This window comes from Rhododendron vialii, chromosome 11a (assembly GCF_030253575.1).
Source record: "Rhododendron vialii isolate Sample 1 chromosome 11a, ASM3025357v1".
NCBI classification, from domain to species: domain Eukaryota; kingdom Viridiplantae; phylum Streptophyta; class Magnoliopsida; order Ericales; family Ericaceae; genus Rhododendron; species Rhododendron vialii.
In genome coordinates, this window is record NC_080567.1 from 9,746,756 (window position 1) to 9,818,844 (window position 72,089).

A 72,089-nucleotide genomic window follows, 5' to 3' on the forward strand; every position below is an offset into this window, starting at 1 on the left:
AGGAGCGGATCTGTGGATAAGATCTGAGATTTCATGTAGGTTGAAGAATAGAAATAAAAATAATTAGTTGTCCTCTTCTTATGTTATTTCATGGCATTTCAAATTATATATCTTGCTGCTTGTAAGTTATGGGTTCGGGGTGGGTTTTGGCTACTGAGCATCATCGCTCACGGTACTATGTTGCCCTAGTAACTCGAAAGCCAGGTATTGAAGACGGAACAGAAGGGTCGTAGGCAATGAATGATTTGACGATGACTAATGAAGAGATTGTTGACTCTGAATTCCGCCCTTTAGCTGCTCAGACTAATTTAAATCGTCGTTATTTTGAGAGCTTCCTGGTTTATTGGGAATTTTAATATTTTGGCAAATTAAAAAACTTAAATTACATTCGATATGGTTGTAATATGGTGACACGGGCTTTTGGGACAATGACGTAGTAAATATGGATTTCTCTTGGGAAAATTGTCTTTGGAAATTTTAAAGCCTGGAAAAAGAAATATATTTTGGAGATCTTTTTTCAATGTTTTAATAATATCTCTGAAATTTGGGGCGTTACAAATGTATCAGAGTTTTGGGTTCAAACCCTCGGCCTTGGGTAGATCACTTACCAAGAGTGTTATCCTGGTGTTTCTCACAAAAATGTGTAAAAACCGAATTGGCTTGTGTTGCGGGCGTGCGAGGATAGAATCGCTGTCCGAGTTGTTTTTAAGGCCTTCGTGCCTCAAAATTTGACTTCTTTCAAGTGACTATGCTTGGCCCAAAGGGTAAGGCCTCGTGATGGTTCGCTGTTCGCCTTTGCTAGATAAGGACTTAAATATTTCCTAACCGTTGTTAGAAAATGGATAAAAGAAAAGGAAAGGACTAAAAGGTAATGAAGGAACAAAAACAAACTTTATTAATTGGTTTAACAAAGTTTGGGTACAAGGAAATGAAAGGAAATAAAATCTAGTCCGTGCAAGATTGAACGGGAAAATAAAGACAATTGAAAGATAAATTGGGTAAGCCGTGGGCTTGATGGTCGTGGACCTTTGCCAAGGCCTCCAAAACTGTGATTTATAGGAGCTACAGGCCTTGAACTACTCCAATGCATGGCTGCCATGTGGCCTTTAGAGGCTTGGGCTTGAGCAGCTTCGAAATGCTCCAATGAGGGGCTGCTCCCTGAATAAAACGTGCATTTTACTCCAAGAAAACGGCAAAGGCCTGAGAAATCCTTCTTCCTTATATAAAAACTTTATAAAAGGGCAGAAAGAATTTCAGTCCCTGCAGCATCCAGGCCATTTGAGCTGCTTCAACACTCAAGCTACTGCTTGAATGGACTCCTTCCGGGCCCACCAAAGTTGAAGACCAATACTTCTCCAGGCCTTCCTACCATTTTATTGGACCTTGCACCTCTTGTGGGCCCTCAAATCCTCTGGGCTTGACTCCTTATGGAAGAAGGATCAAGAAACAAAAGATAAAGCAGACCTGGGTGAGTTGCTTGTGAGCAACTTGCTTAGGTCTTCATGAGTCATTTACCAGCAGCTCCAAGGGCTGCATGTACGCCACCTGTCCTTGGCCTTGCTTCATGCTGAAGGATGGGGTCCACTCAGACCTTGAGCTATTTGTAAACAGCTTACCCAGGTCTGCCCAGCAAGAACATTCTAGGCCTTTGAGCTGCTTGTGAGCAGCTTGTCCAGGGAGAAGCTTCTAGGCCTTTGACAAGCAGCTTGCTTCTCAAGCATGACTAAGCAGCTTATGGCCTTTTTGACTTCTTCATTTTCAGGCCTGAATAGATCCGAAAAAACTCGGCCAAGGCCTGAAAAATGAATCTTTGGCCTAATTGGGCTAAATAGGCTTGACAAACTAGTCTGAGTTTTGATTAGTTGGGCCAAGGCCTAAAACTAATCTGGGCTTTAACTCAATTGGGCCTAACAAGCCTAAGAATAGGCCCACTATATATTCGGCCAAAGGCCTAAATCAACCGAGGCCTAATTCAACCGAGGCCTAAAATGTTAATCTGGGCCATTAATCCATTAAGAAATTCCTTTTTAGAATTTGGCCAAAAATGGGTGTAAACACCTGGGTAGTTAACTGCTCAATCTATCTATTATCTTAGATACTATATGATATTCTATTGTAAGAGTAGCTTATAAATATGTAAGTAGCTGTCGCCCAAATCAATTCCATCAAAGTACTGAAGGTAGCAATTCCAAGAATGAGATAGAAGAACTCACCTCCATTGTATATATAGAGCCAATCAATGAAGTCAAAAAGTGGTAGTTCAAAGACGAAGAGATTGACCTTGATAAGCGTGGGAGAAGAGACTGAGGCTGACGAAGAGGCTACCTAAGAGATTGAGTACCTACGGAAAGAGGACCCCGTCTAGGCTACGATCAGAGACAGGTTGGAAAGGGTAGGGCAATTGTGAAAACATTCCGTGAGAAAACTTAAGTCTTGCATGTATGACTAGTAGCTAGGGATAACTGTAGTAAGCACGCTTGTCTGGCCTATGTGGCACTTTTTGCATAGATACTCTCAATTGTCTTTTTATAAAAATTTACATGTTGTATACAAATATTTAAAATCTGTGTTACTCTTGCAACTTCAAAATCTTTGCCACGTTTCCGTAATTAGAAACCCCTATCCCTAACTTCGTATGAACACTAATGTCAACGTCAATGCCGCCCATGTCATCAATAATTTTTATGTCAATCCCGAGGTCAAACGCCAAATCAAACCCTAATGTGACACTGAGTAGCAATGAGATTGTGCAACTTTCGTGGATGATTCACCGCAACTGTGCAAGCACCCTAACCCCAAGCATTGTACGCCCTCAGCCTTATAAATTGATGGATAGGAGCATGATACGGTTAGAATTTTACGACCACGGGTCACATACCAACGAAGGAGTTTCCCTAACAACGATGGAATCATAGTTTTAGCGAATTCTAGAGCTACTGGGAATAACCAACATCCGATAAGATGGTGATTGCATTACTTGGCATCTTGCTCAATCCAGGGAGAGGTCAACCACTAGGGAGATGTGATCTAAGCAACCAAATCTATAATAATGCTGACGTAGATTCTATTTGAAGCCCAATTACTAAGAAGATAATTTCAGACACCTATGAAGTCAGTAAGGACTTGAGCCTTCCTTAACCTGAAGCAGGGAACCTCGAGCGTAACCTGGAATACGACGCATCTCGTACAACTATCATGACATGCCTCACCCTTTGTCCATACAAGCTAGCCAAGGAACAAGATTATCATAGGATTCAACAGCAACCATAAAAGTTAAGAATCTCAAGCCTATGTTTGACTCACGACATATGGATCATAGGAATGGTAGAGTCTGACTTCAATTTGGGCATGGATCGGCTACCGCCCCTTGCACCGCTATCAGAGAAGCGAAGATTCAATTTCTACGAGGGAGGTTGTCTTTTCTTTTTTTTTTTTAAGGGGGATAGAAGAGCTATTGACGATTGTTCATCTTAATCCTCTTTCTCATTCGATTGATTATATTCTAACCTCCCACTGTTTTTCAACCTCTCATGACTCTTCTTAAAATTACCTTTGTCATTATGACTCTTCATAGTTAGAGCTACAACTTCAACTAAAGCTCAAATCATTGAACTCCTTGGCTATTCTAACCACCTAACTCTCGTGACATTTTCTTTTGTGAGTTGCGTACTCCTAAAGATCATTTTGTTCCAACCTTTCTTAATTTGATTTGATTTGGAGTCAACAGTTTACTCAATTATGAGTCTAACCTTTCTGATCCATTTAATACTGCTTGTTTGAGGAAATCCTTATTTATTTTGTACCAGCGCATTATCAGCTATCCACAATCTTCAATTCTTTTGATATCATAGCAAGACATGTGACCAACCTTCCAAGACTCTAATTCCGTAAATCTGGTTCAATTTTTAATGTTCAATTTTTAGTCCTTGAGTGCACAGATCGTTGTTATGCTTTGCTTTCTTTAAGCTATGTATCATGTCTCGAGCTAATAAAATTCAATAATCATTCTATCAATGACTTGCACTATTTTAAGAAAAAACTCAAAAACAATTTCTTATTTTTTTTTTGTTGTGCCCAATAGTTGTTTTAGATAACTAGAGTTGTAGATGCTTGTTTTGAAACATATTTGGCCAAGGTGGTGCAAAATAAATATCTAGTTCGGTTTCTTCGTTGGACCTTGTAATCCTTTAGAACCTATCGCGTTAGATCTATGTTTCTTAAGAGAACCCGCCTTGTTTATTCCATTGCAATGTTTGGAAGCCCAAATACTTGTTTGTTTCACTTGCATGTTAAATCTTTAATCAGAACTATTACAATGATGAAACTTTTCTTCCAAATCATGGAATTTACTTCGGCTAACTTAATCCTTATTCTCATCGTGTTCCAACTCCAACTCAAAAACTACTCATGCCTCTGACTCTTGGAGGAGGATCTAGTGTACTTCTATTTGGTGCTTTAACCTTTGAACATTTGATTCATGTTTAAAATCTCTTGAATTTTTTTGTAATCTTCTCATATTCTTTTGGAGAAAAGTATCATCCACCTTCTAAGAGACATGGACCAAACTTTCAAGAATTGATCGAGGAAGATACGCTGACGACTCAGCTTATACAAGGGTTATGCCGACAAGAGGACGAGATAACTAAGGAAAAAAAAAGCATTGAAGATCAAATGACGACTCACTCTGAAATGAAAGCTATCTCCACTCTACATTGGGCCATTCAAAATTTTGCATAGAGATGGAGAAACGCCGTGCTGATCTACTCTACTACTACATCCTGCTAAGGTGGACAATGTATTCCATGCCCCGTGCTACAGAAGTAAATGGCACAGTGTAAACACCCCAATCCGGGCCTCTAAGGTTCTTTAAATTCCCCGATGATGAAATAAAGGAAACAATACCTTCAAGAGCTTGAATATGGATTCCCACAACCCAAGAGCCCAGCAGAATCCAAAAACACAGCTAAAGCCCAAAAGCCCAGGATTGAGCCTTTAATACCGCACGGGACACATCTACACCACACAGTGTAATAAGAAATGTTACACCGCACGAGGTCATGAGGTATACCACATGGCATTTTAGGAAAAGTTCTGACTGGCTCAGAAAGCTGTCAGCCACGCCCACTTGAGCCACAGCTCAAAGTTGGCTTGGCAGGGAATACACTTCTAACTGGCCTAGAAGTCACCTCCCCCGTTTGCATTGCTAATCCTTGGCTCTTGCCTATAAATACACCCGTCCTCTTAAGAGAAAGGGACTACGCACTCCATCCCTTGGCCCTCTATACCCATTTTCTATCCCAAAGTCTTGAGAAAGTTATCATTAACATTCTCTAGGCATTTCTCTCTCTCTCTCTACAAACATTCCCTCATTTTCTTTCAAAGTTTAGTGCTCTACTAACTATTGAGCTCCACCACTCTAAAACCCCAAGCTGTTCAACCATCCACACTCATCCACCCATATCCACACTCATCCATAACCCACCTACACTCATTCATCCTCGTTCAAGCTCAAAACCGAAGGTAAAAGCAAGTTTCCGTAGGCCAAGCTTAGCCTTGGCCCTAAGGGGACTTTCTCCAGTCATACTTAACCCTTTTGGTTAACGATTGACTTAAAAACTATTTTCAGAAACTAAAACCAGCTATTGTACTGGACCCACCAAACCGTGTGGTTTAATATTACACCGTATGCTTTAGTGTGGTACTATGCATGGTATATTAGTATAGGTAGTTATTTGTTTTGACTGTCTTGATCATATCCACTCTCTGTTGGGTATGCTAAAATTGCCCAGATGTTGATACAGGTGTATTTTAGAATGAAGCTTATCGAAAAACCATGCTTTTCGCTTGTCAAAATAGTTTTTTTTTACGGTCATCCTTGATGATCAAGCGCATCAAAAAGTGTTTTTGTAAACTACTTTTCAGTAAAGATAACAAGAAAGGTGCCAAGGTCCATGGCTGGTTTCAATCTGAAAATATAAATATGTTCTAAAAAGAATGGAGAGTTACATCGTACGATGTTTTAAGTAACATCGCACGTTGTAGCTAATAAACCGTGCGAGCATTTGAGCAATAACAGTGGACTGACAACAGGGTAGTACACCATGCGGTATACCAGAAGACCGTGCGACGTAATAAGTTACACCGAGCAGTGCTGTTTGTGGTCAAGGCAGTTCGTAAATAATGTGCTACATCATTTCTGTACATCATCCATTTTCATCCACTATATAGTAAGCACCACGTGCACGCCAACGTGATATATTAAATCCCATGTCGCTTTCCCTTATTTGCTTATCAAAAGCTTAATCTTTCAAAAGATATATAAAGTTTTCCCTTTTGAAAATGTTAAGTAGAGACTGGTTCTGATCGGGCGAATGGGGTGCTTTTCAACAAAATCTTCCCCATTCGTAATATGACCCTCGGACCCAAAATCTCAACATTTTTCGCAAGACCAAAAGCCTCCTTTTCGCTCAAATCAAAACCCTCGATTTCTCAGATCATCCATCTCAAAAATCCGGGTGCCGAATCTAGCGCGGAAGCACCGGTCGGGGAACCCATAGTGGTGACTCCGCTGGGGAGGAAATGGTTATTCAAAACTTTGGAATTTACTTTTATTTTTTCAAAGGCATTTTCAAAATTTAAATATCTTTTGGAATGTTAAACTTTTATCTTGTACACTTTGCACTGCACAACCCTGCTAGTGTGTTTTGGCAACCTTGCCCGGCTTGCCGGTGACAAGCTCTCCCAGCATACCTAGCAACCCTAGACCATGATGAGCCATCGTACCGTTCGACCATTGTCTTGCAATACACTTGACGATGGGAGTTACATCTTGACTCTAGTTTGGGGAGCCTTGCTAAACCAAAACTGGCTTTTTGCACCAAAACCAGCTTTTTGCACTTATACATAACCATAGAACCATCCAAATTAGGATAGGGACCCATGGTTAGGACCTATGTGATATACCCTTTTAATGTGCACATTTCTTTTGTACATACATGGCATCCATTCATCATCACATTCGTGCAGGCTAGAGGGTAGGATTTCGCTAAGATACTTCGTTTTTGAAAGGTTGCAAACACCTGATGAAGAGTTGTACACGTTCATGTACGTTGCCTAAACTTCATGAGTCCTTAGGACAATGAGACCTTGGGAAATCAAAATTCACTAAGTCCTTGACTAATGCTTATTCAAAGATTCAATGAAAAATGGGGAATAATTTAGAAGCTATGCAGTGATGCCATGCTCTGTTGCTTACACCATCCCGGTTAATGGCACCACAGTATCACGTCATCTCTTCTAAGTTGTTTCAAGGGTAAAATTGAAGCTTCGAGTAAGGTTTACTTGAATGCTTGATTCATTTTGACATTTCTTGGAATCTATCGTTCTAACAAAGGATACATTCTAAAAAGAAAAACTTTGAGGATTGTTGCAACCTAAAAAAAAAAACTTTTCTCCGGTCGGTCTAGGAGACTGTAAATCCATGGAGTTTGAGATAGCTCCGGTGTTTGCCGTGCCCGAATAGCTCCCTTGGTCTAGGACTAGCCTTAAAAGTGTGCGTATCCGGATTCTGGTAATCATATTGCTCTGTCTCGGATGGTCAAGATAAGGAGATTGCCTTTGGTTCCCCGATCGGCGGAATTTAACCTGCCTTATAGTACCTACCCGGATTATCGAAAATCTTCTGTACAAACGCCTTTAAGTGAGACCTGGGTCACGATAGGTCCTAGGCTTAGCTTCTAGGAGGCATGTAGATGGTCGTGCGATCTTCCATGATTTGTTTTGAGTCGCTCCCTTTTGCTTTATTGCTAGTTCTGAAACATTGGTTGGCTGCAAGAAGAGGCTGTACCCAATTGGTTTCGTCCACTCCGAAGATTGGTTCGCACAAACACCGTGGAAGAAACTCAGTTGTTTGAGATTGAAGTACTGCAGGAAGGGCAACCGTCAATAGAAGTGTTACAAGAACCACCAATACAAGAACCACCACCAACAATATCGCTCGAGGATCCTTTACTAATGGCTGACCAAGGAAATGGGATGGAAGAAATCAGGCAAAACATGACGGCTCTAGACTCCCAGCTCAAGCAGTCCATTGCCAACGTCGATGCTCAACTTAAGACTTCTGTCAATGCAATGCAGAAAGAAATGCCCATGATGATGGAGACCATGCAAGAGATCAGCGACAAGCAACGGACTAGGTCTACCCCACAATCTGAACAGCCTAAAGAAGAAACCGCAGCTGCGGATCCTAACCTGGCTGCTCTCATTGCCAAGATCAGTAAGCTAGAAGAGTCCGTTCAGAAAATCAAAAGGCTTGGTGTCACGCCCTCGTTTTTTAACATAAATAATAATCATTTTCAATAAATAAAATGACAACTAAAGTATGATAATACTCAAATGACATATCTTTCCCCATTCTCAAAGTTAAATTCAAACATTACAGTCCTGGCTTGAGGCCCCAAATTATACAAAGTACCCAAATAATATTACAGTTTACATTAATCATTATTTCAAACATTTCTTCAAAAAAAAAATGCAGAAGATCTCCTCTTTATACCTTCGAAAAACATGATCAACATGCACGCCATGCCAACTTCCTTACTTTGTACCTAAAAATGATAGGTTGAGTTACACTAGCCCAGTAGAGAAATCTATACTCTAGTTATATGAAAATGTGATGATGTATGCACCAAACGCGAATTACACTCAACAAGCGAACATGAGATACACGAGGTGTTACCAAAATGAACTAACAAAATGAGATTTGTGGGAATCCTGATGTCTTAGAAATAACACTAACCATTCGAACGTCAACAAGGAGAAACATTTAAACTTATATCAATTAGACAAACATCAACAATAGTTCAACCATCTAATGACTTTTCGAATGAACACCACAAACCACTTCCTCATTTCATACCATCCACCATAGAACCTTATTTCATAAAACTTTCCTTTTTGAATGAACGCCACAAACCACCTCCTCATTTCATACCATCCACCACAGAGCCTTATTTCATAAAACTTTCCTTTTTGATTTCCAAAACAATTTAGAGAAAACTCATGACCTTCACGGGTCAAGCTCCGTTGATTTGAGCTTGAATGCCAGAGTCCGTTGATTTGAGCGCAAATACCAGATCCGTTGATTCACTCAAGAATACCAGAGGATTTTTGATAAAAATTCTCTTTTCAAAACTCAAATTTCTTTCTTTAATAAAACCTTAATAGAACCAACCTTTCATTCTCTTTTTCGAAAACCACAATCCCGAGCAACAAGCAATCCAAACATCAACATAGACTTCTAAAGTCAATCAAAATTCTCTTCATCATACGAGACCTTCAACTGTGTTACCACCTCTTGCGTCGCATTGAATTCTCTTCACCTGGGTTTTCGCATTACCACACCTTGCGTCGCGGGACCCTATATTCGAATTATCAATTCAAGCACACACACATGAAGCATCGTTCAGTGTACAACCAGGTGACATTTTCCAAATTCACATTGTAATACAAACTCGTAAACAAGTCACATCGTACAATGATAAATACTTTAAGATCATGTTATTCCTCTAAGTCTATCATGATGCCCTTCATCATGTACCGAACCCTCAAATGACTCCACGAGACACCATCCGCTATGTTCTAAACGAGAATCTTATAGAACAAGTGCCAAAGGAATTTAGAAGGATCAACGAGACGAATCATGGCGATACGAGTCACATTACTACCCATCGGATCACCAGACATGCACATCTCCCCATAACACTCACCACATTACCCCTTATAGCCCATGGTACTCCTATCAAACTTACGGTACAATCCCTAACCAACGTCGCTGATATTATGCTCTAATGAGTGCCAATAGACAAGATCGAATAATGAGTTATTAGGACATAAGCAATCATGCTCAAGAGTGACTTAAACATGTTCTAATTATATAGGGAATCATAACACGGAACGAGAACAACCTTAGGAATAGCCATAGACATCGGCAGACTGACACATGTCTACTCAAATGATCATAACTTTCTGTGTACTAAAAGTTTTAAGGTGATTCTAGTGGCAAATGAAAATTGACTTCAAGACCTTCGAATCGATATAAAGTTTGCATGAATTGAACATCGGACGAAAGAAGTTATGACCGTTCGAAGTTGGGCCAGAACCCAGAAAGCGGACAGAATTTCCAGAGAGGGGAGGGATCGATCCCTCCTCTTATGTGATCGATCCCCCAAGGGAAAAATCCAGATTTTGAATGAGGGATCGATCCCTTGAAGATTTTGGGCAATTTCTGCAGATATTTGACATCTTTTCAAGGACACCAAGGTTTACGATTCAAACTCAATTGAAGCACAAAATCAACTCATAAACACATAAAGAGAGTAAGAAATCCCTGCCTCAATGATCAAAGATTGAAGTTCACGCGATTCGAGCAAGCCCTAGCTCCAAGGACTTCAAATCCAAGCGAAATATACCTCTTCCGAGCTTGAACAAACACAACCCAAGGCCTAGAACACTTGAGGAAGACGATTTGGTGGAGGATCTTGGTGGGTTTCAAGTTTGGGAGTGAGTTTGTGAGTGGAGAAGTGGAGAGAGAGAGAGAGCCGAAGGAGAGGGAGAGAGAGCCGAGAGGTAGAGGGAGAGAGTGAGAGATGGGATTTGTGATCCCTTACACACCCACCCACATATATACTAGCACACAAACCAATTACACTCACACTCCCTCATATAACAATCCTATCATTTAAGACCCAAATCAAATGAACTCATAAATTTCTCATTTATTCAATATTCTAGCATTTATAAAACCTTCAAATCATTTTCCGAAAATACGGGTCTCTACATCCTACCATTCTTAAAGAAATTTTGTCCCTGAAGTTTGCTAAGCCAAGTTCAACCAAGTCACCAATCGTAATGCATAACCTTATGCCACATTTCCATAACCACAACTTCATCCTCCTTTCCCTATGTAGACCTTCCCTTACCCTTTTTGCTCCACAAAACCCCTCACTAACGGTATGGTCCTACCACTCAACAGTCAATCTCGTATGCCTGGAATGCTCACCGGTTTCTCCTCAAGAACTACACTAACCTCTAATCATTCTCACAAAATCTCAACCTTCATTGACACTCAAATTCTAACACTCACTCTGAGATTCAACGACTTATACCCTCTCGTTTTCCCAAACTTTGAATTCCACGTTCTCTTTTTCCTAATCAATGCCAACTGTCAATCTAGAAAACCCCGAATAATCTCTACGGTAATAAAACCAAGAAACCCAAAATCCAATGATTAGACTTCATAGTGACCATCACCCTCTGCTCAATTTCTAACACCAATTCTCTATAATTGAACATCTTACATCTCAAAGCTATTGATATCCTTTTCAACTCCAAAAGTAAACACATCTCACAATCGATCCAATTCTATTGATAGTACTAAGGATAGACACCGACACCAAATGCACATAAGACAAACCACTAGTCACAATCTCCAACTCACACCTCTTTTTATCCACATAACCCTCTCTTATGAACTCTGCACAAACCTTAAATGTCTTGTCATCTTTCTAACATTCAAATACAACCAAGATTTTAACGCTTTTCCACTTCTCTCATCCCACTCAGCATCACTACTAACTCCTGTTCGAGAAATCCTAATTCACTCCTATGGTAATGTGTCCCTCTTACCTATTCAATGCGACACAATATTGGAACCATTCCCATAACTCTCAAGTCCACCATTTTTCCTTAAACTTAGCTCCCCGCGTAATACTGCTGCTACTCAAGAAAAGACACACACCAGATTCCAACTACACAATAATAATTCCTCATAGCAAATACCCACATACACTTCATTGTTTATTCTACATTATATACTAAAGGCAAACTTCATGCATTTAGACTACATAACAAGTCAAACATGTAGGTTTCTGCTAAATAGTAACGAATTTCATACACGAAATATCCCAACAAACCAACCGTACCATTTAAAAGATTACACGATACCAAACATATTCACGCATTAACAGACTCACAGAGTGCCCAACAGACTCATCAAGTATGCAACACTTCAGAATTTGTGGCTTTAAAAGCCCAACAGTTATCTCATTCTTTTAAATCTCGTAATGCCTCACACAACATCTATTCACTTTACCAATCTCAAGCATTCCCGTTCATTTAGTCAAAACAAATCACGTATTTCTCATATTCATAATCCTAAACATCACACCATAGATACACGTATTATTAATTCTAATTATTCCTCTATTCCAACAACATAACAACCTAACAACATGTCTATACTTCTTGTTATATTCTAAGACTTCAACTACTTCGTTACTTAAGAATCAATCTCACTCACACTAACATCCTTTAACAGTTCCGCTCACCACGAGTTTCATAGTTCAAAATTGTCTCCCAACTAAGTAATCATATCAACCTCAATATTCCTTAGAGGCATTCGCCACATCTACACTCAACCTCAAGAACAATAACTTCCATTACCACCACCATCCCTGCTATCATTACCATTATCACTTTTATCTCTTAATCTCTCTTAAACAAACTCATCATCTCAATGGCATACCTCAACATGTCCTACACTGTCATTAGTCTAGTCTACATTCCCGACTACACACCATACACGATCTCTACATTCCGATCCTTCAATTCACGACATACTATTTCTCCACATGCCTATCACTTCAAGGTTCCTACCATTCCCACGCAGGGCGCCAATTACACTTCGCCTCATTGTTAACCTCAACAGTTCACATTCGTATCGCCCTCACTCCAAACAAGTTTCTCACCACTCACTTACTTCAATCACTCGACTCAAGTCACATCAATATAGTTCACCTCAAGTCTTGTTGTCCCTCTCACCAAACAATAGCTTCATTATTCCCTATCAACATACCATAACGACACCATCACGACATTCACCTTAGCAATGATGACTACAACACTATAACTCTTCTCAAGCCTAGAGATCTAGCCCCTATACACAATCCTAGTGTCCAATTGACTTTCTGAGACTTCCATCTAGAAGGAGCGGTGATCAAGCGCCTTTTCCAACTAGATCTCATCGATAGTCGCCTAGGTGTCCAGAAGACACATACCGTATCCTAACACCCTACCTATAACTTTCATTTTCCTAAATCAACCTTAGATACATATAGCTCCCTATGTGGGCTCAACTTGCCTTACCTATACTCACAGTCATTATCTTGATAACTACAACAACAACAACTAACCACAATTAGTATCACAAGAAGTCATACCCTTTTCCAACACATGCAAGGCATATGCTAACTCACTTGCTAGCTATGGTACATCCCACTCGTTTTTCAGACAAACAATGATTTTTGTGATGCAAAAGAGGTATTACCCTTCGTATGCTTACACTCAATGCGGCTTACATCACATAAGATTTGACTAATGCAATTAAGGCCCAATACGTAATCCACACAATTCAAATAAAGCAAATTCAACACTTAGCTCATAAATCTTGTTAATAGTCTAGTACTTCTATCATATACTAACAGATATCAGCTTTCGCATATCGGCCTCAAAGATACACACAACCACCACAATCCTTCATGGCTTTCCAACTCATCTGAAAGGCACCTTACCATATAAAATCCGAGAACAAGTCTGATAACGACAACCACAACAATAGCAACAAATGCTGCCACAACCACTACGCATATGCCAAACTCTCTCTTCTTCTTTTTTAACACGGGTCAACAACATTCCACCAACCCACATGAACATAGATACAATGCTACATCGATGATCACACGTTGGTCATGCAATGATTTTTGAACCCATGAGACTAAGTCTCCCCATAGTCTCTAGGTATTCTAACCTAACGCTCTGATACCAATTTGTCACGCCCTTGATTTTTAACATAAATAATAATCATTTTCAATAAATAAAATGACAACTAAAGTATGATAATACCCAAATGACATATCTTTCCCCATTCTCAAAGTTAATTTCAAAAGTTACAGTCTTGGCTCGAGGCCCCAAATTATTCAAAGTACCAAAATAATATTACAATTTACATTAATCATTCTTTCAAACATTTCTTCATAAAAAAAATTGTAGAAGATCTCCTCTTTATACCTTCGAAAAACATGATCAACATGCACACCATGCCAACTTCCTTGCTTCGTACTTGAAAATGATAGGTTGAGCTACACTAGCCCAGTAGAGAAATCTATACTCTGGTTATATGAAAATGCGATGATGTATGCACCAAACGCGAATGAGACTCAACAAGCGGACATGAGATACACGAGGTGTTACCAAAATGAACTAACAAAATGAGATTTACGGGAATCCTGACGTCTTAGAAATAACACTAACCATTCGAACGTCAACTAGGAGCAACATTTAAATTTATATCAATCAAACAAACATCAACAATAGTTCAACCATCTAATAACTTTCCGAATGAACGCCACAAACCACTTCCTCATTTCATACCATCCACCATAGAACCTTATTTCACAAAACTTTCCTTTTTGAATGAACGCCACAAACCATCATTTCATACCATCCACCATAGAGCCTTATTTCATAAAACTTTCCTTTTTGATTTGCAAAACAATTTAGAGAAAACTCATGACCATCACGGGTCAAGCTCCGTTGGTTTGAGCTTGAATGCCGGAGTCCATTGATTTGTGCCCAAAAACCGGATCCGTTGATTCGCTCAACCAGAGGATTGTTGATAAAAATCCTCTTTTCAAAACTCAAATTTCTTTCTTTAATAAAACCTTAATAGAACTAACCTTTCATTCTCTTTTTCGAAAACCACAATCCCGAGCAATAAGTAATCCAAACATCAACATAGACTTCTAAAGTCAATCAAAATTCTCTTCATCATGCGAGACATTCAACTGTGTTACCACCCCTTTTGTCATATTGAATTCTCTTCACCTGGGTTTCCGCATTACCACACCTTGCATTGCGGGACCCTCTATTCGAATTTTCAATTCAAGCACACACACATGAAGCATTGTTCAATGTACAAGCAGGCGACATTTTCCAAATTCACATTGTAATACAAACTCGTAAACAAGTCACATCGTACAATGATAAATACTTTAAGATCATGTTATTCCTCTAAGTCTATCATGACGCCCTTCGTCACGTACCAACCCTCAAATGACTCCACGACATACCATCCGCTAGGTTCTAAATGAGAATCTTATAGAACGAGTGTCAAAGGAATTTAGTAGGATCAACAAAATGAATCATGGGGATACAAGTCACAATGCTACCCATCGGATCACTACACAAGCTCATGTCTCCCCATAACACTCACCATATTACCCCTTATAGCCCACGGTACTCCTATCAAACTTATGGTACAATCCCTAACCAACGTCGCTGATATTATGCTCTAATGAGTGCCAAGAGACAAGATCGAACAACGAGTTATTAGGACATAAGCAATCATGCTCAAGAGTGACTTTAACATGTTCTAATTATAAAGGGAATCATAGCACAAAACAAGAACAACCTTAGGAATAGCCACAGACATCGACAGACTAACACACCTCTACTCAAATGATCATAACGTTCTGTGTACTAGAAGTTTTAAGGTGATTCTAGTGGCAAATGAAAGCTGACTTCAAGACCTTTGAATCGATATAAAGTTTGCATGAAACGTATGTCGGATGAGGAAGTTACACTACAACGAAAAAGTTCCAAGACGACGAAAAAAATTCCTCGGCAATTACATACTTTTCGTTGTCGTAGTGATTGTTGACGAAAAAAATTATCACCCCATTCCTCGATCTATGTTTCACGCGGAAGATTCCTCATGACGAAAAATAGTTTTTCCTTGTCAGTGGCTCCCCAAGGCTGACGAATTAGTTCCTCGCCAATGGATTCCCATGGCAGACGAATTACTTCATCACTATTTTATTGCCATTGCTGACGGATTAATTCCTTGCCATCAATTCTCTTACCGACGAAATAATTCTGCGCAAGGTAATTTATGATTTTTCTGGAAAATGCAACAGTGGGGAAAGTATTCGTCGTTCGATCAACAAAATTTTACACAAATGAAAAAAAAAACTGCTCAACATAAGAATTTTTAAAAATAGGACCAATAATCTTCATATTACCATTAACAGCTTAACAAAAGTTTCAAGGTGTCCATTCACTGTCCAAAAATAGCCGAGTTAACTAAATATTGAGAATAACATAAGTGATGCGCTAATTGAGTAGTGGTCAAAGACACGAAACAAAAAGGAAAGTTGTTGGACGGCGCATCATAACAAAAAGAAGTATCAACACAAAAAGATCTTGGCCTTCTGATATATACCACCAACCTTGTGCATATCCAATCTGCAAAAGCAAAACAAAAGAAAATCATTACCATGTTTGGATATCAACTTTTCAGTGTACATATAACTTAAGCCTAAAGTAAGTTAAAATGAAACTTATGAGCAAAACCTAACACATATATAGTAGATTCAATGCATTCTCATTAATGATTCAACCAAAAGCCGCTCTAACATTATATATTCTAGTCAAAAATAATTTCATCATATCCAAAACATAAGGTGCACATACAAGTTAACACCCAAGAAAAAAAACCTATGTTACCATTAGATAGACTTTCTCATTTGTGAGAGCACCCAATATGAAAGTCCTAAATTTTAAGCATTTACTGTTATACTTTAGACAAATATGGCCAACAATAAATGAAAACTCCGAACAGTACGTACAAAACATGAGAACAAGGTCGAATTCTAGAGGAAAGGCTAGAACTTCAATCACCCCTCGGAAATTACAGAGCACTCTAAAACTTGTCAAAGGCAAGAAAATCACACTAAATCCAACAATGTATCTAATCAAACTATGAAAGTCATCTGATCACATATAAGGCCTTCACGTTCATCAAGCACACATTTGTTTTTCATGGTTCCTGTTACTTTCACTTGCACATTCTAATATTCATAACTTAGACAGATGCAGAACAACCAATATAGAGCTTCTCTTTGACTTATTTGGCTCTATATGAATTACCAAAAATTTGGGATCACTCCATTTCTTATCAATTAGATCGATCCACTGCTCGTGACTGATGCCAAATGGTGGGTGGCTTTTGGCATATTCTACCCCCTTAGTAGTCTTAAGCTTCTTGTACTTTCTGTATAACGTATGGCTGTAATCACTCAGTCTACGCCCAAATAGTCTTGCCACTGCCTTGTCAACATCTATGGGATCTCTCTCCAAGTTAAATTGATCCTGGAAGAGCCAATAGCAAAGGTATTGATTAATATGAATTGCGATTTCAGTAAATAAGCAAATATTGTAATTACCTTAATGAGTTGAAGCATAGGTGCCTTCACACTTTCATTTGCTACTTTCCATCTATGGATAGTGATATCTTCCAAATTTGTTAATTTGTCCGAACATCTACACCAATCTTTGTGGCAAGTTTACAAGCACACTTTCTGACAGGTGCACGAAAACACTATGGGATAGGAACAAGAAGCTTTCCTTCTTTGTCGAATATTTGTTGAACCATCAAGCCTCGTGCCGGGCCACAGATAGGTCTATCAGCAACTATTGTTATAATGAAGCTATGTTAATATAGTAAGTGCCAAGTTTGAGCAAAAAAATAAAGTGCCAAAAGTAGTGCTTAAATATATTGTCAAAAGAAAAAAGTAAATAACGTTTAAAGCTTGCCAACAGGTGCTAAAAGGGGACTGCCTCAATCTCATGCTCAGCATCAAGAGGTTGTGGGGGTTGGGTAGTTGACCGGGTCTCCCTCTCAGTGATGCAGCTCATGTCATGTTGGTTTCTGGTAGGGGCTCGCTAAAGATGTGATGTTCCATGCTGCATTTCAGGTACCTCTTGCGTCCTTATAACCTAAAATACTAAGAGACAGTGAAAAACGATGGAGAATGAGTAGAAGAAGAAACTTTGATGATAAAGAAAAGTATAAGTAGAAACTGTTAAAGCATGATAACATACGTCCATTGACTTGATAAGGCATGATAACATAAGCATGATAACACATCTTGTCAAGTAATAAATGAAGTGGATTTCATAATTAATAGATTATGTGTAGCCACATAGTACCTCTTGCTCAAAAGAGTCATCAGAGTCATAATCACTATCATCCTCATTACCAGATAAACTATAGTCATCATCCGGCTCAGCCCTGATTCATTTTCCATTTCCATTCACAGGTACGTAATGAACGAAATCGCTTAAAGAAGCTGGTATATGCTTTAACCCCAAAGCTTTCACCCTATTTTCATTTGCCTTGACTTTCTTGTTTCTTTTATTCTCGTAATTAGTTTGCTTTTGTTTTGCGAGGTCGCCTGGTTTCACCCATTGTTTACCGCTTTTGGACATGTTATGCACTATAAACAATAAAATGACAGATCATAATGTAGAGAAAGACAATGATCCCAACAAGACACGAACTAATCTCTTATTTAGATTAACAAAAAAGTACATACCATAAAGATTTGCATAAATAGATTCATGTGTTCCACAAGATTACTAATTACCAACAGGAAGACAAAAGAACATTCATTCACATATTGACATCAATAACTTCATGAGTTCAAAACAATTACTAATCACCAACAATAAGACATGAACGTTCATCCACATATAAAGCATAGCCGGTAAGTTACATATCATAATCCATATCATCCTCAAATATTTCTTGCTCTTCATCAGCTTTTGCCTCTACATTATCTTCCAATATTAATATTTCATCTGATGGCACTAGCCCCGAAATTACCTCGGCATCAACATCATCCCTATGACATCGGATATCGCCTTGAATGTCAATCAGCACAGCTGATCTCATGTTCTCTTGTTGGAACACATCACCAAATTTTGGGGCATGAAATGTTTCACCACTACCCACCTCTGGAACATCAAACACACCCCTATGTTGGACCCGTTCTACGACTTGCCAAGGTTCACTCCATTTTGTATCTTTTAGGTAAAACACTTGATTTGCTTGACTTGGCAGAATAAATGGATCAGATTGATACCACCGACTTGTAACATCAATGCTAGTGCAATATGTGTTAGTTCATATTGTTCTATTTCTGCCGGTGTTGTTTGTATTATATCATTCACATTGAAACAATATTACATTGTTCTAACACATATAATTGAGTTCCCAAACTTTGCTCAAGTGACCATAAAAGTTATTGAATTTGAATTGGTGCAATGGAAATATAAGGTTCGAAAATTTGTATTTGAAACTAGTAACATGCATTCGAGTATAATCAGGGTAGACAAAGTTAAATATCACAATAAAAGGCATATATAGGTAGAATAAGACACCAAAACTCCACATGAAATCAATACTTCAAAAATGAATAAGCCATTAGGTAACAACACGAGGAGATATCAATTATTTTGCCTAATAGAACAAACACCAGAAGTAATTAACATTCATTAAACAAACTACAATATTTTCATTTTTACTCCCATACTTCACTTATTGATCTTTTGAAGTCAACTTCTATTCAAGAACCAAAAACACAAAATATACATGATTACATAGGGACTGATTCCTACGAGCACAAGTCATAACCAAATTCCCATGTCAAATGAAAAATATAAGCATAAACCCACACCCTATGGCATATTATTGAGTGTCCCATGGGCATCTCCCCCTCTCACACAACGTAAGTCACATAATGCACGGGACCATGTTGGAATGCGATTGCAATTGTGAAACATCTTTGACAAACTTTTCAAACTATCAAAAAACATGAGAGCGAGAATTAAGTGTGCGAGGAAAAAGTGAGGATTAATTGTGCAACTGTGGCACGAGAATTTAGAACGCAAGCGTAGAAACCTATTGGGGTAGGCAAGGCATATACTAATGGGCCATATGCAAAGTCTTTTTAAAATGGGATCTGTCAATCAAAGGGCCACATAGTTGAATAGATTGTGTTAGAGGTGTAATGGACTAGGGGCCCTAACTGCCTTAACTTTTACAAGCTTTCAACTTGTAAGTCACTGGAACCTAGAAAACCACTAACATAAATTAATCGAATCAAATATTCCAATAAGCAACCCACATAATAAATACTCAACCGCGAGATCCGTCGATTACCGGAAAGAACACCCCGCTCCAACCCTTCACGAATGGTCCCTTTATCTTCCCCTATTTGACATACCCTAGCCCCATATCTGAAAAGGTCGATCGAGTGCCAAGCTAAGCAATTGAATCTGGCTCCATCAAATCTATTCCCTGGGCTACCCCAACTAACTAATGGATCTAGACCCGAGCCATCAAGTCTTTACGTAGATTGGAGAAGAATCTCCATCTTTTTTTTTTCCTTGAAATAAACATAGAGCATGCCCAATAGGGAAAGAGAATCGGATAAAATCCACCTTTAACAGGTCAGATTTAACAAAAAAATGAAGAAAGTCATTTTTCATCGCTGTTCCCCTTGGGGTTTGAAGAGAGAAAGGTACCCTTCTAAGTAATGATCCCAGGGCATCTTTCATCTCTGGCTAGAAAGAAAAAATGAGATAAACAAAATCACAGTGAATAAATTCTAAACAAGAGAAAATCTATTAACCAAAAAACACAAGAACACGTCGATGTACAAAAGAATGAATCAGAAAGAACAAGAGAAGAGGGATCCATACTAGGAGATGGAGTTATTCGATCAGACTCAAGAAGTCGCTCCCCGTTCTTCAATATCTCTGGATTCTTGTTCAGATCGTCCAACCTTGTTGAGCTTCTTCAATTTGGTTATGTCGGAGGTGAATAGATGAGCCTACAGATTAACTCCCTTTTTTTGTTTTTAAAAAACCCTAATTTAACCAACGATGAATTTTTTCCTCACCATATTTTCAGTGCCTGCCAGTTCACACCTCTTGGCCTGCCAAAAGATTTGGAGGGGAATTGTTTGCGAGGAAAAGATGGACAGCTTTTCAAGGACACCAAGGTTTACGATTCAAACTCGATTGAAGCACAAAATCAACTCATAAACACATAAAGAGAGTAAGAAATCCCTACCTCAATGATCAAAGATCGAAGTTCACGCGATTCGAGCAAGCCCTAGCTCCAAGGACTTCAAATCCAAGCGAAATATACCTCCTCCGAGCTTAAATGGACACAACCTGAGGCCTAGAACACTTGAGGAAGACAATTTAGTGGAAGATCTTGGTGGGTTTCGAGTTTGGGAGTGAGTTTGTGAGTGGAGGAGTGGAGAGAGAGAGAGAGAGTCGAAGGAAAGGGAGAGAGAGCCGAGAGGTAGAGAGAGAGTGAGATGGGATTTGTGATCCCCCACATACCCACCCACCCACCCACATATATATACTAGAACACAAACCAATTACACTCACACTCCCTCATATAACAATCCTATCATTTAAGACCCAAATCAAATAAACTCACAAATTTCTCATTTATTCAATATTCTAGCATTTATAAAACCTTCAAATCATTTCTGAAAATATGGGTCTCTACACTTGGAAAAGGGGAGATAGACATGAGCAACCTATGCTTGTTCCCAAATGCCAAATTGCCAGAAAAGTTCAAAGGCATAGACTTTGCAAAGGTCGATGTTACCACTGATCCAAAGGCTCACCTGCAAGGATATGTTGGATCTCTTACCATGCGAGGGATTGAAAAGGAAGCCATGGCACAGTTGTTTCATGAACCGCTATCTGGACCGGCACTACAATGGTTTCTTACTCTCGAACCATCTATGAAGAGGACCTGGGAGGATATTGGGACAACTTTTGTTGCCCAGTACAGTTTCAATGTGGACCTAAAAATGACCATGAGGGAACTGGAAAGTACCAAGGTGGGTGACAAGGAAAGCTTTGGTGACTATGTGAAGAGTTGGAGAGCCAAGGTCGCGTAAATGTAGAACAATCCAGACTTGAAAGAACAAATCCGAATCATAACCAAGAACTTGCCAAGTTCAATTGCACCATATATGGTTCTCTCTCATGCAGCTCCAAACTTTGAAACCTTCTGTGACTCTAGTCTGACCGTGGAGGAAGCTCTGAGGGATGGTACCTTGGAAAAGAAAGAGTCAAGTTCAAAGAATAAAAGGGCGTACTCTGGAAACATCAATGTCCTTTTTGGAAATGCCAATCAAGCTGGAACCTCTTCTGCTAAAACAGCGGAAGTAAACCAAATCACTAAAAAATTAAAATCCTAGAACCGAACCTTCACCCAATTTAGCACCCCTAGATCCGCCCTGCTCAAGAAACTTGTTGAGTTTGGGGTTTTGAAAGTACTCCCTCCACTCCAAACTCTCCCACCAAATCTGAACCACAATGTCTATTGTGACTACATCAGATGCCTGGTCATACCACAGATAACTGTATCTGCGTTCCTCATGAGATTCAAAACCTCATTGACAATAAGGTTGTTGAAGCTCCCCCACCAGACAAACCAAACACCGTCTCAAATCCCTTGCTACAACATAATAACACCTTCTGCATTAACCAGATCACCCTCGCAAATGACTCAACCCATCAGAATTTTGACCCTACCCTCTTCATCATTCCCGATATCGAACCAAAACCCATTGTCAAAATCCCTAAAGAAACTGCCCTTTACTTTCTTCAAGAATGGGAGAATACATGGGGAAACTTAATCTCTGACTGGGAGGAATTTGAAGCTGCCAACTTTCAAAGAGCTACCGAGCCACCATTTGAGCCTACATGGGAAGTTATTTGGGAAAACATTCAGGCTGACCCTCTAGATGGACTCTCCCTGTATATGATGTTTGACAACCAAGATGAGAACTACAAAATTCCTTAGGCGGCTCCTGAATGGGAATGGGATCCAGCCCCAGATGTGTATCAGTTCTTAGCAAGGGATGATTCTATCAACATGTTCATCGAAGGATATCAACCTGAAGGAATCACTTATGAATGGTCGAAACTTGCTTCACTTCGCCCCGATTTCTCCCATTTGAACGACTAGGTCATTGACAATCTGTACAGCAATGTGAACCTCAATCCGTGGAATCCAGAACCAAGAGAGGAAGAGGTGGCAAGTAATGAATTTGAACCATTAGACTACATTGTGGACGAGGCAGAGTTAGAGCCATCTATTACCTTCCTTGATAACGTCAATGTCTCCATGCTGCAATCTGAATCCCTTATGAACTTATGGGAGGATGAGTCATAATCATTCTTATGGCAAGCAGAAACCAGGCCAAACTCATGGGCAGATTCGAAAGTGGTCAACATGCAAGTAGGAAATAAAGAATGGACAGTAAACTGAGCAGTGATGGAAGCTGAACAATGGTAACCCGAAGATCTCTGGGAAAACTATGTCATTGCTGACTTGGCCTAGAATCTCCAAGGAACTACCATTGGCTGCAAGCGTAAGACTCTTATTGACATATGGAGTGACGAACAGAAATTCTGCCAGATTGACCATTTGACAAGAAGTGGTCGTGTTTACCAACCCCCTAATTTCTAGATCGGAGAATCCTCCAACCTTATAGCTCCACCAGCCAAAGAGCCTTCCTCACCAACCAAAAATCTTTTCCTACCCTTTGCTCCACCAACCAAAGAATCTTCCCGTCCTGAGAAAAACCCTGAAGGAATGATAAAGCGACAACTCAAATAGACCCAGGCCAAAATGTCTGTTTGGGATGTGCTTGTTCACTCTACGCCATCATGAAGGACTTATCCAAGCCCTCTCCCATCTGAAAGTTCCTTCTGACATAACCCCGATGAGCTTGTGGCGCTCATCAAAACCATTCCCATCAAGCATGCTATTACCTTCACCGACCGAGATCTGCCTGCTGAAGGGAGTGATCACAACAAACCATTGCATGTCACCCTGAAATGCCTTGGTAAATGGGTCCAGTGATCTTGGTCGACAATGGTTCTGCAATCAATGTCTACCCACTCCGTGTTGCCTATTGTTTGGGATACAAAAACAAAGACTTCTCCCTATCTGATGTCAAAGTCCGAGCATATGATAATACCCGCTAGGATGTGGTTTGAATTCTCATGCTTCCAATGACCTTCGAGGCCTACCAGACTGAAGTAGAGTTCCATGTGCTAAGCAACCCTGCCTCCTTCAATCTGCTACTTGGAAGGCCTTGGATGCACTGCCCAGACATCATGGCTGTACCTTCCACTCTCCGTCAGAAAATTCGCCTGGGACTTGAAACAGGAATGCTCACCATTCATGAGGACTCTGGAATTCATACACCCACTGAGGATAATGCCCCACTATTAGAAATTCAGCATGAAGAGGAAGACATTGCTCTAGGAGGATTTTCGTTGGACACCACAAACTTTGTCTTCTTGGTTAGGATAGATGATGACTTCGTCATTAGCAATGTCGCCATCAAAATGATGAAGAAAATATCCTACATGTCGGGATTGGGTCTGGGAAAGAACCTGCAAGGACCCGCATAATTTGAGATCATCGGAACCCTGATATGCAAGATTGGTCTCGGCTATGAGCCCTCTGGTAACAACTTGGTAAAGAAGGGAGAAAGATTGAAAGACTACTTCATGAAGGAAAAAGCAAAACAGGTCTACCAAGGCTAGCCAGAGCCATTTTGGGATAAAGAAACCAACACTTTGCTACCAAGGTTCGAAATATTTGCTAATGACGTTTGGCTAGAAGAAGAGGAAGAGGTAAGGATCATAGAGGTAAAGGAAAAACCAGCTGATTGGATTGAGGTTTTTGACATGGAAAGTTTGGCGATCCTGTTTAAGGAAGGCAAACCAATGGGTACAGTCGTTGAAGCCAAAGTGCTGATGTTAGGGCAGGAGGCCCTCCAAGACCCAACTTCACTCATTATGGATGCCGCTGGAGAGTATAAGAATTGGACATTTATGCCAAGTGTCACCTGCCATGGGTCCGATTCTGAGTCTAAGTCTAAGTCTGAGTCTGAATCTTCCCAGTCCTCCGAGTCTGTTAAGTCTGAATCAGTGCCTCTTGGCCTAACACTTCATGGTCTGTACGTTGAATTCAAGTCTACTCGTATGTATGGTGCCCCCAAGGCCTTTGCTGATGATGAAATAAATGAAGTTGATTTTGCCCACGTTCTTGATTTTGAAATAAATTGTGTCGACCCTGACGATGATAAGACCGATTTTGATAGGGACATCCCCAAAGAAATTCGATCCTTAATCAAAAGGGAAGATGAGAGGCATGCTCAGCCTGTAAAAGAAGAAGTAATTCTAATAAATCTGAGAGATGAAGAGAATCCCCGGACGGTCCAGATCAGTTCCGCGCTATCTCCAGAAGAGCGTTAAGCTCACATAGATTTACTGGAAGAATTTGAAGATGTTTTTGTATGGTCACATGTTGATATGCCCGGAATTGATCTTGAAATCATGGAACACCAGATTCCTCTTTATCCTGATGCAAAACCTGTAAAATGAAAATTAAGACGAATAAGGCCCGACTGGGTACTCAAGATAAAAGAAGAAGTCTCCAAACAGATTAATGCAGATTCCTAATAGTAACTGAATACCTTCAATGGGTCGCAAACATTGTGCCCGTCCATAAAAAGGATGGCAAAATTAGGGTCTGCATTGACTTTAAGGACTTAAACAAAGCGAGTCCAAAGGATGACTTTCCATTGCCGCACATCAATGTATTGGTGGACAATATTGCTGGACATGCTTTGCTCTCTTTTATGGATGGCTTTTCAGGTTACAATCAAATCCTCATGGCCCCAGAGGATCGGGAGAAAACCACGTTTGTCACCGAATGAGGAACTTACTGCTATCGGGTCATGCCTTTTGGGTTGAAGAATGCAGGATCTACTTATCAGCGAGTCGCTACAGCCTTGTTGCATGATATGATTCACAAGGAAGTGGAGGTATACGTTGATGACATGATCGTCAAAGCAAAAGAGCGAGAGGGGCACTTGCCATCACTCAGGATGTTCTTTGAAAGAATCCGGAAGTATAGGATGCATCTCAATCCAGCCAAGCGTACATTTGGGGTCACCGCAGGGAAGAAGTTGGGATTCATGATCACTAACCTTGGCATCAAAGTCAATCCTTTAAAGATCAAGGCTATTCTAGAGATGGAACCACCTTGGTTTGAGAAGGATGTGAGAAGTTTTCTTGGAAAAGTACAGTTTATTAGCCGATTCATCGCTAAGCTAACATCGACTTGCGAGCCAATATTCCGCCTGCTCAAGAAAGGTGTGCCATTTGAATGGGATGACAAGTGCCAGAAAGCTTTTGAGGCAATCGGAACTTACCTGCAGAATCCACTAGTACTAACACTGCCCATACTGGGAAAACCTTTGATCCTATACTTGTCCGTCACTCCATCCGCGATGAGGTGCATGCGGGCACAAGAAGGAGACGATGGGGTTGAAAGAGTTGTTTACTATTTAAGCAAAAAGATGGTCGGATGTGAAGAGCGTTACACTCCATTAGAGAAGACATGCTGGGCACTTGTTTGGGCTTCCAAGAAACTAAGATATTACATGCTGGCATACCCGGTAAGGTTGATTTCTCGAATGGACCCTCTAAAATACCTATTTGAGAAACTAGCTCTCACTGGAAAACTGGCACGATGGCTACTCATGTTGGTAGAATTTGATCTCAAATATGTCACTAGAAAGTCAGTAAAGGGAAGGGCTATCGCAAAGTTCTTGGCCAACCACCTTGTCGAGGGAGACAAAGACGCTGAATTCAAGTTTCCCGATGAAGATCTGATGACCATAACCGAGGATGTTTGGAAATTATACTTCAACGGAGCTGCCAATTAGAAAGGGTTTGGAATTGGTGTATTATTAATCTCACCCGACGGATCCCACATTCCGCTTGCATTCAAGCTAAACTTTGAAGTCACTAATAATCAGGCGGAATACGAGGCTTGCATTGTTGGCATGGAAGCAGCCATCGAAATCGACGTGGAGAAATTAGAAGTGGTAGGGGATTCCAACCTGATCGTGTCACAGGCCAACGGTGATTGAAAAGTCAAGGAGGAAAAGCTGAAACCATACCACCAAGGCCTTGAGGATCTCATCCCTCACTTTAACAAAGTGACCTTTACTCATGTGCCAAGGCTTAAGAATCAATTTACGGATGCCCTGGCAACATTGGCATCTATGGTCGAAATTCCCATTGACGTAAAATTACGGCCTATCGTGATTGAGCAAAGAGATTCACCGGTGTATCAACATGTCATGGTTATTGATGAACCCGATGATGGCCACCCCTGGTACTATAACATCTGGAGATTCGTGGAAAGAGGAGAATATCCTCCCGAAGCAAGCAAGAAGGATCGGGTAGCTCTCCAAAGTCTGGCTGCTTAGTACATCATTTGCAGAGGAAATCTATATCGAAGGTCACACTGCGGAATGCACAAACTATGTATCCATGGGGAGGAAGCCAAAAGGGTAATGGAGGAGATTCATGAGGGAGTATGTGGCCCGCATATGAGTGGCATGATGCTTGCTAAGAAGATTCTAAGACAAGAATACTTTTAGTTCACTATGGAAACATAATGCATAGAGTATGTGCAATGATGCCACAAGTGCCAGATCCATGCCAACCTCCAGCATGTTCTGCCATCCGGACTACATCAGATGACTTCTCCTTGGCCTTTTTCAATATGGGGGATTGAAGTTATTGGAAGAATCATGCCAGCCACATGCAATGGCCACAAGTTTATTCTAGTTGCCATCGATTACTTCACAAAGTGTGTAGAGGCTGCTTCTTACGCCACTTTGACCGCGATACAAGTCACCCATTTCATCAAGCAGAACGTCATTTATCGATATGGGGTTCCTCAAGCATTTGTATCAGATAATGGGGTTCACTTTAAAGCCGAGCCAGGGAAGTTTTGGAGGAGTTTCAAATCCAGGTGCACAAGTCAACGACTTACCGGCTGCAAACCAATGCAGCCGTGGAAGCAGCAAACAAGACTATCAAGACCATCCTAGAGAAAACAATCAAATCCGCAAGGAATTGGCATGAGCAGCTGCCACTAGCTTTATGGGGTTATCGGACATCCGTACGTACACCAACAGGAGCAACCCCCTATTCTTTAGTTTACAATATGGAGGCTGTGCTCCCCATCGAGCTGGAGGTCCCATCTCTCCAAAACATGATTGAGTGTGAGGTTCACGAGGCAGAATGGTTAAGCAATAGATCTGAGGAGCTCATGTTGTTTGACGAACGAAGGCTAAGAGCTCTTTACCACATTCAAGGGTACCAACGGAGGATTGCACACGCATTCAACAAGAAGGTGAAATCAAGGGACTTGGTAGAAGGTGACATGGTTTTGAAGGAAATTCGGGCGCCAGTCTTTGATCTGCAAGGAAAGTTTTGACCACAATGGTCAGGACCTTACATTATCAAAACCATCCTGTCCGGAGGAGCTTCACAACTTATCGATTTAGATGGAAATGAGTTCTTGGATCAGCTCAAGCGCTATTACCCCTGAGAGAAGCTCGTTGGACTAAAAAACCGCAAGGGCGAGCAGCTCCAGGCAAAAATTAAAGCAAAAACCAGCTAGGACGAAAACCCGCAAGGGCGTCCTAGGCAAAAGTTAAGGCAAATAAAAAAAGAGCTCGCTAGACCGAAAATCCGAAAGGGCGGTACTAGAAAAATTTAGAGCACAAAAGGAGAGTGTCAAAACCAGAGCGAACCCTATCCTGAACCACGTCATGACCTGATTCCTTTGCAAAAAGGATACGTAGGTAGCCTTGCTTCAAGGCCGGTCATAATCCGTCAAAAATAAAAATCCAAGTTGCAAGAACTCAAAGCATGGAATCAAGAAGGGGGAAACCTTTCATAACTCACTTTTATTTAAATTACTACTTCTAGTACATAAGGCTGAGCATAACTCTTCGAAATAAAAGTGCAACATAATAGATAAAGCGGGTCCACAATTCATTTCATGATCAAAGTAGTAGGGGTGATTCAGTTTCCTTGGGCCCTTGCCCTCGCAGCAATGTCCCTCCTAAGCCACTTTCGATAGCTTCCGCATGTCTGCACGGATGGCTAGGGGCTTGCATCAGTGACCTTGTGGGTCCCCTAAAACTCCTAGTGGTACTAAAGGACAGAAGGGCGAAAGAGGGGCAAAACAACATCCACCAGAGCCTCCACAAGTGCCACTTGCCTCAGACCAAGCTGGCGCTGGTTCTGGTAGGGGATGTAGATGGAAAAGGCCTCCAAACCTGCAAGAGCAATCCACTAAGGCCCCATGAAATGCTCCATCATCGGTGGAAGGTCTAGCCAAGGGCACCTCCAGGAAATGGCCCTCAAGCGCTTGAAGAAGTGGACCCATTCGGAGACCCAACAGTCCGCAAACTCAAAGCATCGGCAGGACAACAGTCTAGCCCCATATGTTCAGTTGCCTGGGGGGACGGTCAGCACGTTCACCTTGTCACAAAGCCAAATTTGCAAAGGAGAGGGAAAAACAAGTAAGGAACTATAGAAAGCCAAACCGAGTGTTGAGGTAAAACGAGAATGTGAGGAAAACCCGAAAAAGGAGAGCTGAGTGAGAAGCCTACCTGTAGGAGGAGAGGGCTGCCCCCAAAAGTCTGAGTCTCTCCAGAGCAAACTTTGTCCAAACCAATCAATGTCTTAGCCAACACCATCGGAATCACGTCCTTCATAGCCTCAATCTTGACAGCAATGCTAACCAATGCCAAGCTAGCATGACCAACGGAGGGAACCAAGAGAAAAGCCGCCAACAAGCACATGCAAGAGCCGTCATGCATCGGGACTGGTAGGACATGTCCGTAAGATCACCAGGAGGAGAGAACATCTTAATAAGTCGCATCGAATTGAGAAGACCATAGCGAACCAAGTAGCAAGTGGCGCCGCCGCTCAATCTGAGAACCGCAGCTAGGACCTTGGAAATGTTCACACGCACAGGAGGGATAATGACCTCTTGTAAACACCCCAATCCAGACCTCAGAAGATCTTTAAATGCCCCGATGATGAAATAAAGGGAACAAAACCTTCAAGAGCTTGAATGAGGACTCCCACAACTTTAAAAAAAGCCCAATGAACCCTAAAATCCCAATAAAGCCCAAAAGGCTCAGGATTGAACCTAGAATACCGAACGACGCACTTCTACACCGCGTGGTACAATGACATTCATTACACCGCACGAGGTCATGAAGTAAACCGCACGGCATTTTAGGAAAGTTCTGACTGGCTCAGAAGGCTGTCAGCCACGCTCACTCGAGCTACAACTACAGAACGGCTTAGCTGAAAAAAAGCACTTCTAGCCCGCCCAGAAGACACCTCTCCTATTTTGAATTGAAATCCTTGGCTCTTGCTTATAAATACACTCCTCCACTCAAGTGAAAGGGGCCTCTAATCTCTCTCTCTCTCTCTCTCTCATCTTGCCCTTACATCCTTTCTTTATTTCTAAGCCTTGAGAAAGTTGCTCTAAAAACATTCTCCGGGCGTTTCTTTTCTCAAAACACTCCATTTTTCTCCTCACCTTTAGAACTTAGTCTCTTTCTTACTTCAAGACCCCCCCTCCACCCATCTAAACATCCAACAAACCGCATATTCCCACACATCCACACGCTTTCATCTACAACCGCCCACCTTCGTTAAAGCTCAAGATCAATGGTAAAAAGCAAGTTTCCTTGGGCTAGGCCCTATCCTGGCCTTGAGGGGACTTCTCTGCAGTCAGGCTTGACCTCTTTTGGGTTGAGTACTGACTTAAAAATCATTTTCAAAAACTAAAATGATCGCTGCATTGGACACACCACGTCGCGCAGTATTATGATGCATTGCACGGTGTAGTATGTTCAAGCACACGGTGTTTTACTGCTTATCATTTATTTATCCAGACTGTCTGGATCATGGCCATTCGTTGTCACGACTGTCTATATTACTGAAATATTATCATCGATGCATTTCAAAATGAGACCATATCTACAAGCCATGTCTCACTTTCTAAATGAAGTTTTCTTGATCATTCCAAACAATTAAATGGATCAAAAGGTTGTTTTTTTTTCATGGCTTGAAGGAATGGTGTTATTCAAAGATGAATCATAAGTTATATACTGTTTGATGTCTTTAAAATCATCGTGCGGGATATACGGTGCACCAAGCATTATTGTGAGTAATGTTGATAGTCTGATAGCAAGAAGGAGACATCGCACGACGTATCATAAAGTCGTGCGCGGCATTATGGTATGCCGTGTGGGGAATGATGTGATCCGGATAGTTTGTTGATTAGTTCTTTCATCTTTCACGACATCATTCTCTCATCATTTCTGTACAACAAGCACCACATGCACGCCAATGTGATATATCTTTCCATGTCCCTTTCCCCTTTACTTGTTTATTAAGGAGTTTGATTTCCTGAAAGATATTTAAAAAAATTTCCCCTTTTGAAAATACTTAGTAGAGACCGGTCTTACCAGGCGAATGGGGTGCTTTTCAATAAAACCTTCCCCGTTCATAACGTGGCTCCCGAACCCAAAGTCCCAACGTTTTCGATAGACCAAAAAGCCTTTTTCAAATGAGTTCTCAGTTTCTCGGATCATCCATCTCAAAAATCCGGGTGGCGACTTTCGAGGGCGCGCCGGTAGGGGAGCCCACAGTGGCGACTCTGTTGGGGATCGAATGATTATTCAAAACTTTGAAACTTGCTTTTGTTTTTCAAAGAGTTGAATAATCTAAGAGGGCCAAACTTGAAAGGAATTTTCAAAGAGGAGAATTTTTAATGTCTTTTGGAAGATTAAACTCTTGTTATTCTGTACACTTTGCACCGCACAACCTCGCTAGTGTATTTTGGCGATCTTGCCCGACTTGCAGGTGATATGCTCTCCCAAGATACCTAGCACCCCTTGATTGTGATGACTCATCGTACCACTCGACCGTGGTCTCGCAATACACTTGACAACGGGAGGTACATCTTGGCTCTAGTCCAGGGAACACTGTTAAACCAAAACCGGCCTTGCACTTGTACATAACTATAGAACCTTCCCAACTAGGACAGGAACCCATGGTTAGGACTTATGTGATATATCTTGTTTACATGCATATTTCTTGTATGCATACATGACATTCATTCATGCATCGCATCCATGTGGGCTAGGGGATAGGCCTCTAATAGGGCATTCTATTCACGCTGTTTCTGAAAGGTTGCTGACACTCGATGAAGAGTCGTGCACCATTGGTGCACGTTGTTTAAACTTCATGAGTCCTAAAAGAACATTGAAACCTTGAGAAGTCAAAATTTTACTAAGTCCTTGATTGAAGCCTAATCACAAAAAGGAATGATTCATAAACTATGCTGTGACACCATCCCAGTCATAGTATCACCTCATTCCAAGTTTAAAATCAAACTTTCAAATAAAGGCTAGTCGAATACTTAGTTCATTTTGACATCTCTCAGAATTTGCTGTTCTAGCAAAGGATACCTTATCAAGAGAACTCCGAGGATGGTCGCAACCTCAAAATAAAATCCTTTTTCTTCGGTCAGTATAGGAGACTGTAAATCCATGGAGTTTGTGATACCTCCGGTGTTTGTCGTGCCTAACGGCTCCCTTGGTTCAGAACTAGCCTTAAAAGTGTGCGTACGTGGATTTTGGTAATCATATTGCTTTGTCTCGGATGGTCAAGGTAAGGAGATTGGCTCTAGTTCCCCAAGACGGTGGAATTTAACTTGCCTAACAGCACCTACACGGATTATCAGAAATCGTCTGTACAAACACCTTTAAGTGAGAACTGGACCACGGTAGGTCCTAGGCCAGGCTTCTAGGAGGCATGATGATGGTAGAGTAATTTACCGTGATTAGTTTTGAGTTGCCCCTTTTTGCTTCATTGCCAGTTCTGAAACAATGGTCGATCGCAAGAAAAGACTACCCAATTGGTTTCGCCTGCTCCAAAGATTGGTTCACACAGATGCCGTGGAAGAAACACAGCTATCACACCCCACCCCGGCTAGCACTCAATTGAGCCTAAACCGATGTGAGGGTGCAACATCAACCACCAGCCCATTCCTATAACTCAAATTCTAGCAATTAAATTCACCAACAGCCATTTTATTGATAACGCAAACTTAACGTTCTTACAAACACAGCGGAAGTCTCAAGAAAACATTAAAACTATACAACAAACTAATATCAACACGAGCTGCAACTAGATTCCTATCTATAGTGTCTCGCCAAAACTCGTCAAGTCTTCTTGACACGCTACCCTAAGGGATGGTACAACCACAAGATGATCAGCAGTGGATATCTACAACGCCTGCAAAACTAGATTCCAGAATGGAATCCGAGAGTGTTTATGAGACATGGATGCAATTCCATATTAAAGGTACAGCTAAAAGATATATCGCAACCAATCAAACAGTAAACCAAGAAATTTAAAGCAACACCGGGCACACAGCCAATAATTTAAGGCATAAAGCCTTTTGACATAAAGCCAATCACGTAGCACACAACCAATAATTTAAGGCATAAAAGCCTTTTGGCATAAAGCCAATCACCGGGCACTAAGCCAACAATCAAGTTCAATTCAATAAAGAACAACATCTATGAATCAAACACTCACCTTGTACTCCAAAAGAAAGTACTACTATGATTTCGGTGCTCCTTGATTCACCGACTCGTCACCTATCCACAAGCCAAACTTTTTAGTATATAATTACTTGAAAGGCTTGACAAATGCATAAACAATATCTTGCATCAACTCAACTATATAACATATGCCGAACAAAAGTAAATTCACCAATTTGCACCCAAAACCAAGAATTCACAACACAATGTATAGCAGAACCACCGACTAAATTCTGACTACAGAATACTATAGATTTCAAAGAATACTATAAGACCACCACCACTAGCAAGAAGACTTCTAGTACATCAATCTAGATATAAAGTTTGTCCAAATTGGACTCCGAATGACTAAGATATGCTCTATTGAAATTACAAATCCAAAACAGAAATTACAGTTCCAGCAGAACAGTCTGTGATCGAATGCTCATCAAAAATCACATACTCAATCTTTTCCTATAATTCCAACACCAAAACATCACCAATTGATCAGTGTTTAAGACTCATGAGAACCCATATCCACCCAGCATGCTTAAACTTGAGGAATTTCACGAGGAACACAAATCAAAAACTGTCCAGAATCCCAGAACTTCCCAAAACCTGAACTTTAGCTCAAAAACTGCTATAATCTAGAAAGAGTCACGGCACAACCCATACATATTCAGAAAGATATGCGAGTCTAGTTTCGGAATCAAGAAACGGTGCATAAAACCGATACCCGAGCAAGAAGTTATGCCCGTTTTTCCAACACGTGTCTGTGCTGTCTGCACAGACGCGAATCAGACACCAGTTCAGTCCACGAATTTTGTAGGCCAAAACACTTCGATTTATTTTCTGAACATTTAACACGATGCAATAGACTCACAGATGAACCTTCAGGATTTTTTTCAAGAATTTAGAAGATTTTGAGGTACCTTGAATAAATTCTTCAAAACAGGACAGATTATCAACTTGTTCAGACACAGTTATGCATGTTCATCATATACACGAATTTTCTGAAATAAAAACTCAATTCCAACCTCAAAAACTCTCTCCCATGGCTTCAATTCAGAGCATATTAGATACATAATGGAAGACCTAGCATGGAAAACATGAATTTCAGTACCCAAGAAGATGAAAATTACCTAATAAGCTTCAATTTTAAGGCTAACCCTAATCCCTTTCTCTTCTCCTTCTTCTTCCTCTGCTGATCTCTCTCTCTCTCTCCCCCTCTCTCTCTCTCTCTCTCTTTTCTAACGTAGAATACCTCCCCTGATGGGTTTCTTTTTTTTTTTTTCTTTTTTTTTAAAAAGAAACACACACAACACATCGGCACACACACGGCACTCATGCACAATTCTTAAAAAAATTTGCACTTTAGTCCTTTTAGTTATTAAAGTATAACATAAAAGCACCTCAAATTTTAAGGGTGTTACACCCTCCCCCTCTTAGGAAATTTCATCCCCGAAATTACTTATCAAATTCAAACAAATGCGGATAGCTCTTTCGCATAGACTCCTCCGTCTCCCACGTAGCTTCCCTTTCCGAATGATTATTCCATTGAACCTTCACCAACGGTATTACTTTTGAACGAAGGATACACTCCCCTCGCTCCAAAATCCGAATTGGTTCCTCCACATAGGTCAAGTTCTCCTTTAGTTCCATCGGTTCTTTATCATTTAGCATGTGTGTCGAATCCGGCACATATTTCCTCAACATTGAAACATGGAAAACATCATGCAACCGTGCCAATTCCGTTGGCAAAGCCAACCGATAAGCCGTTGCCGCTACCCGTCCGGTAATCTCATACGGCCCAATGTACCTCGGCGCCAATTTCTTCCTTCCTTTAAAGCGAATAACCCCTTTCCAAGGCGATACACGAATGAACACACGATCACCCACCTCAAATTCTAAATCTCTTCTTCGTTTGTCAGCATAGCTCTTTTGACAAACTTGCGCAATTTTTAAACGCTCCCTTATAACTCGAACTCCATCAATGGTTTGTTTAACCATTTCAGGACCTAGCCTCTAATCCTCGCCTAATTGCTCCATTTGCTAAGCCAACATCTGTCTCTCACCAACATCGTTCCAACAAATTGGTGTCCTGCACCTCCTGCCATATAAAGCCTCATACGATGGCATGCCAATGCTGCTGTGATAACTATTATTGTAGGCAAACTCAATCAATGGCAAATATTCATCCCAGCTACCCTTAAAATCAAGTACACATGCCCTCAGCATATCCTCCAAAGTTTGAATGGTCCGTTCAGATTGCCCATCGGTTTGAGGATGAAAAGCTGTACTAAATTTCAGTGAAGTACCCATAGCTCGCTGCAAACTCACCCAGAATCTAGAAGTAAACTTCGGATCTCTGTCACTAACAATGGACAAAGGAGCTCCATGCAATCTAACAATCCCACTGACATAAATTTGAGCGTACTTATCTGTAGAGTATGTAGTCTTGACAGGTAGAAAATGAGCCGTTTTCGTCAATCGATCCACAATAACCCAAATCGAATCATAACCTCCCTTAGAATGCGGTAGCCCTGTCACAAAATCCATTGTTATATGTTCCCATTTCCACTCCGGTATAGGAAGATTCTGCAACAGACCCGCCGGTCTTTGATGTTCAACTTTCACTCGCTGACATGTCAAGCAACTAGTCACAAATTCTGCAATCTCTCTCTTCATGCCAATCCACCAATAAAACTCTCTCAAGTCACGATACAACTTCGTACTTCCTGGATGCATACCATAAGCTGAACTGTGCGCCTCCTCCAAAATTTCTCTTTTTAGAGCTGCATCATCTGGAACACACATTCTATGTCCATACAAGAGCATACCATCCTCTCAAATATTGAATTCAAAAATCTTACCTTTAACTACCTTCTTTCTAATTTCTTCCATTTGTGGATCATCAAGTTGTCCATCTCGAATACGGTCCACAAATAAGGGCCAAACACTAAATTGCGCTAATAAAACATCATTGCTATTCAAAAAGAACTCCATACCCATCTGTTTCAGCTCAATAAAATTTACAACTTTTGAACATTGGATACAAGCCATTCTCGCTGCTATTTTCCAACTCAAAGCATCAGCAACCACATTTGCTTTCCCTGGATGGTAGTGAATAGAGCAATCATAATCTTTAATTAGTTCCATCCACCTTCTCTGCCTCAAATTCAACTCCTTCTACGTAAACAAATACTTAAGATTTTGATGATCGGAATAGATTTCACAAGTTACGCCATACAAGTAATGCCTCCACAACTTAAGTGCAAATAAGACAGCCGCTAGCTCCAAATCGTGCGTAGGGTAATTATGTTCATGATTTTTCAACTGTCTCGAAGCAAAAGCAATAACCTTACCTCGTTGCATAAGAACACAACCCAAACCTTGATGAGAAGCATCAGTGTAAATCACCATATCCTCGGTACCCATCGAAATAGTCAATACCGGCGCAGACACCAACCGATTCTTTAGTTCCTGAAAACTGTCTTCACATTCATTAGACCACACAAACTTCACATCTTTTCTAGTCAATTTGGTCATAGGCAAGGCAATAGAAGAAAAACCCTGAATAAATCTCCGATAATATCCTGCTAAACCAAGGAAACTTAGGACTTCAGAAACATTAGTCGGTCTTTCCCAATTCACTACTGCCTCCACCTTCTTTGGATCCACACAAATGCCATCCCGAGAGATCATATGGCCCAAAAATGCAACACTTTCAAGCCAGAATTCGCATTTGCTCAATTTACCATACAATTGCTTATCTCGTAAAGTCTGCAATATAATTCTCAGATGTTGCTCATGATCTTCCTTAGTTCGAGAATAGATCAGAATATCGTCAATAAACACAATGACGAACAAATCCAGATACAGCTCAAACACCCTATTCATAAGATCCATAAATACCGCTGGAGCATTAGTCACTCCGAAAGGCATAACAAGAAACTCATAATGGCCATACCTCATTCGAAAAGTCGTTTTGGAGACATCAGTGTCCTTCACCTTAACCTGATGGTATCCTGATCTCAAATCAATTTTTGAAAAGACGGTCGCTCCTTGCAACTGATCAAACAAATCATCAATTCTAGGCAATGGATACTTATTCCGTATTGTCACCTTATTCAGTTGCCTGTAATCAATGCACATACGCATAGTACCATCTTTCTTCTTCACAAATAAAACTGGTGCACCCCACGGTGAGATACTTGATCGAATAAGCCCTTTATCAAGTAAATCTTTCAATTGAATTTTTAATTCTAGTAACTCAGCTGGTGCCATTCGATACGGTGGAATAGAAATAGGATTTGTTCCTGGTATCACTTCAATAGTAAATTCCACCTCCCTATCAAGCACAATTCCCGGTAATTCATCGGGAAAGACATCCGAAAACTCCCTCACAATCGGTATATCCGATAACTCTAATGGTTTCTTCTCTATGTCAACAACATAGGCCAAATACCCCTGACATCCCTTCCTCAACATACTCACAGCTTTAAGAGCAGATAACATACCAGTTACAGAAGTCTGTCTATCACCACAGAATTTAATTTCTGACTCTCCCGGTATTTTAAAGACAACTTCTTTACTAAAGCAATCTAAAGATGCATGATGTGTGGATAAGAAATCCATTCCTAGAATAACATCAAAATCAGACATTACTAAAGGAATCAAATCAACTTCTAGATTTTTACCACCCACACTCAGCACACACTTGGGGAAAGATACCCCAATTATCACCACTTCTCCAACAGGAGTAGATATCGCCAAAGCAATGTCTAATAACACATAATGCTTATTCAAATGCATACTAAACAAGTTCGACACAAAAGAATGCGTAGAACCAGGATCAATTAAAATTTGTGCATTAACACCACAAACCATTAAAGTACCTGTCACCACATTCGGAGTTGCCTGGACATTTTGTCGTGTCATGGCGAACACTCTCCCCAGTGCTATAGTTCCACCCGCTCCACCACCCCGACCAACAGGCCTACCAATATTTGTTCCACGGCCAGCCGGAACACTGCCACTAGAAGATGCACCTGAAGCTTGTGGTTTCGTGCAATGAGTTGCAATATGCCCCATTTCTCCACATTTAAAACATTTAAACCCTTTCCCCAATTCCGGACAATCTCTCATGCGATGATTGGGCGATCCACACCGATAACACTGAAAAGGAGTCCCACGTCCACTTGAACTACTCCCCCTGCCAAAACTTGGCTTACTTGCCTCATAGCTTTGACTACCTTGTTGTTTACCCTCACTCTGACCTTTAAAATGTTGAAATCCTCCTCCACCTCTGTAAAACCCGCCTGATTTTCCCCCTTGGCAAGCCTGCCTCGCCTCGAATTTACTCTTCTTTGATTGTTCTCGTTTACTAAACTTCTCTTCAACATCCTTGCCAATCTTCTTTGTTGTTTCAATCAAATCCGCATAGTCTTTTTCTTTATTAGTCGTCATTCTGGTTCAAACATTATCCTCCAACCCACCTCTGAACCGTCTACCCTTCTTTTCTTCAGTATCCACCATATCCGTAGCATAGGCTGAAAGAGCATTAAACTTGGCTTCATATTCGGCCACCGACATACTCCCCTGTTTAAGATTAATAAAATATGCTTCCTGCTGGAAACGATACGTCTCAGGACAGTAATGATCATTAAAGGCCTTCACAAACCTTGCCCATGTAATGACTTGTGGCATTGGTGGCTGAATACCTGGTAATGGGGCTGACAGCAACCTCTGACTTTCCTCCCACCATATTAAAGCTTGCCCTTTCAAGGTGAAGGTTGCTAAAGTCACCTTTTGTTCATTAGTTACTCCCATAGCTGTTAGAACCCTCTCAACCATTTTCAACCAATCCTCTACCTCTTGAGGTTTAAAAGTACCCTCAAACTCCGTTGGATACAACTTCTTGAATTTCTCTAGTAATCCAACATTCTAATTAACTGGATTTTGATTAACCGGAGGTGCAGCTTGTCGTTCAGCATACTATGCCAAAGCCACCAATAGTCTATCTATATCCCTGGCCCCTGCCTGAACTCCTGCCCGTGCAGCCCTAGAAGCCGGATCTGCTTGCTCAGAATGGGAAGTGGCTTCTTCTTCCATTTTCCTTACCTATTGCAATTCAATTTAACAACAGTAACAACATATACTATTTTATCATGTTAGATAAACCAACACTAAACTACTCGACAGAATATGATCGACTCCTAAATCCACTGCTAGATCGCCACTCGCTCAACGACTCTTAGAATCGAGATAAGCCAACGCTCTGATACCAAGCTGTCACACCCCACCCCGGCTAGCACTCAATTGAGCCTAAACCGACGTGAGGGTGCAACATCAACCACCAGCCCATTCCTATAACTCAAATTCTAGCAATTAAATTAACCAACAGCCATTTTATTGATAATGCAAACTTAACGTTCTTACAAACACAGCGGAAGTCTCAAGAAAATATTAAAACTATACAACAAACTAATATCAACACGAGCTGCAACTAGATTCCTATCTACAGTGTCTCGCCAAAACTTGTCAAGTCTTCTTGACGCACTACCCTAAGCGAAGGTACAACCACAAGATGATCAGCAGTGGATATCAACACGCCTGCAAAACTGGATTCCAGAATGGAATCCGGGAGTGTTTATGAGACATGGATGCAATTCCATATTAAAGGTACAGCTAAAAGATATATCTCAACCAATCAAACAGTAAACCAAGCAATTAAAAGCAACACCGGACACAAAGCCAATAATTTAAGGCATAAAGCCTTTTGACATAAAGCCAATCACCGGGCACACAGCCAATAATTTAAGGCATAAAAGCCTTTTGGCATAAAGCCAATCACCGGGCACTAAGCCAACAATCAAGTTCAATTCAATATAGAACAACATCTATGAATGAAACACTCACCTTGTACTCCAAAAGAAAGTACTACTATGGTTTCGGTGCTCCTTGATTCACCGACTCGTCACCTATCCACAAGCCAAACTTTTTAGTATATAATTACTTGAAAGGCTTGACAAATGCATAAACAATATCTTGCATCAACTCAACTATATAACGTATGCCAAACAAAAGTAAATTCACCAATTTGCACCCAAAACCAAGAATTCACAACACAATGTATAGCAGAACCACCGACTAAATTCTGACTACAGAATTCTATAGATTTCAAAGAATACTATAAGACCACTACCACTAGCAAGAAGACTTCTAGTACATCAATCTAGATATAAAGTTTGTCCAAATTGGACTCCGAATGACTAAGATATGCTCAATTGAAATTACAAATCCAAAACAGAAATTACAGTTCCAGCAGAACAGTCTGCGATCGAATGCTCATCAAAAATCACATACTCAATCTTTTACAATAATTCCAACACCAAAACATCACCAATCGATCAATGTTTAAGACTCATGAGAACCCATATCCACCCAACATGCTTAAACTTGAGGAATTTCACGAGAAACACAAATCAAAAACTGTCCAGAATCCCAGAACTTCCCAAAAACTGAACTTTAACTCAAAACTGCTATAATCTAGAAAGAGTCACGGCACAACCCATACATATCCAGAAAGATATACGAGACTAGTTTCGGAATCAAGAAATGGTGCGTAAAACCGATACCCGAGCAAGAAGTTATGCCCGTTTTTCCAACACGTGTCTGTGCTGTCTGCACAGACGCGAATCAGACACCAGTTCAGTCCACGAATTTTGTAGGCCAAAACAATTCGAGTTATTTTCTGACAATTTAACACGATGCAATAGACTTACAGATGAACCTTCAGGATGTTTTACAAGAATTTAGAAGATTTCTAGGTACCTTGAATAAATTCGTCAAAACAGGACAGATTATCAACTTGTTCAGACACAGTTATGCATGTCATATACACGAATTTTCTGAAATAAAAACTCAATTCCAACCTCAAAAACCCTCTCCCATGGCTTCAATTCAGAGCATATTAGATATAGAATGGAAGACCTAGCATGGAAAACATGAATTTCAGTACCTAAGAAGATGAAAATTACCTAATAAGCTTCAATTCAAGGCTAACCCTAATCCCCGTTCTCTTCTCCTTCTTCTTCCTCCGCTGATCTCTCTCTCTCTCTCTCTCTTTTCTAAGGTAGAATACCTCCCCTGATGGGTTTTTATTTTTATTTTTTTCTTTTGTTTTAAAAGAAACACACACACAACACCTCAGCACACACACGGCACTCATGCACAATTCTAAAAAAAATTGCACTTTAGTCCTTTACGTTATTAAAGTAAAACATAAAAGCACCTCAAATTTTAAGGGTGTTACAACAGTTATTTGAGGTTGAAGTACTATAGGAAGGACAAGCGTCGACAAAAATAATGCGAGAATCACCTGCAACAATACCACTCGAGGAACTTGTATCGATGGCTGACCAACCAAACAGGGTGGAAGAACTTAGACGAAACATGGCAGATTTGGATGCTCAACTCAAGCAGTCTATTGCCAATTTCGATGCTCAACTCAAGGCTTCTGTCAACGCAATGCAAAAAAAGATGCTCATGATGGCAGAAACTATGCAAGAAATCAGTGATAAGTTGTAAGAAAGGCCTCCCCCACAACTTGAACAGCCCAAGGAAGAAACACTGGTCACGGATCCTAACCTGGCTACCCTCATTATCAAGATTGGAAAGTTGGAGGAGTCTGTTCGAAAAATTGAGAAGCTTGGAAAAGGGGAGATTGACATGAGCAAATTGTGTCTGTTCCCAAATGCCAAGCTGCCGGAAAAATTCAAAGGCATTGACTTTACAAAGTTTGATGGCACTACTGATCCAAAGGCTCATCTCCGGGGGTATTTTAGTTCCCTCACAATGCGAGGGCTTGAAACTGATGCTATGGCAAAACTATTTCACGAGTCTTTAACTGGTCCCGCACTGCAATGGTTTCTTACCCTTGAACCATCTAAGAAAAGGACTTGGGAAGATATTGGGACAACTTTTGTAGCCTAGTATGATTTCAATGTGGACTTAAAGATGACCACAAGGGAGCTAGAAAGCACTAAGATGGGTGACAAAGAAAGCTTTGCTGATTATGTGAAACGTTGGAGAGCCAAGGCCGCGCAGATGCAAAATAAGCCAGATCTGAAGGAATTTAAATCATTACAAAGAATTTGCCAAGCTCCTTTGCACCATACATGGTACTTTCTCAAGCCGCCCCAAACTTCGAAACCTTTTATGTCTCCGAGCTAGCTGTGGAAGAAGCACTGAGGAACGGTACCTTGGAGAAGAAAGAATCAGGATCAAAGTCCAAAAGGGCATACTTTGGGAACATCAACGTCCTTTTTGGAAATGCCAATCAAGCTGGAACCTCTTCTACCAAACCCACAGAAGTAAACCAAATCTCTGAAAAACCAAAGTCTCAGAACTGAACCTTTACCCAATTCAGTACCCCTAGATCTGCCTTGCTCAAAAAGCTTGTTGAGTTTAGGGTTCTGAAAGTGCTCCCACCACCACAAACTATCCCACGAAACCTTAACCAAAATGTTTACTGTGAATATCACCAGATGCCTGGTCACACCGCTGACAACTGCATTCGCCTTCGTCATGCGATTCAAAACCTCATTGACAACAAGGTCATCGAAGCTCCTCCCCCAGATAAGCCAAATACCATTTCAAACCCCTTACCACAGCGTAACACCCCCTTCCGTATTAACCAAATCACCTTAGCCGATGACTCAACCACCCAGGACTTTGACCCAACCTTCTTCATCATCCCCGACACTAAACCAAGGCCAGTTGTGGAAATCCCTAAAGAAATTGCCCTATCCTTTCTTTGGGAATGGGAAGACACATGGGGAAACTTGATTGCCAATTGGGAGGAATTTGAAGCCAATAACTTTCAAAGAATTATTGAACCTCCATTCGAGCTTGGATGGGAAGTTGATTGGCAGAATGTTCATACTGACCCTCTTGATGGACTCTCCTTATACATGATGTTTGAAGGACAGAACGAGAACTATCAAGTCCCTCAAGAAGCTTTCGAATGGGATTGGGACCCAATCCCAGATACGAATAAGCTTTTGGCCAAAGATGACCCCACTAGATACATTCTCCCTACCCGCAATGTTTGCTGAGGAATACCAACACGAGATGGCAGCCTACAATTGGCCGGAACTTGCTCCGCATGACTTTGTCGTTGATAATCTGTATAACAACTTGGGCCTTAACCCGTGGTATTGGAATCTGGGGCCCCGAGAGCATGAAGAAGAGATGGCTAGTAACGAGTTTAATCCAATGGACTACATTGTGGACGAAGCTGAATCAGAGGCATCGATCACTTTTCCTGAGGATGCCAATGTCGCCATGATGAACTTATGGGAAGATGACCCAGGGGCCAGACCAAATCCATGGGTAAACTCCAAAATTGTTAACATAAAAGTGGGAAATGAGGAATGGAACAAGACGGTGATGGAAGCTGAGCAGTGGAAGCCTGAGGACCTTTGGGAAGATTTCGTTATTGCTGATTTGGCCACCAATCTCCGGGATACTACCATTGGGAGCAAGCACAAGGCTCTTGTTGATTTATGGATTGAGGAATCAAAATACCGCCAGGTTCACCATCTGACCAGGAGTGGCCGTGTCTACCAACCCCTTAACCTCCGAACTAGAGAATCCTCCAACTCTGCAGCTCTCCCAGCCCAAGACCCATCCGACCCTTTCACTACCCCGATCAAAAACACTTTCCAACCCTTTGCTCCACCAGCCAAAGAGCCTTCTCATCCTGATAAAAACCCCGAAGGAATGATCAAGCAACAACTTGAGCAGACTCAGGCTAAAATGTCTATTTGGGATGTACTTGTTCATTCCACCCGCCATCGTGAAGGACTCATCCAAGCTCTCTCCCATCTGAAAGTTCCTTCCAATATAACCCCTGATGAGTTTATGGCACTCATCAAAACCCATTAAGCATGCCATAACTTTCACCGATCAAGACCTGCCCGCTGAAGGAACAGACCATAATAGGCCACTACATGTTACCCTGAAATGCCAAGGTAAATGGGTTCCGGTAATCCTGATTGACAATGGTTCAGCAATCAACGTTTGCCCACTCTGCGTTGCCTATTGCTTGGGGTACAAAAATAAGGACTTCTCTCCATCAAAAGTTAAGGTTCGAGCATATGATAACACTCGTTGAGATGTAGTTGGGACCCTTATGCTTCCTATGACCTTCAGATCCTACCAAACTGAGGTGGAATTTCATGTGTTAAGCATCCATGCTTCCTTCAATTTGTTGCTAGGAAAGCCCTGGCTGCATCGACCGGACATTATGGTTGTACCCTCCACTCTCCACCAGAAAATTCGTTTGGGACTTGAGATAGGAACGCTCACCATCCATGGGGACTCTGGAATTCGTAGCCCCACTGAGGATAATGCCCCGCTCTTAGAAATTCAACATGGGGAGGAAGATATCTCTTAGAGAGGTTTTTCAATGGATACCATAAACTCTGTCTTCTCAGTCCAGATTGACAGTGACTTTGTCATTAGCAATGTCGCCATAAATATAATGAAAAAAATGTCATACATGCCAGGACTAGGAAAGAATCTGCAAGGACCTCCAAAGTTTGAAATCATTGGAACTCTAATACGTACAACTGGCCTAGGCAACAAGCCCTCTGAGGGCAAAAGGGTGAAAAGGGGAAATCGGTTGGAGGACTACTTTGTGAAGGAAAAAGCCAAGCAGATCTATTAGGGCCAGCCAGAGCCATTCTGGGATAGGGAAACCAACACTCTGCTGCCAGGGTTTGAGATATTCGCCAACGACGTTTGGCCGGAAAATGAAAAGGAGAAAATCAAGGCTATATTCATAAAGAAGGAATCAACTGATTGGATTGAGGTTTTCAACATGGGAAGTCTGGCGATCCTGTTTGAGGAAGGCGAACTGATGGGTATAGTCGATGAAGCTAAAGTGCAGATGCCAGATGCTAGAGCAGGACGCCCTCGAAGACCCAACTTCACTCATTGTGGATGCCGTTGGAGAATATAAGAATTGGACTTTCATACCAAGCGCGACATGCCATGGGTCTGATTCTGAGTCTGAGTCCGAGTCTTCTGAGTCTTCCCAGTCCTTCGAGTCTATTGAGTCTGAGTCGGTGCCTCTTGGCCCAACTCCTCGTGGTCTGTACTTTGAATTTGAGTCTACTTGTATGTATGGCGCTCTCGAGGCCTTTGCTGATGATGAAATAAATGAAGCAGATTCCACCTACTTCTCTAATTTTGAAATAAATTGCGTTGACCCTGATGATGATGAGACGGATTTCGATAGGGATATCCCTAAAGAAAATTCGATCCTTAGTCGAAAGGGAAGAAGAGAGGCATACTCAGCCTGTAAAAGAAGAAGAAATTTTAATAAATCTGAGAGATGACGAGAATCCCCGGAATGTCCAGATCGGTTCCGAGTTATCTCCAGAGGAGCGTCAAGCTCACATAGATTTACTTAAACAGTTTGAAGATGTTTTTGCATGGTCACACGCTTCTATGCTCGGAATCGATTCTAAAATCGTGGAACACTAGATTCCTCTTTATCCTGATGCGAAACCTGTGAAGCAAAAGCTAAGGTGAATGACGCCCGATTGGGTGCTTAAAATAAAAAAAGAAGTCACTAAACAAATTAACGTTGGATTCCTAATAGTAAGTGAGTATCCTCAATGGGTCGCAAACATCGTGCCCGTCCCTAAAAATGATGGAAAAATTAGGGTCTGCGTTGACTTTAGAGACTTAGATAAAGCAAGTCCAAAAGATGATTTCCTGCTGCCACACATTGATGTACTAGTCGACAATACCGTTGGGCATGCTTTGCTCTCTTTTATGGATGGCTTTTCGGGATACAATTAGATCCTCATGGCTCCGGAGGATCGGGAGAAAACCAAATTTGTCACAGAATGGGGAATGTATTGCTACCGGGTTATGCCCTTTGGATTGAAGAACGCAGGGTCTACCTATCAGCGAGCAGCAACAACCTTGTTACACGACATGATTCATAAGGAAGTGGAAGTTTACGTTGATGACATGATTGTCAAGGCAAAGGAGTGGGAAGGGCACTTACCAGTTCTCAGAAAGTTCTTCAAAAGAATCCGAAGGTACAGAATGAGGCTCAACTTGTCCAAGTGCACATTCGAGGTCACTGCAGGAAAGATGTTAGGATTCATGATTACCAATCGAGGTATCGAGGTGGATCCTTTGAAGATCAAAGCCAATCTCGAAATGGAACCGCCTCGATCCAAAAAGGATGTAAGAAGCTTCCTCGGCAAAGTGCAATTCATTAGTCGATTCATCGCAAAGTTGACATCGACCTGTAAGCAGATATTTCGCTTACTCAAGAAAGGTATGCCATTCGAATGGGATGACAAGTGCCAGAAAGCTTTTGAGGCAATCCAAACCTATCTACAAAACCCATCGATACTGACACCGCCGGTGATAGGAAGACCTTTGATTCTATACCTGTCAGTCACTCCATCTGCAATGGGGTGTATGTTAGCACATGAGGGAGAGGATGGGGTTGAAAGGGCCGTATACTATCTAAGCAAAAAGATGGTTGGATGTGAAGAACACTATCCTCCATTAGAAAAGACTTGTGGGGCACTTGTTTGGGCTTCCAAAAAGCTGAGACATTACATGTTGGCATACCCGGTAAGGTTGATCTCTCAAATGGACGCTCTCAAATACCTGTTTGAGAAACCAGCTCTCACTGGGAAACTGGGGTGCTGGTTGCTTATGCTGGTAGAATTTGAACTCAAATATGTCACAAGGAAGTCAGTAAAAGGAAGGGCCGTTGCGAAATTTTTGGCTTACTATCCGGTTGAAGGAGGAGAAGATGTCGAGTTTAAGTTTTCGGATGAGGATTTGATGATCATAGTCGAGGACATTTGGAAGTTGTACTTCGATGGGGCTGCTAATCAAAAAGGGTTCAGAATTGGTGTGCTGTTAATAGCACCCAATGGATCCCACATACCGCTTGCGTTCAAGCTAAATTTTGAAGTCACCAACAATCAAGCAGAGTATGAGGCTTGTATTGTAGGCATGGAAGCAGCCATTGAAATCGGTATAGAAAAATTGGAAGTGTTGGGAAATTCTAACTTAGTGGTGTCACGAGCCAGTGGCGACTGGAAAGTCAAAGAGGAAAAACCAAAGCCGTATCATCAAGACCTTGAAGACCTCATTCCTCATTTCAACAAAGTAACTTTTACTCATGCGCCGAGGCTCAAGAATCAATTTGTAGATGCTTTGGCAACGCTGGCATCCATTGTCGAAATCCCCGTCGGTGTGAAAGTAAGACCCATTATGATTGAGCAAAGAGATTCGCCGGTGTACCAGCATGTTATGGTTATTGATGAACCTAATGATGGCCACCCCTGGTATTATGACATTTGGAGATTTGTGGAAAGAGGGGAATACCCTGTCGAAGCAAGTAAGAAAGATTGGATTGCTCTCCAAATGCTCGCAACCCAATACATCATCTACGGGGGAAATTTGTATCGGAGGTCACACTGTGGAATGCACAAGCTATGTATCCATGGAGCAGAAGTGGAAAGAGTGATGAAGAGATTCACGAAGGAGTCTACGGACCTCATATGGACGGCATGATGCTCGCCAAGAAAATTCTCAAACAGGGGTACTTCTGGTCCACCATGGAAACGGAGTGTATAGAATATTTACGGATATGTCATAAGTGTCAAATCCATGCCAATCTCATGCATGTTCCACCATCAGAACTGCACCAAATGACTTCTCCTTGGCCTTTCTTAGTATGGGGAATCGACGTTATTCAAAGAATAACACTGTAACAACTCTGATTTTTAGTAAATAAAAATTTCGTTGTTTATTCAAATTCTTAAATTTCTCTTGGATGGCTTATTGATTTTCTTGTTAACTATGTTAATCCGTCATACTTAGATTATATCTCTTGGCTAGTATAGTTAGCTTCTAACCAATTAGTTAGAGAAACCTAACTACCAAACCATTTAGTTACCTTTTAACCATTACCCATTGGATGATAAAAGTTAGGGAAACTTTTATCCATTGGACAATATGATTTCCATTAAAATATCTAAGTTAGATTTGTTAGGTACATATATACAATTATATTTAGATATATATATATCCACATGATTAAAAGGACATGTAGTCTTTCAAGGTCTTATTTAAGTATTCTTTTTATCCATTGGTCAATAACCGTTAAGGAAATTATTACCCCTTGGATAATAGGGTTAATCTTTCCAATAAGTACAAGGGTTATTAAACAATCATTTTCTAGATTTTCCATGTGTTGATATACTAATATATATATGTACTTTATATATTAATACCCTAGATTTCCTAGGTACACTAGTTCATTATTTTAATAAGAGACATGTGCTAAATTAGATTATTTTAATAGGGGATTTTGACCTTATAATTTTTTATTGGATACTTGGGATCTACATAGATTGCATGGTACATACTAATATATATATATATATAAATATATATATATATATTTATATATATATATATTTGTACGTGGTCTTATTTATATATATATATATATATGTACACATGTGTTTAATTGAATTATTTATTAGGAAAATCTTAGTTTTAAAATCCCAAAGTACTCTAAGTACATTATTGTATATATATATATTTACTTGTGCATACAAGAATATATATATATATGTACTAGTACTAGGAAAGAGAGAGAGAGAGAGAGGGAAAGGCCGAGAGAGGGTGAGGGAGAGAGAGAGTGATGTGTGTGCTTGTGTTGCTCATCCTTTAGCCAACCTCACACACAATCCTAGTACTACATGACAACCAAATCTTGAAATCTTCCTAAGATCTACCCAAGTACAAAATCTAGTCATTCAAGGCCTTTTACCCATTGGACAATAATTGCTAGGGAAAATTTTATCCCTTGGGTAATAGCCAAGACTTTTGCTATAAATAGCACCATTGTCCAACCATTCAACTAACACCTTCACCTAGCAACTTCTCTCTCTAGAAAAAGATTTGTGTTCTTACTTTGTTTTTCTTGTTCTTGAGCATTCTTGAAGTTCTTCCTAAGTTCTTCAAGAAACTCATCCTAAAACCCTTTTCGATCCAAAAAGTTCAAGTAGTTTAGCCAAGATCAAGTTTCGAGAGAAACCTTTCTCTTTCGAAACTTCCGAAAGCATACCGTAGGAAGTTACTCCGCCCGATCGTCAACTTACTTTCCTAGTCGCCACTACCGCCAAGAAGAAATGTAGAATCCTTAGACCACTAACTCTACGTATAGAACCGTATGTTAGAAAGTAGAATGTCCTTACTCTTTAATTCAAAGTATAACTTGAAGTATTTTTAAGTAGATAAGGTTATCTATCGTTTATTATGTTTAGAATGCATGATGGTTAACAAACTCATTTTGCTAATGGTGGTATGAACATGTTGAATAATTGACTTTTACTTCAATAAACATATGTTGTTTAGAACTTGCCAAAAAGGAAGAAAGAACGACTTTCGAAAGATAAAGACTTAATCATTGATAGAAGTATTCGTATTTTGATCTTTATGATAGTTATGAGATTGCATACATGAATTGCTTGTATTACTAGGAACCATTGTGAGGATACTCGGGAGACCGGAACGGCAGAACCGAGGTTGGGTGTGTGGCTTGGTTATCCATGGAGAGGAGCCAATGCAATGTGTGCTAATGGAAACCCGGGACGGCGGAACCATTGTGAGGATACTCGGGAACCTAGAACGGCGGAACCGAGGTTGGGTGTGTTAAAAACAATTTTGAAAATGTGACATGGTTATGAAATGTGGAAAATGTTGACACGGTCTACGAGGAGTTGCGTAGGAGAAACTCAGAAAATCATGGACACCAACGTTAGTTTGGATAACGAATGTGGATGTGTCAATGTTTGTCAAATATGTTTGAACTATGTGGAAATCGTTGATTTTATGGTTAATGTTTGTAAGTTAAGGGTTAGAGGGTATGGGTTACTCTATTTAGCGTTATAGCTCACGATGTTGCCTTTTTGGTGACCATTACATATTATATTGGTGGCGACGCTAGTATAATATGTCAGACCTCATAGATGAACAGGGTGAACTCTACACCTTCGAGGCCTTTGGAGCCGATGAGCTAGCTCGGATGGAGGAAGAAGTGGAGCAGTAGTTAGGAACCCTAGTTCCCTCCTTGTTTGCCTAAAAGTACTCTTGTAAGACTTTGTGATGTAATAATGAGCCAGACTCACTTATTTTTGTAATAAAAAGTCTTATTAACGTACCCAGAAATTGGGGGCGTTACACACACCGGCAATGTTCAGTGGTCACAAGTTCATCTTGGTTGCAATTCATTATTTCACGAAGTGGGTAGAAGCTGCTTCTTATGCAACCCTGACTGCAATACAAGTTGCACATTTTATCAAACAAAATGTCATCTATCGGTATGGGGTTCCTCAAGCGTTCGTGTCAGACAATGGCGTTCACTTCAAGGGTCGAGCTAATGAAGTTTTGGAGGAATTTCAGATCCAAGTGCACAAGTCAACCACATATCGGCCTAAGACCAACGGAGCTGTGGAAGCTGCAAATAAGACTGTCAAAACCATTTTGGAAAAGACCATCGAATCCGCAAGGAGCTGGCATGAGCAACTACCACTGGCCTTATGAGGATATCAGACGTCTGTACGTACACCATTAGGAGCAACACCTTATTCCCTGGTTTACGGGATGGAGGCTGTGCTCCCCATTGAATAGAGGTTCCATCCCTTCAAACCATGATTGAATGTAACGTTCAAGAGGCGGAGTGGTTAAGCAATAGGTTCGAGGAACTCATGTTATTTGATGAACGGAGATTGAGAGCCCTTTACCACATCCAAGGGTACCAATGAAGGATTGCATGAGCATTCAATAAGAAGGTGAAACCTAGGGACTTGGCAAAAGATGACAAGGTTTTGAAGGAAATTCGGGCATCAATGTATGATCCACGAGGAAAGTTCCGACCGAAGTGGTCAAGACCGTACATCATTAAGACTATCTTATCTGGAGGAGCATCGCAGCTTAACGATTTGGATGGAAATGAGTTCTCAACTTTGGTCAACCTAGATCAGCTCAAACGCTACTATCCTTGAGAGAGGCTCGCTGGATTGAAAACCGCAAGGGCGGGTAGTTACAGGCAAAAATTAGAGCAAAAGCCTGCCAGGTTGAAAACCCGCAAGGGCAGCCTAGGCAAAAGTTAAGGCATATAACAAAAAAGCTCGCTAGGCCGAAAACCCGAAAGGGCGGTACTAGGCAAAATTTAGAGCGCAAAAGGAGCGTGTCAAAACCAGAGCAAACCTTATCCTAAACTATGTCATGATCTAATTCCTTTGCAAAAAGGATACATAGGCAGCCTTACTTTGAGGCCCGTTAAAAACAAGTTGCAAGAATTCAAAGCACAGAATCAAGAAGGAGGAAACCTTCATAACTCACTTTTATTTAAATTACTACTTCTACTACATAAGGCTGAGCATACTTCTTGAAAATGAAAGTGCAACATGATAAAGCAAAGCGGGTCCACAATTTATTTCCTAATCAAATCGGTAGGGGTGAGTCAATTTCCAGGAGCTCTTGCCCTCACAGCAATGTCCCTCCTGAGCCACTTCCGATAGCTTCCACTTGGCAGCACAGATGGATAAGGGCTTGCATCAGTGACCTCTCGGTTCCCTCAAAACTCCTGGTAGTGATAAAGGACAGAAGGATGAAAGAGAGGTAAAACAACATCCACCAGAACCTCCACCGGAGCCTCTTGCCTCAAACCAAATTGGCGCTCAATCCGATAGGGAATGTAGAATGAGAAAGCTTCCAAACCGGCAAGTACGACCCACTAAGGCCCCATGTAGCGCACTGTTATGGGTGGAAGGTCCAACCAAGGGCATCTCCAAGAAATGGTTTCAGTTCGCAGTCTCTTGAAGAAATGGACTCACTCAGAAACACGACGGTCCGCAAACTCAAAGCATCGACGAGACAACAGTCTAGCCTCATATGTCCAGTTGCCAGAAGGAACAGTCAGTACGTTCACCTTGTCATAGAGCCAAATCTACTAAGAAAGAGAGAAAACAAGTAAGAAACTATAAGAAGCCAAGCCGAGTGTTGAGGTAAAATGAGAATGTGGGAAAAGCCAAAAAAAGGAAAGCTGAGTGAGAAGCCTACCTGTAGAAGGAGAGGGCTACCCCCAAAGACCCCGGTCTCCCCAGAATGAACCTTGTCCAAACAAATCAAAGTCTCAACCAAAACCATCGGAATAACATCCTTCCAAGCCTCAATCTGAACAGCAACACTAACCAATGCCGAGCTAGCATGGCCAGCGGACGGAACCAAGAGGTAAGCTGCCAACAAGTACATGCAAAGGGCTAACATGCACCAAGACTGATAGGTCATGTCCGTAAAGTCACTAGGAGGAGAGAACATCTCGATAAGCCGCATGATGTTGAGTCGACCGTCGCTAACCAAGTAGCAAGCGGTGCCACCACTCAACCCAAGAACTGCAGCTAGGACCTTGGAGGGATGATAACCTCTCCCGAACTCAAACCGCCAAGGTATACGTGGAACTCTTCCACGGTAGGAGAAAGCTCTTGCTCACTAAACCAGAACACATGGACCTTCGGATCCCAAAAGTTTATTGCTGCCTTCAAAAGTTCCGGACGAATGCGAATGTTGCGAAAGAACCTCATGGAATAAAGGCCATGGGCCCAAAAGTTAAGCCAATCAACGCCGTCCATCGCAGCCAACCAAGGGCGAAGTGAACCGGTAAGAGAAAGAGCCATTTGAAAGAAGAGAGGAGAATGTTTGGGGTGAATAAAATTTGAAGATGGAAGCCTCAATTTATAGAAGAAATGGGGAAGCAACTTCAACTTTCTAAGAGCCTTGGGTTTCAGAAAGTGCAAATTTTCCATGAGTCTTGCATGGGGAAGGCTTAGTCATAGCATAGAAACCGAACATAAGCATGCACTGGCCCAGACATACCACTGCAGGAGTCAAACTTTAGTCATTGTGCAATCTGTCTTGGGAAGGAGCAAACTGCAGAACTGTCAGGAAACTAGTATCGTGCGGTGTATCATCACGACGCACAGCATTATAAAAACTTCACACGGTATTTTAAAAACTTATGGTATTTTAGGATACCACGCATGGCGTACCATAGCCACGCACGGCATTTCAGAGCCAGTATTTCTGCAGTTTTGGCAGCAGAGGTTGGAAATGGATTTGAAGCCTCTAGGGGTGCAGCCAATTGCCAAAACACACTTCAACGAGTATGTAGGACTTCAGGGACGTCTCGCCTCCAGTCAACTCCCAAAATTCAAGGTTGTGATATGAAAAAGTCAATAAAGTCCTATTCTTGAGTCAGATTGGGGGATCAAAATCCGTTTGGCATCGTTCCAAGCTATTCTTTCGAGTCGTACAAGTCATGTGACTTAGTCCAAGTTCCGGGTTGAGTCATTTGTCAAAATTTGAAGTCATGACCTTGAAAAGTCAATATTTCCTCGTTTTCAAGTCATATTCAAAACATGGGACCGGTTTTTGAGCCATCTTTTGAGTCGTAAAGGTCATCATATGACCGTGTTCATATCTATAGAAAGGCTGTCTGTACAGAACTCAAAAGATGTAGCGTCAATTTTTCGTGTTTTACTTTGCCTTCTATCCTTTCGTCACTATGTCTCTTAGTAAAGGATCAGACTTAGTTTCATGATGATATTATGGTGTGCATTTTGGTTATTTAATTTCTTTGAGCAATGGTGACAAAGGAAATTGAACAGAAATAATAAGGAAGCAACTCCAATATATAAGCTTTATATGGCATTCATGAGTCGAAGTACAAAATTGGGGCACGTAGGCCCGAGATCAAAATCCTATCTATCAGACGCCCTCGAAAGGGAAGCACGTAGGCTCCATCCAAAATGGCAAAAAGTAAAAAGGCAGGAGGCTCAATCTTCTTCATCATCCTTGCTCTCATCATCATCCTCCTCAGAAGCACCCTCCTCCTCTTCGGAGCTAATGACCTCGGGGACAACTGCAGCTCTAGGCACCGATCTCTCTAAGGTATCTTCTTGATCGATATCTTCAGGCTCTTCAGTCTCCTCTAAGTCGGCACTAGGCTCCTTAGTAGGGCGTGAACGTCTCTGTCTCTTTGAGGGTCTCTCTTCCCGAGTACTTGCAACAGAAGCCTATGGTGCAGGCATGCGCACAGACTTCTGGTGCAATCCCCGAGAAGCCCCTCCTCTAGCCTGCAAAAGCATAACATTCATGCAACATTTGTGTCATATTCACAAATATAAGACAATAAGAGTAGGGAATGTAAAGATATACCATCGTTCCCCCCATGCGAGGTAGAACCGACGGCACATGGCATATAGCTGTACTAACTGCTCTAGGCCTAGCATGGCCGCCACCATCTCCCGAGCATACTCTGGAGTTACCTGCATTATAGGAAAGTCAATCAAGATATGCATAAGGGAAAGTAGGCATGGAAAGAGATGGAAAAATGATTGTACCTCAGCAAAAAACTCTAGAGGATCAACTGATGGACGTGGTACCTCCACCAGACCAAGGACACCTTCAGCAGAGATCATGTCCACTGTCCAAGAAAGAGCAGGTAAAGTGCCCCCACTCCGACCCACGACATCACCATAGCCTACATTTCTTCCACCTCTACCGCCTCTTCCACCTCTACCACCTCTGCCACCTCTCGCATGCTGCAGTGCCTCCCAAGCAGTACGGATCCTGAAACTCTTCATCAGGTACCGAGTCTGGTACTCAGCATAGTCAGTACATGTCTGAAAGAGCGGCTGCAGCTCAGGATTTGGTTGCATGAACCGCTCGATCTCCCTCATAGTGTACTGACCTATCCTCTGCACAAGAGCAGGGAGTGGCCCAGGGACTAAGAAGGCATCCTGCCTCAGCGACTAGCGTGATACCCGGTCACCCAGGCACCACTGCTAGCCGTAAGGAGACTCCAAAAGCACTCTCCCCCTCATCACCTCCCTACTCCAAGCTATGTATGGGATCTCGAAGCGGTCCCAGATGCGCCAGCAAATCTGTGATCAAGAGCAAGTAATATCAGCACATTATTCAAGTTGAAAGGTACACAATGACTATGAATCAAACGTATAGAAGTGCATTGATACCTGATTGGGACGCATCTCGTCCAAAAAGAGGCGGTAGGCATTCAAATCGCCCTTTCCCTTCTTCACTCCTCGATACTCCTTCGACCAACGCAGGGCTCGAGGGAGTATCACGTCATCGGGGCACGAGGTCTCGGGAGGGTACATACCAAGGACCTCGTACGTCCAAAGCTGTAGATCCAAGCATCAAGAGTTAGCACAAGGTATGCAAAAGGAAATCTAACTATTCACAAGAGAAGTTTTGGGGTATACCTCCCAGACCCTCCAGTAGCCGCCGAGGCTCTTCCCTACTCCTCGGGAAAGAGACCCCATGAAGGCGTAGCATGCCCCCAAAGCTGCACCGCCCCAGTTGAAACGAGCTATCTCCTAGACGTTCCTCAACGCCGGCAGGAAAGAAAGGTTTACCCAGTTGATCCTGTTAGGAAACAGGGACGCACCGAGTACATACAGCAAGAAGCACCTTGCCATCTGCTCCTCATCCACTCTTCCCTCCTGAGGCTCCTTCCAAAAGTCCAAAAGCTGAGCGTACTGGGCATCCTCCTTCTCCGCTTCAGTACATACCCCAGCAGCAGCTTCTGAAACTCAACACTCCTCCCCGTCGTTGCATCATAGGGGATAGGGTCCCCTCCAACCCTCAGACTGGTGATCGTCAAAAAGTCCAATGGTGTCACCGTCATCTCACCGAAAGAGTAGTGGAACGAATTTGTCGTGTCCCACCACCTTGCAGCGAGTGCTCTCACCACCTGGCGATCATTACTCGCCTAAACTCTCCAAACCCCGCTTCCCTCACTATCTCCCACACCGCCTCAGGGAGCCTCTCCTAAAACTTCGGCACGTCGACCGCACCACCGTAGCACGAGATCGTAATTGCCTATTGCAGTAAATTGACAATATTCAACAAACAGGTGTAATATTCAAAGTGTGGAAATGAAAACATGATGCATTGGAATTGAAATGCAAATGTTGACAGTATACCTCATCTCGTCGCAAGGAAAGGTGCTGCTTTGGGTCCCTCAGGATCAAGGACTCGTTGTACGTAGGCCTCTCCGACTTGTAAGCGTCCAAAAGAGAAGACACTTCTACATGCTGGAAGGGCACGTAGGTCGCCTCACTGTAAGCCCCTTGACCCTTAAGGGCCATTGTCGCCTCATCCACAACACTCCTCCGAGGGACTACCTCACCCTCCGTCTCCTCTTCACCCTGTGGCTCCCTGGTAGCCCCAGTCTCAAACTCGGCCTGAAGCTCTCTCTCACAAGACTCGAGCAAAGCCTTCGTCAGCCCAGGTACCCCTCGTACGTAGGGTCTCAACCAAGTCCACAAGGGACACCATCTCTAGAAAGTCCCCCAAGCCTATGGGCCGTGACGACCCTGCACCTTCGCCACTACCTACAAACATCACCGGCATCTCTTGCTCCTCCGCCGGCTCCTCCTCAACAATCGGATTCTTTCCCAAGTCGGACCGAGGCCGTAGTACAAGAGAGGCCTCCACTGCCCTTTCCTCCTCACCACCACTCGAACCACTATCATCAACTCTCGCGGCTCTCTCCTCCGAGCCACCTACAACCTCTGGTCGGGCCGCGGCCTCATCCTCAACCCTTGGCTCCATTGCACCTGAGCCCTCCGTAACCCGATCGTCGCCAACCAACCCACCATCATCACCACCGCCGCTACCCTCCACGGTGGCCTCGGCCATAGGTACCGGAGTCGAGACCCCCGTGGTCTCCAAAGCATCTCCGATCACCGAGTCACTCTCCGGAGGGACTGGAGACGGTGTAACCTCGACCCTCGATGGTTGATCACCACCGGGTGCCTCACTACGCTCCACGATCGCTATAAGGGGAAGGGAGAAAGAAGCTGGGAGAGAGAGAGAGAGAGAGAGAGAAAGAGAGAGAGAGAGATGATCGGGAGAGAGAGAGATGTCGTGACAGAGAAAGAGAGATGTCGTGACAGAGAGAGAGAGCAGAAAGGGTCAAGAGAAGAGAGAGTGGCGCGAAATTATGAATGGTGGGGCATACTATGTACACCTCACCCATTTATACCCCCCCTCGAACCGGTTCGCCTAGAACGAAACTTGGACCGAGTTCAAAACCCATAGCACCACACGGCATTCCACCAACAATGCATGGCATATAAATCTGACATGCAAAATTCTTGGGTCCTGAGCCCTGTTCAAAGATTGTTTGAATTCCTAAAATTCAATTTTGGGCCCAGTGCCTATTTAATAGCACATTTTTCAGGAACCAAATTGGATTTGGTACGCCGTGCGCCGTTTGGAGGTCCCGTGCAGCATTGTTTCTATTTCAACAGTTAAAATTCTGAGATCAGTATCGTAGCGTTTGAGGCCGTGATGTTTGGATTCGTTTTTAATTTTGTTCAGAAACAATGAAAGCAGGAGGAAAAAGGGGGGCTTTTATTTCATTAACCCGGGGATAACCCTGGGAATTTTCATTACACTCAAAGGAAAAGAAGAAAAACACAAAAAAAAAAAAAAGAAAAAAAAAAGGAAATCGTACTGCCCTTCCTTTTTCTTCTTCATCCTCGTCCTCAGTCACTCCCTTCGCCAGAAGCATCTTTCGCACCATCTAAACGGTCGTCGGAACCATTCGAATTCCCCTCGGAATCCTCCATGGTCTCGTTGGACTCATGCCCCGGTGTAAAGTCAGGGTCGTGCTTGTCATCCTGCACGTCGAAGGCAAGGTCTTGAAGGTTGGAGATGGTGCGGCGAATAGTGCAGAGGGTAGAGATCAGCCTCGCAATCTGTCGGTTGAGTTCCTCGATCTCCTCGCGATAAAAGGCCATTTCAGCCTCTAAGGAAACCACTCGCGCCACCAAGCTATAGTCCGCCATGCTGGAAGCCTTGAGAACACCTTGTTTTTTAGAAGAACATGAGAAATTTAAAGAGTCTTGAGAAAATTTGGATGGTGGTGCATGGAATGAGGCACCACCATGCTTTTAAAAAGGCTCCAACCAACGAAAGGGCACGCTTGTATTAATGGGCACCATTAAACCAGCCGACTGTTCTTGGAAATCGAAGAGTTGCATGGGAAGTTGAAACACCAAGCGGTGTCATGCTAAGCCGCACGGCATTTTAGCTCCATAGGATTAATTCATTTTTCTTGGGATTTGTTCAATCCAGCCACCAATATCATTCTCGGGAATGAAATATCCTGACCGTCTTATATTAAGAATCTGTTAGAATGTTGTGTCTTGGTCAAAAGGACAATCTCGTCCCCCGAAACTCGCCGTATTCGTATTTTTCGCCATGTTTGCGTCCCCTGGGACTCGTAGTATTTTCATCTTTCGGAACTCACTACAAATTTTTGCTTTTCGCGAGCTTGTCTCGCCTCAAATTTTGCCCCCTGAGGGCTCGTCTTGAATTTTCACCTTTCGCAGGCTCGTCTCTCTTCAAATTTCGCCCCCTGAGGGCTCGTCTCGAATTTTTGCCCTTCCCTGGCTCGTCTTGCTTCAAATTTTGCCTCCTGAGGGCTTGTCTCGAATTTTTTCCCTTTGGGGGCTCGTCCCACCTCAAATTTCCGCCCTTCGCGGGCTCGTCTCGCTTCAAATTTCGTCCCCTGAGGGCTCGTCCCAAATTTTTGCCCTACCAAATTTCTCCCCCTGAGGGCTCGTCTCAAATTTTCGCCTTTTGCGGGCTCGTCTTGCTTCAAAAATTTTCCCCTGAGGGCTCGTCTCAAATTTTCACCCTTCGCGGGCTCGTCCCACTTCAAATTTCGTCTCCTGAGGGCTCCTCTCGAATTTTCGCCCTTCGCGGGCTCGTCTCGCCTCAAATTTCTCCCCCTGAGGGCTCATCTCGAATTTTGGCCTTTCGCGGGCTCGTCTCGCTTCAAATTTTACCCCCTGAGGGCTCGTCTTGAATTTTCGATCTTCGCGGGCTTGTCTCGCTTCAATTTTTGCCCCCTGAGGGCTCGTCTCGAATTTTTGACCTTCGCTGGCTCGTCTCGCCTCAAATTTTGCCCCCTGAGGGGTCATCTCAAATTTTCGCCATTCGAGGGCTCGTCTAGCCTCAAATTTCACCCCCTAAGGGCTCATTTTGAATTTTTACCATTCGAGGGCTCGTCCCGCCTCAAATTTCGCCCCCTAAGTGCTCGTCTTGAATTTTTGCCCTTCGAGGGCTCCTCCTGCGTCAAATTTTGCCCCCTGAGGGCTTGTCTTGAATTTTTGCCTATTGCGGGCTTGTCTCGCCTCAAATTTTACCCCCTCAGGGCTCATCTCAAATTTTCAACCGCCTCAAATTTTGCCCCCTGAGGGCTTGTCTCAAATTTTCGCCCTTCGAGGGCTTGTTTCGCTTCAAATTTTGCCATCTGAGGGCTCGTCTCAAATTTTTGTCTTTCGCAGGCTCTTATCGCCTCAAATTTCGCCCCCTGAGGGCGCGTCTCGAATTTTCGCCCTTTGAGGGCTTGTCCCGCCTCAAATTTCGCCCCCTGAGGGCTCGTCTTGAATTTTCGCCCTTTGTGGGCTTGTCTCGCCTCAAATTTCGCCCCCTGAGGGCTTGTCTCGAATTTTCGCCCTTTGTGGGCTAGTCTCGTCTCGATTTTTGCCCCTGAGGACTCGTCTATAATTTTTGCCCTTCGAAGGCTCGTCTCGAACTTATGCTGCTATTTGCACTTACTTCTAATTTTTAAAAATTTCACAACACTTGGTACTACAAGCACTCAATCTTCTCAAGGTTACTATTTGCTTTCATAGTTGCTCCTCCGGGACTCATTTTGCTTGCATTGTCCCGATTGAACTACGTTGGTCTGATCCCTACATATGGGGTACGTAGGCAGCTCCACGAGTGCGACAACCATTAACCATTTGTATGCATCTTGATTTTCATGCATTTCGGTTTCACTCTAGCTACAGCTATAAAATGGCTTAGCGGAAAAAAGCACTTCTAGCCTACCCAGAAGACACCTCCCCTATTTTGAATTGAAATCCTTGGCTTTTGCCTATAAATACACCCATCCACTCAACTGAAAAGGGCCCCTAATCTCTCTCTCTCTCTCGCTCATCTTACCCTTACATCCCTTCTCTATTTCTAAGCCTTGAGAAAGTTGCTCTAAAAACATTCTCCGGGCATTTCTTTTCTCAAAACACTCCATTTTTCTCCTCACCTTCAGAACTTAGTCTCTTCCTAACTTCGAGACCCCCCCTCCACCCATCTAAACATCCAACAAACCGCATATACCCACACATCCACATGCTTTCATCTACAACGGCCCACCTTCGTTCAAGCTCAAGATCAAAGGTAAAAAGCAAATTTCCTTGGGCTAGGCCTTGTCTTGGTCCTGAGGGGACTTCTCTGCAGTCAGGTTGACCCCTTTTGGGTTGAGTACCGACTTAAAAATCATTTTTAGAAACTAAAATGATCACTGCACTGGACATACCACGCCGCGCGGTATTACGATGCATTTCATGGTGTAGTATGTTCAGGCGCACAGTGTTTTACTGCTTATCGTTTATTTATCCAGACTATCTGGATCATGGACATTCATTTTCATGACTGTCTATATTACTGAAATACTGTCATCGGTGCATTTCAGAATGAGACCATATCTACAAGCCAAGTCTCGCTTTCTAAATGAAGTTTTCTTGATCGTTCCAAACGATCAAATGAATCAAAAGGTTGTTTTATTTTCATGGCTTGAAGGAATGGTGTTATTCAAAGACGAATCATAAGTTATATATTGTTTGATGTCTTTAAAATCATCGTGCAGGATATACGGTGCACCGGGCGTTATTATGAGTAATGTTGATAGTCTGATTGCAAGAAGTAGACACTGCACAGCTTATCATAAAGCCGTGCGCGGCATTATGGTAAGCCGTGTGGGGAATGATGTGATCCGGATAGTTTGTTGATTAGTTCTTTCATCTTTCACGACATCATTCTCTCATCATTTCTGTACAACAAGCACCACATGCACGCCAATGTGATATATCTTTCTGTGTCCCTTTCCCCTTTACTTGTTTATTAAGGAGTTTGATTTCCCAAAAGATACTCAAAAAATTTCCCCTTTTGAAAATGCTTAGTTGAGACCAGTCTCGCCGGGTGAATGGGGTGCTTTTCAATAAAACCTTCCCCGTTTTAACCTGGCTCCCGAACCCAAAGTCTCGACATTTTCTATAGACCAAAAAGCCTTTTTCAAATGAGTTCTCGGTTTCTCAAATCATCCATCTAAAAAATCAAGGTGGCGACTCTTGAGGGCACACCGGTAGAGGAGCCCACACCTCTCTCGAGCTAAGGCCGCCAATGTATGCATAGAATTTCTCCATAGTTGGGCAAAGCTCTTGCTCGCTGAAGCGGATCACATGAACCTCCGGGTCCCAGAAACGCACCGCTACCTTCAAGAGCTCCGGGCGAAGGCGGATGTTGCAAAGGTGCCTCATGGAGTAGAGGTCGTGGACTCGAAAGTTAAGCCAATCAACACCATCCATGGTGACCAACCAAAGCTGGAGCGAACCTGTAAGAGAAAGAGCCATTTGAAGAAGAGAGTCTTTGAGAGATGAAGTATGTTGGAGTGAAGAAAATTTGAAGATGATGGCTTGAATTTATAGGAGAAATGGAGGGAACAACTTCAACTTTCTAAGAGCCTTGGGTTTCAAAAAGTGCAAATTTTCCATGAGTCTTGCATAAGAAAAGGCTTGGTCATAGCGTAAAAGCACAATGCAGACATGCATTGGCTCAGAAATGCCATTGCAAGGGTCAAACTTCAACCATCATGCAATCTGCCTTGGGAAGCAGCAAACTGCAGACTGTCAGGAAACTAACACTGTGCAGTGTACTATAACAACACACGGCGTTTTAAAACTCTATATTAACAACACGGTATTTTATGGAACCATGCATGGCGTTCTATAACGCACGGCGTTTTAATGTTTGCATTTCTGCAGTTTTTGACAGCAGAGGTTCAAATTGAATTCAAGGTCTTCTGGGTTGCTATCAACTGCCAAAACACATTTCAATGAGTATTTAGGACTTCAGGGATGTTTTGTCCTCGGTCAACTCTCAAAATTCGAGGTCGTGGAACAAAAAGTCGATAAAATCCTATTCTTAAGTTAAGTTGGGATATCAAATTCCGTTTGGAGTCATTTCAAGCCATTCTTTCGAGTCATCTAAGTCATAATAGTTAAACGTGACCTAGTCCAAGCTTCGATTCGAGTCATTAGTCAAATTTCAAAGTCGTTGTCTTAAAAAGTCAATATTTTTCACACTTTCGAGCATAATTCAAAGTGCGAATTAGGTTTTTGGGTTGTCTCTTGAGTCATGAAGCTCATTGTTAACTTTACGCGGTCGTGATCAAACCTTTAACAAAGTTTGTTTGTGAGTTCTCAAATATAGCGTCAATTTTGTATGTATTTAACTCAAATGCTTCTTTGATTTCTATTCCCTCGTCAATAAGTTCCATACTTTGAGATATGTATTGGATTCAGTTCTGTGTTCCATGGCCAATCATGTGTTTTGGTACGTGTGTTGGTTATACAATTATCTTTATACAACAATAATAAAGGATAATTGAATGGCGGAAATAATAAAGAAGCAATTCTTATACGTAAGCCTAATAGCATCCATGAGTCGAAGTACATCATAAAATGGGGCACACAGGCCCTATAATCAAAGCCCTATCCGTAAAGGGCAAACAAATGCCCTAAAAAGAAGCACGCAGGCTCCATCAAAATGCCAAAAAGCAAAAAGTGGAGGCTCAATCCTCGTCATCCTTGCTCTCCTCCTCATCCTTCCTCAGAAGCCTCCTCCTCTGTCTCAGAGCTAGCCACCTCCTGAACATGCGTAGCTCTAGGAACTGAGCTCTCAGAGGTATCATCCAGGTTGATATCCTCTAGCTCCTCGGTCTCATCTGAATCGGCGCTAGGCTCCTCCTCAACACGAGGTGTGACCCTTTGTTTCTTTTGGGGACGCTCCTCCCGATAGCTAGTAGCAGAAGCCAGTTGCACAGGCATGCGAACAGACTTTTGGCGTTGCCCGTGAGAAGTCTACCTCTAGCCTGCAAAAGCACAACATTTGCATCATATTCATGAGTAAAAGCAGTAAAGGCTAGGTAATAATAGGAATTTCATAGCCTACCTCTACTCCCCCTCCGTGTGTCTGCACCGGTGGAGAGTGACCCGTGGCATACAGCCGTATTAGCTGGCTTTGGCCCTGTATGACTGCAGCCATTTTTCTCGCGTACTCCGGAGTCACTTGCATGATAAGAAAGTCAATCAAAGCATGCAACAAGGAGGGCAAGTGTCTAAAGAAGTTAAAGCGTGTCGTACCTCAGCGGTGAACTGCAGAGGCTCCACCACCGGGCGTGGGATCTCCACAAAGCCAGAGACCCCTTGAGTGGTGACAACATCCACCATCCAAGAAGGCGTACGCAAAGTAGCCCCACTCTGACTACCACCACCTCTGCCACCTCTTCCACCTTTACCACCCCTCGTCTGCTGCTCAGCCTCCCATGCAGCACGGATCTCAAAGCTCCTCATTAGGTACTGAGACCTGTACTCTGTGTAGTTAGCACCCGCCTGGAAAAGCCGCTTCTAGCTCCCTCAACGTGTACTCATTCGTCCTCTACACGAAAGGAGGGAGTGGTCCAGGAACCAAGAAAGCGTCCAGCCTCAATGACTGACGTAATATCCGAACTCCAAAAGCACTCTCCCTTTTGTCACCTCCCTGCTCCAAGCTACGTACTGGACATCGAAACTGTCCTAGATGTGCCAGTACACCTGCAATCAAAAGCATACATCAAGATATTATTCGATTAAAATGCATGAGAAGTGTGAATGGGACAATCAAGTAAAGTAGTGAATACCTGGTCAGGACGCGGCTCGTCCAAGTATAGCCGATAGGCGTTCAGGTCGCCTTTTCCCTTCTTCACTTTGTGATACTCCTTTGACCAAAATAGGGCCCGAGGAAGTATCACGTCATTAGGGCACGAAGTTGTGGGAGGGTACATGTCCAGTACCTCATATGTCCAAAGCTGCAAAATTCAAGGCATGGCAAAGTTAGCACAAGATATACAAACACGGATGGAAAGCTATCTAGCGGTAAAGGAAAGTGAAGTTTTGAGTTATACCTTCAAGACTCAATAGTAACCGCCAAGGCTCTTCCCTGCTCCTCAGGAAAGAGACCCCATGAAAGCGTAGCATGTCCCCAAAGCCGCGCCACCCCAGTCAAAGCGGGCTATCTCCCCAACATCCCGCAGCGCCGGCAAGAAAGACAAGTGTACTCGACTGCGCTTGTTAGGAAATAGGGAAGCACCGAGCATATACAGCGAGAAACACCGTGCCATCTGCTCCTCCTGGACCCTCCCCATTGGAGGCTCCTTCTAAAACTCCAGAAGCTAGAAGTACTAGGCATCCTCCTTCTCCGCTCTCAGCACATGCCCCAAGAGGAGCCTCTGCAAGCTTGCGTCCTTCCCCATCATAGCATCGTAGGGGATAGGGTCACCTTCGACCCTCAAACTAGTGATCGCTGAGAAGTCCAGGGGTGTCACCGTCATCTCACTGAAGGTGAAGTGGAACGAATTCATCGTGTCCCACCACCTCTCAGCAAGAGCCCTCACAACCTGGTGATCATTACTCGCCCTCGTCAGAATACTTACGAACTCCCCAAAACCGGCCTCCCTGACTATCACTCTCACCGCCTCAGGCAGCCTCTCCCAGAACTTCGGCACATCGGCCCCACCGCCGTAGCACGAGATTGTTATCGCCTGTTTCAAGCAAATAATGAGATTCAATAAACGGGCATAATATTCAAAGCAGGAAATTGAAAAAGTATGATACATTGTATTGAAATGCAAGTATTGAAATGTACCTCGGCTCACCGCATGGACAGGTGCTACTGAGGGTCTCTCAAGACCAAAGTCTCATCGTAAATAGGCCTCTCGGGCTTGTAAGCATCTAGCAGCGAAGGCACCACTGCGTGTCGAAAGGGCACGAGTCGCCTCATCAAAAGATCTTCGGCTCTTGAGGACCACCGCCACCTCATCAACTACGGTCTTTCGGGGGACAACACCCTCCTCGTCCACCCATGACTCCTTCTAGACTCGTCATTCACCCCCTGCTCCGACCTCGATCTCGGCCTATAGCTCCTCCTCCCGGAGCTCAAGAATAGCCTTTGCCAACCCTGGCACACCCTGTAGGGACGCAGCCAAGTCTGCAATAGACACCGTCTCCAGGAAATTGCCCATGCTAATGGGGTGTGACGACCCAACACCCTCACTACTACCAGTAAAGACTGTCGGTATCTCTTCTTCCACCGGCTCCTCCTCAACAATTAGGTCTTTCCCCAAGTCGGACTAGGACTGTCTCATGGGAGAGGCCTCCGCTGCCCTCTTCGAACCACCGCCACCATGAGCCTCCATTGCACTCTCTGAACCACCGCCACCATGAGCCTCCGTGACCCTCTCCTCCAAACCACCCGCAATCTGTGATTGGCCCATGGCCTCATCCCTGCTCCTTGGTGCCATTGCACCCGAACTCTCCGTGACCCAGTCATCGTCGACCACACTTCTATCACCACCACCGTTACCCACCGTGGCAGCCGAGGCCATGGCCTTTTTGGTCATAGCTACCAAAACTAAGACCCCCGGGGTCTCCAAAACCTCCTTGATCACCGCGATAATCCCTGGGGGAGCCGGGGAGGGGTGTAACCTCGACCTATGGTGATTGATCACCACCGGGTACCTTACTAAGCTCCATGATCACTGTGTGTGTGTGTGTGTGTGAGAGAGAGAGAAAGAGAAAGAAAGAGAGAGAAAGAGAGAGAGAGAGAGAGTACAGAGAGCAAAGAGAGGCGAGAGCGCGAGAGAGATGATCGAGAGAGAAAGAGCCGAGAGCAGAGAGAGAGAATACCGAGAGAAAGACCGCGAGAATTCAAATGGTGGGACATATTGTGTATGTCTCACCCCTTTATATCCCCTCAAACCTGTTCGCCTAGAATCGGACTTGGACCAGATCTGAAGCTAATAACGCTGCACGGCATTTTGAGAAGAGCGCACGGTATATCAACCTAATATACAGAATTCTTGGAACCCGAGTTTTGTTCGAAGATGTATTGGGATTCTAGCATTCACTCTCAGGCCCTGTGTCTATTAAATATTGCATAACTCGAGGTTTTGGAAAAGTAGTTTTTAACCTAGGACGACGTGCGTCATTCTATAAGAACGCGCGTGGTTCCATAACCTCGCACTGCGTCACGACGATCACAATGGTTTAGATTTTGAAATTGGTATTTGATATCTGAGGCCATGGCATTCCATTCGACCAAACATTGCACAGAGAAAGCACAATGTAAAAAGAACTGATACATACGAAGGAAGCTTGATTTTCATTGATAAACCGGGTAACCCCGGGAGTTCATTACATTCCAAAAAAAAGAAAAAGAGAAACAGAGAAACAAAAAGAAAAAGAAAAAGGGGTCCTACTGCTTCCTTCTTTTTCTTCATCCTCCTTCCTCAGTCACTTTTATCCCCGGAGTTGGCACCGTCGGACGCATCATTTGGGCCGTCCGAACGGTCATCCGACCTGGTCGGGTTACCCTTGCTGTCCTCCGCAGTGTCTTTAGACTTGTGCTGCTCCGCGAACTCAAGGTCAAGGCCGTCATCTAGGGCATCGAAGGCATGGTCCTGGAGGTTGGAGATGGCATGGCGGAGAGTGCGGATAGTCGTGATGAGAGTAGCGATATGGTGGTTGAGACGTTTTAGTTCCTTCCGAAAGAAGGCCATCTCGGCCTCAAGAGCGATAAGGCAGCGTCGGCCATCGAACTTGTTCTTGAAAAGTGATGGAGGAATGTGAGAACTTGAAGAGCTTTGATGGTGGTGCATGGAATGAGGCACCACCATGCTTATAAAGAAGCTTCAGCTGCCCAAAAGGCACGCCCGAATTGAATGAACGCACGTGAAATGATCAACTATTCTTGAAAATCGAAGAGTTGCATGGGAACTTGAAACCCCGCACGGCGGTCCTCTACGCCGCACGGCATTATAGCCTCCCAGAATTTAAATTATTTTTGTGGGTCCATTCGACCCATTCCCATATCGTCCTCGGGAATGACAAATTTTGGCCGTTTTCGAATTAAAATTTGTTAAAATGACGTGCCTTGGTCAAAAGGCCCATTTTCGTCCTCCGGGACTTGTCACATTTTCATTCTCCGAGATTTGTCATATTCGCCGCATTTTCGTCCTCCGAGATTCACCATATTCTCGTCCTCCGGGACTCGTTGAATTTTCGTCCCCCGGGACTCGTCTCAATTGTAAGTCCCCTGAGGATTCACCTCAATCTCCCCCGAGGACTCGTCTTGTTTAGCCTTTCAAGGGCTCCTCCCTAAAGGATTTCATGACACATAACACTACAAGCACTCAATCTTCTCAAGTTTACTATTTGCTTTAGTCCTCTGGGACTCGTTTTCATTGCATTGTCCTGATTGAACTACATTGGTCTGATCCATACAAATGGGGTACATAGGCAGCTCCATGAGCGCGACCACCATTATTGTTTGCATGCATTTCAGTTTTCATGCATTTTGATTTAAAGAACTTGGAGCAATGGATTGGGATGCCTATTCTTTAAGCATCACTCATACCAAATCAATGGTGTTTGAGTTCCGTTAAAGAGGGACTACTGTAGACACCCTAATCCGGGCCTCTAAGGTTCTTTAAATTCTCTGATGATGAAATAAAGGAAACAATACCATCAAGAGCTTGAATATGGAATCCCAACACCCAAGAGCCCAGCAAAATCCAAAAACACCACATAAGCCAAAAGCCGAGAAAAGCCCAAAAGCCTAGGATTGAGCTTTTAATACGGCATGGGACACCTCTACAATGCACGGTGTAATGAAAAATGTTATACCGCACGAGGTCATGAGGTATACCGCACAGCATTTTAGGAAAAGTTCTGACTGGCTCAGAAAGCCATCGGCCACGCCCACTTGAGTCACAGCTCAAAGTCGGCTTGACAGGGAATACAATTCTAGCCAGCCTAGAAGTCACCTCCCCCATTTGCATTGATAATCCTTGGCTCTTGCCTATAAATACACCCCTCCTCTTAAGAGAAATGGACTACACACTCCTGCCTTGGCCCCCTATACCCATTTTCTATCCCAAAGTCTTGAGAAAGTTATCACTAACATTCTCTAGGCATTTCTCTCTCTCTCTCTCTACAATCATTCCCTCCTTTTCTTTCAAAGCTTAGTGCTCTGCTAACTTTGGAGCTCCATCACTCTAAAATCCCAAGCTCTTCAACCATCCACACTCATCCACCCATATCCACACTCATCCATAACCCACCTACACTCATTTATCCTCGTTCAAGCTCAAAACTGAAGGTTAAAGCAAGTTTCCTTATGCCAAGCTCAGCTTTGGCCCTGAGGGGACTTTCTCTAGTCATACCTGACCCTTTTAGTTAAGTACTGACTTAAAAACTATTTTTAGAAACTAAAACCAGCTACTGTACTGGACCCACTAAATCGTGCGGTGCAATATTACATCGTACACTTTAGTGCGGTACTACGCACTGTATATTAATATAGGTAGTTATTTGTTTTGACTATCTTGATCATATCCACTCACTGTTGGGTATGCTAAAATTGCCCAGATGTTGATATAGGTGTATTTCAGAATGAAGTTTATCCAAAAATCATGCTTTTCGCTTGTCAAAATAGTTTTTTTTTTTTACGGTCATCCATGGTAATCAAGTGCATCAAAAAGAGTTTTTATAAATTGTTTTTCAGTAAAGATAACAAGAAAGGTGCCAAGGTCCATGGCTGGTTTCAATCTAAAAATATAAAGATGTTCTGAAAAGAATGGAGAGTTACATTGTACGATGTTTTAAGTAACATCGCACATTGTAGCTAATAAACCGTGTGAGCATTCAAGCAATAATAGTGGACTAGCAGCAGGGTAGTACAATGCGCGGTATACCAGAAGACCATGCAACATAATAAGGAACACCGCGCAATGCTGTTTGTGGTCAAGGCAGTCCGTAAATAATGTGCTACTTCATTTCTGTACATCATCCATTTTCATCCACTATACAATAAGCACCATAGGCATGCCAACGTGATATATTAAATCTCATGTCCCTTTCCCTTATTTGCTTATCAAAAGCTTAATCTTTCAAAAGATATTTAAAGTTTTCCCCTTTGAAAATGTTAAGTAGAGACCGGTTCCGACCAGGCGAATGGAGTGCTTTTCAACAAAACCTTCCCCATTCGTAACATGGCCCCTAGACCCAAAATCTCAACATTTTTCACTAGACCAAAAGCCTCCTTTTAGCTCAAATCAAAACCCTCGGTTTCTCGGATCATCCATCTCAAAAATTCGGGGCGACTCTTGTGCGGGCACACCGGTCGAGGAGCCCACACACAGCCATTCCCATTCTCAATACCTAGCAGACGTTGACGAGGACACCAGTTTTAAGGAGCAGTCGATGAAAATTCAGAATCATGGAGAAAAGGTTACTCGAAGGTGAACAATCAAACAAATCAGGGTCTTATGGTGACATCGAGGACTAGATGAATCAATTTGGGAACACGAGGACACAATGAAAGCCAACTATCCGCAGTTGTTTCAAGTCGAAGGTACATCTTAATTTCGAGGACGAAATTGTCTTAAGGGGGATAGATTGTAAAGACCCGATAATTTTTTTTATAAATAATAATAATTATCAAAACAAAATATATTTTTTGTTCAAAAAAATTATTTATATCGTCACACCAATTTTATTTCCGTAATCGATCGTGTGCGCACGTATCCAGCAAGTGATTTTTCTAGTGTGTGCATGTGTTACCCCGAACCAAACCCAACCTTTCCCCATTTCTTATTTTTTCGACAGAGGAGGAAACAAAATCCCCCATTTTAGTCCTTAATTCCCTCCCAACTCAACACCACATCTTTACCCATGAGTTAGTATCCTCTCTCCAAAATCCAACCCATTATATTACTCCCTACCCACTTCCTTCCCAGGTAAGCTTCCTTCTTTCTCTTCTTTCTTATTTCTTTTTCTTTTTGGGCAGACACACACACATACACGGCAGGAGAGAGAGAGAGAGAGAGAGAGAGAGAGAAGGAATCGGAGCCGAACCACCCGCCGAATCTCACCATCACCGCCGGTTTCTACCATCATCGCCGATCATCATCACCATCGGTCCACACCACCACCAATCAGCCGAACCCGCCATCACAATCGGACATCACCTCTGCCAAGCATAGTCACCACTAGAACACCCCACTACCGTGCTCACCATCATCACAGCCGAGCTCCACGCCGCTCTGACCCGCCTCCGAAATCTCTCTGAACCCTATTTCTCCGGACGAGAGGTAGTTTGGAACTCACCTCCCTATGTATATTTCTATATTGATTTTAGTGTTCGGTGTGATTGTATTCGGACCCAACGTTGCTGGTCGAGTCTGGGCCAAAATCCACTGTTTTTCCCAAAAATGGTAGCCACTGGATTTGAAAATTTCTTAGAATATTTGCAGTTTAGTCCCTCAAGTTAGATTAGCTTATAAATCTAACCCTTGAGTATTAAAGGCTAAGATTATAAGTCCCGAAGTGAATAAGTGTAAATTGTAGACTTTAGTTTCGAAAAAGAAAAGAGAAAATAAAAGGAATAACTTAATTTATTTTAATCGCATGATTAGTGTTATCACACGGTTAAATATTTTTAGCATGTTGGTATGTTTAGTTGGATTAGTGAATCGCATGATTAATTTTATTGTATGATAAATTATTCGTGTGTTTTAGTTTTATCACATTATTTGTTATTATCGTGAATTTAATTACTGTTAGCCCGTTAGCATGTTTCAAAAAATGTTGAACCGTGTGAAATGTTGTTGTACTGGTAGATTGGACAAACAGGTTCCATGGGTTGGTTGTGATGTGCTGATTTAACATATTAGACATGAAAATAGGATTTTGAAAAAATAAAATGGGTGAGATGATGGTGAGACGAAATGTGATGCCCCATAGTCAGGTTGAGTCCGGGCTCTAGTGGAGAGTCCCAGTAGACATCTGAATGGGTGCTCACAATAATTGATTTGGATTTGATTATTGAGATTGCGAAACCCTGAGTATGGCTTGGCTATGATTAACTTTTGAGAAATGGAATTGAAGTGCAATGGGTGGTATAAAGTAAGGGGTTCGTTCTCCTTGTGTTATAGCAAGGGGTGGAAGTTACCGCGATGAATTCTACTCAGTAGATAACTTAGGGTCTTTCATCTAGGTACAAGGAGGGAGTTGAATCATGTCATGGCCATAGCTTAGTGGTTAAGGGTAGGAGAGGATCTGTGGATAAGATCTGAGATTTCACGTAGGTTGAAGAATAGAAATAAAAATAATTGGTTGTCCTCTTCTTATGTTATTTCATTGCCTTTCAAATTATATATCTTGTTGCTTATAAGTTATGGGTTCGGGTGGATTTTGGCTA

General features: G+C 42.4%; 3 protein-coding genes and 1 long non-coding RNA gene across 4 annotated transcripts; all 4 read right to left on the reverse strand.

Moving 5' to 3' along the window:
* Positions 1-16,146: 16,146 nt before the first annotated feature.
* Positions 16,147-17,404, reverse strand: LOC131307613 (uncharacterized). The gene is made up of 3 exons (XM_058334239.1): positions 17,340-17,404; positions 17,044-17,265; positions 16,147-16,359 (listed from the first exon to the last, which is right to left on the reverse strand). Exons 1-3 carry the CDS (start codon positions 17,355-17,357, stop codon positions 16,243-16,245), a joined length of 357 nt encoding a protein of 118 aa, XP_058190222.1. The 5' UTR covers positions 17,358-17,404; the 3' UTR covers positions 16,147-16,242.
* Positions 17,405-17,429: 25 nt separating this feature from the next.
* On the reverse strand, positions 17,430-20,864 carry LOC131307620 (uncharacterized). The gene is made up of 3 exons (XR_009194177.1): positions 20,662-20,864; positions 18,106-18,392; positions 17,430-17,892 (listed from the first exon to the last, which is right to left on the reverse strand). It is a non-coding gene; the product is annotated as an uncharacterized LOC131307620 (long non-coding RNA).
* Positions 20,865-34,970: 14,106 nt separating this feature from the next.
* On the reverse strand, positions 34,971-35,513 carry LOC131306851 (uncharacterized). Its single transcript, XM_058333278.1, has one exon. The coding sequence runs from the start codon at positions 35,511-35,513 to the stop codon at positions 34,971-34,973; it is 543 nt and encodes a 180-aa protein (XP_058189261.1).
* Positions 35,514-38,978: 3,465 nt separating this feature from the next.
* LOC131306852 (uncharacterized) lies at positions 38,979-41,962 on the reverse strand. Its single transcript, XM_058333280.1, has 4 exons — positions 41,887-41,962; positions 41,441-41,526; positions 39,516-39,626; positions 38,979-39,431 (listed from the first exon to the last, which is right to left on the reverse strand). The coding sequence occupies exons 1-4, from the start codon at positions 41,960-41,962 to the stop codon at positions 38,979-38,981; spliced, it is 726 nt and encodes a 241-aa protein (XP_058189263.1).
* Positions 41,963-72,089: the final 30,127 nt, after the last annotated feature.

Excerpts from the sequence above, each read along its gene's own strand:
- LOC131307613 (XM_058334239.1), bottom strand. Across the intron at positions 16,360-17,043 it reads GGAGTGATCCCAAATTTTTG|ATTGGATATGCACAAGGTTG; the intron begins GTAATTCATATA and ends TTGCTTTTGCAG.
- LOC131306851 (XM_058333278.1), bottom strand. The coding sequence starts at position 35,513 with ATGGTTAAACAAACCATTGATGGAGTTCGAGTTATAAGGGAGCGTTTA.
- LOC131306852 (XM_058333280.1), bottom strand. The coding sequence starts at position 41,962 with ATGTTTCGTCTAAGTTCTTCCACCCTGTTTGGTTGGTCAGCCATCGAT. Across the intron at positions 41,527-41,886 it reads CTCGAGTGGTATTGTTGCAG|GTACTGAAATTCATGTTTTC; the intron begins GTGATTCTCGCA and ends TCATCTTCTTAG. Across the intron at positions 39,627-41,440 it reads CATGGGAGAGGGTTTTTGAG|GTAAGGAAAATGGAAGAAGA; the intron begins GTTGGAATTGAG and ends GAATTGCAATAG.